The sequence below is a fragment of the Setaria viridis genome, chromosome 3 (assembly GCF_005286985.2).
Source record: "Setaria viridis chromosome 3, Setaria_viridis_v4.0, whole genome shotgun sequence".
Lineage (NCBI taxonomy): Eukaryota > Viridiplantae > Streptophyta > Magnoliopsida > Poales > Poaceae > Setaria > Setaria viridis.
The window spans coordinates 42743901-42814512 of NC_048265.2; the positions used below are offsets into that span (position 1 = coordinate 42743901).

Below are 70612 nucleotides of genomic sequence, written 5' to 3' on the forward strand. Positions count from 1 at the left end.
TTGCCGCGACGCGACGCTTGAAATATTGCCCGCGACCAAGGCTCGTCGAGTGAGTAGGTCGGGAGAGCACGAGGCCGGCGTTTTTTATAGCGTCGACCGATCCACGGGTACGTGTGTGGAAATGTAGCGCAAGCTTCCACACGACCAAACCTCGCCCCGTTAATTCAAGACTTCCAGTAGACTGGACACTGGAGTGGCCGGAGGTTTCCGAGAAAAAACTAAAGATCTAGAGGGGAGGTTGTCTTCTTGGTTCTTGCGACGGCGAGCACGAACGCGGGAGCGCCGCGTGGCTTTGAGCCGTGGCGCCGCCGCGGAGCGACTGCGATTGGATGCCGTGCTCCCTTGTCGTCTCTCCGGAGACTAGACCTAGTTAGACACGGCCGTCCAATTGGATTTCAGCAGCTGAATTTCCGAAGATCACTCGTTCTATGGCGCGGAGCGTCCGTGTTCTCCATACCCACTACGGTGGAGAGGATCCTCTGCGCAAAAGGATGAGTATCGTGTAGCTGAGCAATCGCTAGAAATGTGTGCCTAGTCCTACAAATAACTCGGATGATTCGTACGTGTCCCTCAGCTTTGTGACGAGCAACAGTTAATTAACCACACTCTTTGTCTGTCGCACATGTGGCTCAGGGTCTTCCTCAACCTGTTAGCGTGTCAAATATGTCTGGGATCTCGTTGGTCGTTATGGTTTTGAAAAAGAAAAACATAACTCTACCCTCAAAAAAAAAAAGGAAAACATAACTCCTCTCCATTGCCGGTTATCTTCTTAGTTATTCACTGACTCCATTCATAGTCAAGAAGTGTAATAACTTGGTAACGCAGAGGCCAGGAATGTGGTTCAAGGATTCTATATCAACTTGATGTAAAAGCCTTGAATTTTAATATAAAAAAATCTCCTTTATTGAAAAAAAGCACATTTTGGTGCATATCTTTGCTTTGCAATGTCTCGTGGAATGTAATAATTCCAATCACTGCTGGAATTAGATTGTTCTATATGTAACATTGTACAAGATTCCTTCTTGTAAACGGAGCTAAAGAGCTCCATTGCTTCTATATGTAAACACTACCGGAAACAGTAAATTCGCCGAGTGTAAAAAGTGTGCCGAGTGTATTTTTTCGGGCACTCGGCAAACACCCTATTTGCCGAGTGTATACAAGGAGGCACTCGGCGAACAAAATACACTCGGCAAATAGGAGGTTTGCCGAGTGCCAAAAAAAAGGCACTCGGCAAACCACTCCAAGACACTCGGCAAATAAGCTACACTCGGTAAATCAACAGCGCGTGCGTCGCACGTGCGTCGTCCGTTACCGGGTTGGGCCGGCCGTTAGACCTTTGCCGAGTGTTGACCTCCGACACTCGGCAAAGATGAGTTCGCCGAGGGCCACACGCACACACTCGGCACACTGAAAACTTCGCCGAGTGCCACGACGGGACACTCGGCAAACTAGACACTTTGCCGAGTGCCGGCCCAAAGGCACTCGGCAAAACCAACACTTCGCCGAGTGTTCCTGTCGGCACTCGGCAAACAAACCAAAAATTTCCCTCCAACACCCTCCACACTTTTTCTACTCCCCACGTAGGACATTTGGTTATACATATTAAAAGTTGGTCTATTTTCGGGTCTGTTTGGGATTTTTAATGCTTTGTTTGCATTAATAGGGATTTTTTATTGAAGTCAAATTTTAACTGCAAGTACTTGAAATAATGGATTGAAATCAGTGAAAAAATCATATTCATATTATAGAGTCCGGATTGAGGTCTGAACCAGAAAATGAAAAGAAATTTTGAACATTGTTTTTAAAAAACACGACCACAAACCTGTGGTTCAATGGTTGTTAAATTGTAAAAAAACCAAACGAAATCTGAAAATCACAAGATTTGTCAAGATGTCATGATATTATGTGTGGAGGCTGTGGTAAAAAATTGAGAAGGTTTCACCCAATTTCTGACATATGATGCTTAGAAACCGACTCATCTCATGGAAGGATTCATAGAAGTTAGAAAGGAGCCAATAAGATTTGGTGTCCAAGTGACACTTGAATTAAGGTGTGGCTTCAACTCTTTTTGTATAGGCAACACACAACACAGATTGGTTCATGTCAAAATTTGGAAATTTTTCGGATGCGTTTGGTATTTTTTATTGATTAAATGCAATTACAGATTTTTATTAGATATAACTGGAATTTGAGCTATAACTGCATGAAATAATGGAATAATATCAGTAGAAAACTAATTTAACCATTGCTGAGTGATTTTGACACGATTTTGAACAAGTATATTAGAAAAAGGTCAGTAAAATACGTTATTGCATGTAACGTTTGCCGAGTGTCTGCAGAAAACACTCGGCAAAGAGTATGGTTTGCCGAGTGTTTTCACGGGGCACTCGGCAAACTAGTTAGACGGGCCCACTACCTTCGACCGTGCTTCAAATAAAAAAATTCCAATTTAACTTTGCCGAGTGCCGCAGATCTGAGCACTCGGCAAACAATACGACTTTGCCGAGTACCCCCGATCTGGCACTCGGCAAAGTACCTGTCCCGCGTGAATTCGGGGACGGGGGGGCAGTTAATTTTTCCCTTTGCCGAGTGCCAGATCGCGGGCACTCGGCAAAGATTCGAAGATATGTCCAGCACTTAGCGTTTCGTCGATTCATTTCACCGCCGCCTGTTGCCCCGCCCGCCGGCCCCCGCGCCCGCACGCGCCCCGCCCCGCCGGCGGCCACCGCCCCGCCCGCGCCCCCGGCCCGCCCGTCTCCTCCGCCGCTTGCGCCTCCTGCCCGGCGCCTCGCCCGACCGGCCGCCCACGCCCCGGCCCCGGCGCCCCCGGCCCCGGCGCCCCTTGCCCGGCGGCCCCGGCCCACCAGCCGCCCCCGGCGCCCCGTGCCCGGCCGCCCCGGCGCCCCGGCCGCCCCCGGTCCGGCCCCGGCGCCCACGGCCCCGGCACCCCCTGCCCCGGCGCCCCGGCCCACCGGTCGCCCCCACCCCGATCCCGGCACCGGCGCCCCCAGCCCGACCCGCCCGTGGTCCCCTGCCACCGGTGTCCTAGGGCCCTGGTGCCGAGCTCCTGACGCTCCCGCCGCCGTCGGACGTCCCATCGCCTCTCTAGGCCGGCGTCCCTCACCCTCCCGGTAATGAATTTTTCTTTTTGAAGTTAGAAAATCAGAATTAGAAAGTAGGTTAACATTAGAAATTAGAAATTAGAAATTAGAAATTGTAGGGCTTTAGTTGTTGAAATTAGAAAATGATGTTTGGCTTGAAATTGTAGGCCCAGGTGGAGGTAGAACGGAAGCGCCGGGAGGAACTAGAGGCGAGGATCGAGGCGGATCGGCAGCTAGAAAGGCAGAGGACGGAGCAGATGTTCCAATACATGCAGAGTGTCTTTCACAGTTTAGGTCAGACTCCACCACCCATGCCACCGAACCTGTTCCCGTCACCTCGACCACCTCCTGCAGCTACTCCTGTGAGTCACTCTCAACCTTACAATCAATCTAGAGTTAAACTAGAAAGTACAGGCATTACAGACTTACACTAGAAAAGTGACTAATGCAATCTCTATAACTTTGTGCAGAATCAATCGGCGGCGTCCAATGCAGAATCTTCTTGGGGGCAGTGGCCACCTGCACATACTCCTCAGCCTCCTCATCCTCCTCAGTGACTTGTGAAATAGAGGTGTTAGCTGTGGTAAAACTTGTGAATTACTTGTTTCGACGAGAACTTGTGAATGTTATTTGTGTGCTTGTGATGCTTGTGGTGCAATTTATATGCCTGTGGTGTAATTTATATGCATGTGCTTCTCTAGTTGTCTTTTGAGAGGGGTCTTTTATACGTAACATTTCTATTTTTTCAGTAGGCAGCCGGACACATTTTTATACGTAACATTTGAGAGGAAATTTCCTGTTACATGCCGGCTTTGCCGAGTGCATCTCCGCAACACTCGGCAAAGGTGTCAAAAAATTTTTGCTGGGTTGGTCTTTTTGCCGAGTGCCACTAAGAAGGCACTCGGCAAACTAGGTAAGTTCACCGAGTGCCAACAGGAAAACACTCGGCAAATGGCTAGAAAAATTCTGGCGGAAGCAGCGTCTGTGCCGAGTGCCTCGGGGAAATACACTCGGCAAACCGGGCCCCCTTCACCGAGTGCCGCTGGGAAACACACTCGGCAAAGATTTCCTCTTTGCCGAGTGCTGTCCTAGTGGCACTCGGCAAATATTTTCTCTTTGCCGAGTGCCGTCCAGAATACACTCGGCAAAACGTAATGCTTCGCCGAGTGTCTGCCGTCTGACACTCGGCAAAGTAGCCGTTACCGTCACATACCGTTACCGCTTTTGTGCCGAGTGTTATATTTTGCCGAGTGTTTTCTGGCGCTCGGCAAAAGATTTGCCGAGTGCCCGATGGTCGACACTCGGCAAACTAACTGTTTGCCGAGGGAAAGTTTGCCGAGTAGGGTTCGCCGAGTGTTACACTCGGCAAAATGTTTGCCGAGTGTATTTGAACCTTTGCCGAGTGCCTGCGACACTCGGCAAAGTTATTGTTTCCGGTAGTGAAAGTTCTATATCTTTGCTTTCCTTCTTATACATGTGGAGTGGAGTAAAAAAAATGGACTAATTTCCATGCCAATCAACCACAATACATGTGTACTGGAGCCAGGCGATTATTATTTCTCCATACGAGACCTTAGTGAACATTGGGAATTGGGAATAGAACCAAGATTCAAATTTCATCAAATTTCAGACCTTTCGGAGTTGAAAAAAAAAAGGGGGCAATGCTAAGGTACTCCCATTCCCTCCTAAGAGGTAAGACTTCAATTCAAATATAAAATAATTAAAATGGTAATTAAAAAGAGAGAAACAACCGGCTATATCTGGGTCAACGCCGTTTCATTTGCATGTAGCAGGAACAGATCCAGCATCTGCATGTATAAATGCAATTCGTTTTCTTTTGATTTGCAACGACACCATATTTCGTGTTTCTTGGGCTCGGTAAAATGTATAGTCTAGGGTTTAGCGATGGACACACCTATTTTTCAAAGATGAAAGAACGGCACAACACATCAAAATAGTTGTAATTTAGGAAGATTTTAGGAAGATTTTTATTTTTAAACCGAATGGCCGGCCTTGACCACGTGAGAGGATTAAAAAGAACGTAGCACATCCATGTAGCAGTTGTCACGTACAGAGGCAAAAAAAAATGCAGCAGCTGTGACGTTCTTCGTTGTTGTCCTTCTTTTTAACCGGTAAGGAAAAACATTGAGAGACTATTAGCCAAAACCCAAGAAAAAACATTGAGAGACTATTAGCCAAAAAAATTCAAGCAACACAGAACACACGGTAAGGAAGAGGCCGGAAGAAAGAAGACAGGAAACGAGCCGACTTACTACAGCTCCGATATTAGAAAAAAAAAAACACTGGCTTCTTGGCAGTTGGCACAGAGAACGCACGAGTATCGCCCGCGTATATATACGCGCGCAATGCATTTGAACTCGGCGATCTTTTTTGAACGAATTGCATTTGAACTTGTGAACTGGCAGCGGCAGAATATTTAAAAGAAGGTAGCTTGCCACTTGCTCTCCGGTGCAGCAAAAGGAGGCGACGACCGACGACGACGACTTCGCAAGAATCAACGGCGGCGACCCATGGACGCGTAGAGATTTTATCTTATCCTGCCCTGTCCTGCCCGTGATCTCAACGCGTGAAGATCAGAAGATGGATCGAGGAAAGGAGCTCGCTCAAGACCCAAACCTGGGGTCTGCTGGGTTATTCGTCACGCAGCGCGTTGATCTCGCACTTGTTCCGAATTCCGATGAACCATCGTACATTGCGAATGATATAAAACTTGTTTAATCCCTAGTCATACAAGGAAGGAAAGACCTGAGAAGATGCAGGGACAATGCCCAGAAAATTCAGGGGCTTTTCGCTGTGTTTCCGGGCGGTTATCCTTGCAGATTCTCTGAAAAACAGAGGAGAATTTATTCAGGCTCCTTTCTTTGACCTTTTCCGTATTGCTTCAGTCATGGTTGTATTTTTTTCTTTTTCCGAAAAAGGGGAAGTTCGTGCTGCATTTCCTGCCACACTGCAAGCAAATTATCAGCCGTCTGCTTGCATTTGGCTGCCATTTCTCTTCGTTATGTATATTAGTATATGTACATATATGCAGGATGATCTTTTCCTCCCTTGTCCAATTCCATCCTCTTCGCTCACTGTGTCTCGTAGTTTTGGATGGCTGCCCCCAAGTGCAAGCAGGGGCGGAGCCCGAAACTGTTTTTTTTTTAATCGTTAGGGACCAACAGTGGTAGATGCGTTTTTTTTTTCCGGAGAGGTGTGGCGCAGGTAATCGTTCGGAGGTGCGCATGGTCAATTCAGCCCTGACAAGTTGGAGGATGCATAAGAGATGCGTATATTTTTCTGTACATGGATTAAATTGTTGGGCGTGCTCTTATGGATTAGATTAATTATTCTTGATACGCGTTGGCCAACACATTGTTTCTTACACCTAAAATTGCTGGCCGATCACAAACACCTAAAAAAGTTCTTCATAATTTCACAACACGCTTAACGAGTGAAATCACAAATTCTATTACTTCAAATTATAAAGACACACTTGGTACATCAAATATTTCGTGGCCGACGGTCCCAAGGCTGTCTTTAGTTAGCAGGATACAAGTGAATGAAAGAAACAATGTGCAAACGCTGGCCTTCGCCACGATCAAGCACGAGCATATGATTTTCTTTGGAATCCATCATCACGCCATAAGAAGGGTTATGAAGGACCACATTACAGGCATACAAATGGATGTTTAAGGAAAGACATGAACCATCAAGCTAACAAGAATTTTCTACACTTGCCTCGAGATATTCAGCCTTCACCATCATCTGAACTTGTTTGAATGTCTTTCATAATGCAAGCAACTGTCAAGCTTTTTTGTTCTGATCAATCTGCTCTAATGTGATCTTGGAGCTGCAGGCAGATGTCAATAGTTCGGAACAAGACATAATTGGTAGCTACCGATTTGTCAGAATGGTCACACACACACACATTATGATCATACTACGACAGGTTCAGGTCGAGGCAACAAAACTGTACTGACTTCTCCAATCCAGATTCCAGCATATAACCCATCTATGTTTTTATTTTTCTAGATCACTTAATTAACTATTGTTAGATTCCATGAGCCATGTCAGTTTAGCCATCATATTTCCATCTATGAATCATTCTGACACTTATATAGAGGGACTCAATATTAACAGTAGTTCCATTAAAATTAAGCAAAGCAACAAAGATTACTAGATGCCATCTCACCTGCAAGGTGTCTTAAGCAAAGTAACAGTCAGGAACCTTAAATCTTTAACATCAGCTGAACGAAAGACCCATGGACAATAAGGCTCGCTTAGCTGCATCTCTCATTGCAATCAGTTCTGGGAAACTATTGGCTCACACAACACCGTGACTACTCCACTGAAGTATGCACCACGAAAAGGGCAGGGCGCATGTAGTGGCTCGTCACACATAAGACAGTGTAGTCACAGCCTGATCCACTGCATGCCAGAGCGGCTTGCGACAAGGGTGACAAAAACTCACCAGTGGTGATGAAGATTGGCGGCAACTAGATCCATAGAAGCAGACTTGGGTCCGGCAGCATTAGTGACAAATTTCTTTCCTTGAATGACCTTGGAAAGATTAGTTCATAACCACGATAATTTATGAATTCTGAGATGAAAATGAAAACCCAAATATTTTGCTAAAGCTAGGCAGACCCAGACTAGTTGCAGGGAATTGTGGTTTAAGAAAAATAACAAATGCTTGTTCACCATAAGCTTATGAAAAACTTAGCACCAGAAGCTATAACTATTGGGCAGAATCACACACCACAATGAGGGAAATTTGAGATGGTAAGGCAAAAGAAAATGACCTTTATTCAGTTGGTCCTGAGCCATATAACCATGTGCCCTAATTCTTCAACGTTGGGATAATTTGCATTGCCAATAAGAATCTATCAGCACAACTGCACCACAAGGAAATGCAGACTAGCATGCATGCAAGAAGCTCCAGAAAAAAAAACAATAGATCATGTGGCAGCTTCATTGCAGCAATCTGTCCAACAAGCACAACCTGTTCCACTGCGAGCCGGCACAGCTTGCAACAAGCTTGAGGAGAAATAAAATTCATGCACTTTATTTTAAACTTCATATAATGGAAATTCATATCCATGTTTCTCCAACTTCAAGTTGATGCTCATTTGTATGCTAAGATGGTGAAATAAAATTCACGCACTTTATTTTAAACTTTAGGGGTTATTTGTTATGCAGCTAGCAAGATCAGAACTATTATGTTATCCAGCTTTTTTTATTTAGCCTAAAAAAATATTCATCCAAATACTCATACCAAGTAATTTTGATAATCAAATTTCAAGTTTAAAATTTATGCAAAATATAATCTACATGGAATTTCTTCCGGAAAATTTAATTACTTTTTACATTCAGGAATTCCCCATATGCTTTTGAATCCATAATATAAAATTGTTTTCCACACAATGGACTAACAAGTCCATTTCTCTTCATTTGTCCGCAAACCCATTCTAATTGGGCTAACCAGTTTCTAATTGGACAAATTTCTCATTGGATCTATTCTAGACCGGTTTGCTCCCCCGAATCTTAGCCTTCTTGACTAAAGATTATTTAATGACTACCAGTCATTTTGCACATATGTATATAATACATTGATTTGTCAGCATGCTAGCTGGTTGATAGAGTGCTATGATGGCTTACTGGCCATCTTATCAGAGTGGGAGCTACTTCTCAACAGGAGAAGTTTTGAATGAGCACAACATGCAAGCTGGTGCAATGATAGAAGTGCAATGATAGAAATAGCATGATGGCTACAAGCCAACACGAAGCGGAATTTTGATGTGATGTTCATGCAAAGACTTCTAATTAATGCATGTCCTGACATTAGTGTGGAATAACTACTAACTTTGTTATTCTGAGTGACATAGTGATATCTGGATTACAAAGCTACGCAGATCTACATGCTTAGTCATTACAGTGACTATGGCTACAGGCCAACTTGCACGTTGATTGTCCATCAATCTAACAGGACGAGGCTCATGCCTATAAAATTTTTCTTTTCTTTTTTTATCCACATTATGCACATGTCTCTATGTCCCAAATTTCTCCCCCTTTCCATACCATAGCTGCACTTCAGGTGATGTTATGCTTCAAGCATGATCTATGAATTATTTCAAATATTCCATATAATTAAATTATATTGCTAGTATATCCATTATATGATATGAAATTCACATAGTTGTATTATTTAGTGTACAATAATTTGGTTTGGATAGAATAAACTTCAAGTTACGGGACTTATGTATTCAGTACATAGGTTAGTAATATACAATTTCATGGCTAATTGAATCTTCTGAAGTCAATTAAAACACACACACACATATATATATTACTAACTCGTTAGTGTGCTTCATGGAAATTCAGTTTCCATTCTACCTACATGGCAGCAACACACAGTAACTACAACCTAAATGGTTACTTGAGACTTTAGTGGAAAAATCATTTCAAATGATTATCAAATAGGCAATTCAAAATAATTATTTACAATATTCAGTATGTAATTCTTTTATATATTCCAAAAGTGATTACTACAAGTAAAAATTGCTACAAGCAAGTGGGCACAAGATGAGGTGAGAAAAACCTATACAGAGGTAAGAGACACCAATTTATTCAATTTGCCCTTCTATTCTGGGAAAGATTCATAAACTAATGCTAAACTTCCGGTCTTCAAGCAAAAGTTAAATGCTTACTTTTCATGAGCATAACCAAATTCTTCAGGAATATAACTTAATAATGCAACTTATGTAAGAAATACTATTTATTTAATGGTTTTGGGTAAGTATGAGGCTTCATGGTCTCAATGCATCTCCCCCTGAGCCCAACATCACTTCTGGAATGTACATTATTCCCCTTACACTTATGTGGTTTATACAACTTCATATTGCATAGACATTTGCTATACTGAGTTTATGCATATTCTTCTTGAATTGCAAAAGTGCCTACGTGGCAACAAATATGATTCTTCAAGAGAACATATTAATTCCGTATAACTTCATGGTATGTATGAACTCAAATTGCTGACATGCTTCTTACGAATTTACTGCTATTGTAAAATCATAATGCTATGTTGGGAAGTAAATGTGTTGATTTCAATCAATTAAATAACTTGCATAGTTATATAGCATTTCTTCTGAAATTACATGGTGCTAGACTTAAAACCAATATTACATTTCTTCAAGAAATAACGGACTTCATCTCACATTATTCACGCAATTGCTACAGGCACACTTCATGTGTTTAAATGCATGAAACAAGTGCAAAATTAATTAATATTGGTTAATCTATTGAATAGATCATTTAGATAGTTTCCTAGAATTGTCCTAGCAAATATTTACCCCATTCACACGGTTGCTAGGAAAAATATATAAATATGACACTCGCAGGGGGTATTATGTCTAAGGTTCTTCAAAATTGAGAGAGGTCATGAACCTAAAACTATTTTCTATGATTATAGGTAATTTTCTAGCCATTTCAGGGATTAATGGTTCAACTTTTAGAATTATATATCCATTAAACAAGCTAGAAAAAGTTCAACTATGACCCTCAAAAGGGGTTTTAAAATTAAAGAGCTCATATACCTAAAACCATGTTTCTATGATTAAAGGCACAAAACTACTGCATTTATGTATAATTATAACTAATATACATAAAAACAGCAAATAAATTCTTAAATACCAATTTAAGGGGGCATACTGTAAAAGACATGTAAACCTTATTCTCTCGCGAAAATCAAGTATCCCGAGGTGTTTTCTGCTAGAAAACATTCAAAATAAAAACTAGGGGTTAAACTGCAAGTTCTTAGTCGCTCGCTCGAATATTGAATTATCCGGGGGTGTTCTCATAAGAATAACCACGCAGGTTTTTTTCCCGGGCCCTTCTTAAGCTGATCGGATCGGGCCGGCCCACATTGCCTGCTTGGCCCAGTATGGAGGGAGGGAGGCCGGGTGCCCCTAGCCCGACCTCCACTCCTCTCCTTCCCCAGCCTCCCCTCTTTCTCTCCTCTTCGTGCACGACGTCTGCGAGCCGCGGCGAGGCTGTGGCGGTGCCCGCGCTGCGGGGCGCGGGAGTCTAGCTGCGGGTCATGCCGGCTACTGTTGGCGGCGGCTGGCAGCAGGGCTGCAGGCCTCGTCGAGTGGCGGCGCGGCTGCAGGCTGCGGGACGCGGCGCGGCTCTAGGCGGCGCAGCGGCTCGGGTCATCGCGGTTTCGTACTGGGGGTGGCGGCGCGATGACTACGAGCTGTGGTCGGCACTGTACTGTGGGTGCCAGCGCGACGACTACGAGTGGCGGTCGGCAACTTTGAGTGCCGGCCTCGGCGTTCGGGCCGTGGCGATTCACGAGCAGCAATTCGAGCGGCGGCATGCATCTTCAGGCGATGTGGAGGGCCCTTGAGCTTCAGGCGGCGAGCTCGCTGCAGGCGAGACTCGGACTCGAGTATTGAGTTCAGATCCAGTTTTGCGGATGGGACTTGTCTTCGGGAGTAGCCCCATGGTTGAATTGATTCAATTTCAGCAACGATTGTACGACTTTGGGCGATGGAGGATTCAGATGTGTATCAGCTTCATACGGCGAACTTGCTGCAAGCAAGGATCCGCTACGTCCGATTTGCAGATCGGTGTATATGTGGAGTTCATGTGTGCGTCATGATCTTCATGATCTGTTTCTCATTACGTGACCTTCCGTGATCTTGTTCAGAACCACCGGCGTACGAGTCCATGGCGAGTTCCTGGCTATGGCTGCTGGTCATCGTGCCAGTAGCATTACCCACAAAAACATTTCCCCCGTTTTTTTTTTTACTTCATGCCCTAAGTCACCAATATACAGGTGCAATATGGACGATCATGCGAGATCAAACAAAAGCAAGCCATCTACTTTTCGGTAGTAGTTTGATTTAGCAGATTAAACCACGAACTCGAAGGTTGGTTCTACCGATCTAATCTACTAAATCCGGAAAAACAATTCGTACCTTATAGCTTGATTCAACGAACGGATTCGAAGCCTGTCGCGTGGGACAGTTCAGCAAGGCCAGGGGACCTGCCGGCTTGGTGGAGAGTCAATGCAGATCCGATTGCTGACAACGTTTATGTAGTCGACGTCGTTGAAGTAGTTGTCGTCAAGGACGACGGCATGAGATCGCCGGCGTCGAGCTTGATGGCGACTCCTTCGGCGTAGTCGACGAATAGCGATCATGCTGATAACGTGCCGTGAAACACGTGGGATCGTCTCCCTCTCACATCTCTCGTGATAAGCACAGGAACAAAGAAGACGAGTAGACCTCGTATACAATAGGGATGCTCATCTGATATATATATTTCGAACCAAGCGGTAAGAGCCCGTAAACAACCGGACAAGACTAGGACTTCTAGTCCTCCGATCCTTTCCATCCATACAAAGTCTGGTTGTTTTACAACAAATTTCAAGAAACTTTGAAGTTTTTGTAATCCGAGATGCCATGGCATGCAACCTCACTGTGATCCGGAGACTGGCTTTTTGCCATGAACTGATGATAACTGATTAACACTTGCAGTCCATCCACCAAATAAATTAAAGCCTGCAACTCTAATTTGCAGAGTAAGGCACACTCGACGATCATGGGGCATCGGTGCATGGCTAATGCACGCCTGAAAATACAAGCGTAACCTTATCCCGTTGCTGCAAGATTCTTGATCGATATACTCGCGGGGGTAGCCATTGCGGAGCCTCTACCTGAATTCTCTTTTTTTATTTTCTTTGTGACGGAGTATTACATGATGGAGGACGAGAAGAGAAGAAGACGAGGAGCAGGGCGAAAGAACAAGACCATCTACGAGCATTTCTTGCTCTTTCTAAGAATTGTGACTGTCTCTGTACTTTATACAGCTCGTCCAGTGCAAGGCAGCCATATATATTTGTGCTGTGATCATCAAATAGCTAGCGAAGCCAACGATGTGATTGAAATGCAGGCTAAATTCCCTGGAAATTAAATGGACAAGAGGAACAACGTGCAGCGCATGCACTACTAGTATCTTTCGGATGCATGCATTTATTTATCTTTTTTTTGCTATATATGCCATTTATTATCTTAATACAATAATGTTAAAAGAAGCCACCATGTTCGCCAAGAGTATCTAGAAGTTCACATATTAATTACAAAAGAAGAAGAATATGCACCGTTGGATTTTACGATGATCTAACGGTTTAGATTATTCTAAATCCGATCCAGAACTCCCACATACTTGCTAGAACACCATGTGTGCATGTACGCTAAGAATCCAAGGCAAAGTACCACGCAAAAAGCAAATATGGACTCTATGCAAATGCTAGCTGGACGATAATCTAAAACGAAGGAAGCACTACTCTCACTTCACCAAAGTTATAAAGTAGAGTTTTCCTGTTAAAAAATGAGCTAAGCCACGCTTAGTTTACAATAATCTATATTAATTTCTCCATTTGAAATATATGATGATTAAAATGAGGTATTAGTTTAAAATAAATTAATCATTTTGTCTTAAATGTCATATATTAAAAACAAATGGATACATTTTAAGGGTAAGTAATTTATTTTCTCTTATTTTGTATTTTATTTATTTTATTTCTGAAACATACTACTCCATTCAAAACATAAATATTAACCTAAAGATTTATGATAAAAAAACAAAAATATAGCGAGTCTATGAAATGTCATACTAGGGATGCCGTAACATCTATGAAATGCATTACCCTAAAATACCCAAATAAAGAGCCTATATAAAAGATCATTAATTTAAACTAAAAATAGGATTAGAGCATGAAAAAATATTTGAGCTAAGCTAGAGTATTATAAGATCAATTTATAGCATCGCGGTAAGGCCAAACGATTTCTCAAGAACATGCCTACTGGTCAGATCAAGATGCTTCAAAAGAAAATGAACATCATAATCGATATGCAAGCAAAACTTGCAATGATAAATGGGGAACATGGGTAGGTTGCAAAACAAGCTGAAGCATGTGCACGCTGTAGAGAGGAACCATAACAATAAGGCAAGAATAATGACACGCGAAGCCTAAGGCGAGGCTGAAAGCACAAAATAAGGTACTACTACAAGGTATGAAGGCCAAGGTAAACATAGCCAAAAGAGCCTGTGTCAAAGGTGGAGGGAGAGGTCTAGATCCATTCCGGACAAAAAAGTCATAATATTCTCACCTAAAGATTGTCATGGTCAAAGAAGAAATTGTAAATTGAGTCAGTATGTCTATATCATACAATTCCCAATAGATTCCTTTAGCTTTTATCATAACTCCGCCGAGCAACAAAAGAATATGGTGCATTGGTGTAGTTGCTGAGAATGATAGCGGGAGTATATCAAATAAAAAAAAACTACACCAAAACCGGATTGTATGTGGTAAAAAAATACTAGGAGAGTATCAAGCCGATCCAGTTCATGATGTCCATAGGCTTTAGATACTGAGCTAAAGACATTAAAAAGGGACCAGTGTTATATCAAATAGCATAGGTCTATTTCATGTCCATGGATCAGATGTGCACCAAGATCTTGATCATCAAAGAAAAAATTGGTTTGCTGAAAAGAAAGAAGATAGTACATTAACGTAGTTTCTCAAGAAGAAAACAGGAGAACAACTCAAAAAAAAAACCCTACACAAGTACTTCATCACTATGAGAAAAATAACACAAAATGTCTAGAGAGAAAAAAAGGTGCATGTTGTTATTACCAATTAGTATGATAGCTGAAACCATACTAGCTAGCCGCGTTGTTAGCGCGGGCCACTAGCAGAATGTCAGTTACACGGAAATTTAACGTCCATGATGCATAAGAGCATGGCAATGGGACAGACTTGAACCAAGGATCAAAATTAACTATTCGTGTGAAGCATGTGCTTAACGGCAATATAGTCTTTGATAGACCAACAGCGTAAGCAACCAGAGGTGGATGGAAAAGGAGACATACAAAGTCTAGCATCTCCAGGAAGGAGCGCTTAGCTTGCACATGCACGACCATATACAGTGGCCATAAACAAGTGAGGAGGAGAGAACAGGAGACACGGCGAATGTGCAAGCTTATTACTCGATCACAGAACCTACCCACTGCCTTGAGACAGAGAGTAGATAACCCACACAGTTGCATTTGAATATATGATCTTGTGCTGTGGCATGATGAAAAGTTAAAAATTGTAGCAAAAGTACAGTCAGAAGGAAGCGACGCCAACGACGAAGACTGATGTCCATGAATAATCAACGCAAATAGGCCAGGAGCGCGTAGCGATCCTTTACCTTATCCCACCCTGCCCTGCGATGTCGTCGACGCGCAAAGATCATCACACAACGCGCTAATCCATCTCATGCTAGTTAGAATTTGTTGAACTTCTTGTCGTCGGAGGCAAGGAAGGAAGGAAACAAAGGGAGGAAAAGTATCAGAAGATGTAGGAACGATTCCGAAAAAAAAAAAAGAGGCACAGCCTTTCTTTTATCAAATAGAGAAGAGCAAAGTCTTTTCGCCGTATTTTCGGACTGTCATCCTAGCAACTTCTCTGAACACGAACGAAAAGAAAGTTTATTGTCGTTTGAGCATTGCTTGGACCTCTCATGTACCTCTGCACACACCATGTACATAGCTAATTTCAGTGGTGGCATTGCTGCTAACAGGTAACAACGTACTTTTCTCAAGGAAATGAGAAGTTCGCGTTGCATTTCCTCTCGAGCTCCGTGCAACTTCTCAAGCGCCTTTGCTTTTTTTCCTTTGCTTACTTTGGCTGCCGCCGTCCTTGACCACCCTCACACCCTGTTATCTCTGTACTCGGTATATATGCATGCCATGGACGATGGATGTTCGTTCCTGCCGAGCTCTCTTTTAATTTGCTCGTGCCTGTGTGTTTTTTTCTTTTTCTCATGGCTGTGTTTTGGAAGCGTGCTGTAGTGTCCCCAGCAATTTTTTTGGTCCAAAAGCTTTGGCTTATGTTTGACACACATTTCGTTTACTAGTCTTTCAAAACAATGGGGTAGCCACAGTCATTTAGATGGAACAATTGGTACGGTGCAGTAGCTAATTCCGTTTTTTGTAGCATTTTCAGGTGCACTTCAGATACTCAATCTGTATGATGTTCCCCGGCCCGTTCAAACGTAAGTTGCATTTTTCTTTATCTTTCACATGGACACAGAATGTGATATAAACTTAAAAGAAAAAAAGAAACAATGTGACTTATAAATTACAAATATGTAAAGATTTATGATACATGAAGATAGGAGGGAGAGATGATAGACCTTACACATATGAGCAGAAAGAGGAAACAAACGGATCTTGATTGTCCGATTTGTTGTGATTATATCTATTGGTCGTACACTGGGTAGAAAAAAAGTAGTAGTATATACAAATATATATATACATTTTTTTGTCCAAGTTGATTGCGAGCATTAGAATTATTTCCATTATTAGACCCTCCAATCTCAAATACAAATTCATTTGGACTTGGGCACAATAATTAAGGTGAGAGGTAAAACATTGTACTTGCCCATCAATTATTGCTATTGCTAGAGTTGGGTGGCAAGTACGTCGCATTGATTAGCATGCATGTAAATAGAGTGCATATGAAAGAATCGAATGAGACCAAAAAGGTGCACTCAAATCATCACGGATTTATATTTGGTATATTTTAGAGAATGCTAGCGAGTCAAACAATAAAGAAGGCAGGCGCGGCCTTGCCGCCCCCAAATTGGAGTGGGCCAGTATCTTTTACTGTAAATTTTGAACAAACAATTTGCGTTGGAAGATTAACAAATCAATGGACTTGACTCTTGAGTAGTGCCTAAGTTAATCTAATTTCCCCCAATCACAAGTGCTATCTTTATGCTTTTCGTATATATGACATGAAACATAATCCAATGTCATCAAACCATATAAACATGCTTGAATGGATTAGCTTGTGGTCATCTCATACTGAATTTGAGCTGTCCTGTAAAGATGTACTCCAAGTACATTCAGAGATTGACTTCTTTGAAATGCAAACGGTTGAGAATAAGGGACAGGAACAATTGTTGTGATCTTTTACACACTATTTAATGCACACTTAATAGAAAAGAAAAATCGATGTACCTAACTATATTCATGAAACTCATATGCTTACTTTTGCTGAGCTAACAATATGTGGCTGATCTCAAATACTCAAGATGCAGATGTACACCTCCGCACAAAATAACTTTGTAGGATCTGCAAGTTCAACAATCAAGCTTATTAATCTGTATTCTATAGTGAAAGATTGCAGCTTGAATTGAATGCTTTGCGACCATGACAGTTACAAGGAGCATAACTTTCTAATACCATCTGCTAAATTTAATTACTCAAAGCTCCTAATAAAATATAATGCTCCTGTCTATCTGATAGTTCTCTGCTACCCAAGAAATTTAGTCTGTTATGTACATGTTATTATGGCACTGAGCGAACTTGCATGCACCAAGAACCTGGCTGAAGGATTTCAACAACTTCAGTGTTTTCCGGAGCTCATCGCCTTCCTTCTCCTGGACAGGACAGGTGACTGCACGCAAAGCATGGGCTCATCTGATGCAGCGACATGCTCAAGGATATGTCACTATGAACTGCACAAACGGAGTTAATTTACGTTATATCAGATACATGGTGTTACATAAACAGGACTGTGCACTTTACTGTGTTAGGCACTGCATACTTTGTTCAATCCTTTGCATTGCAAGTAGATCAGGAACTAATCGAGTTATTGGGGGCAAGCAGCTGCAATTTAATCAAGTGGACTGTGCGGGAACCGCGCGCTTTTCTGCGAAGGCAGGAGATCAAGTGGGATCTGGGATGTGATGCATGAGGAGCAGCAGAGGCGCTGCAACTGTAACTCCGCGACCAAAACAAGAACCTAAAGGTCGATGTTTAGCACAGTGTAGTGATTCCTAGTGCATGAATATCAAATAAAAAATAGAACTATCATATTGACAGTAGTAGTTGTATTTGTATAACTTTAATTTCTTGAATTGAATGACTAGCTCTTCATTTCTCGGAAAGGCTACTCTTAAAATACTAGTTCCTATTTAATTTGATCTTCAAAGTTAATTAGATTTTGACCTTTATTTTCTTAAATTGAATGTAGTGTGAATTAAAATATGTAAATTAAAAAATTACATACACAAATTAAATAGACTTATATGATGTTTTTAACAGAAAATGCAACAATGATAAGTAACCAATAATACGATTAGCTTATGCATGCTCACGGCGGTAAGCCAAGAACGCGTAGAGATCTAGACGCATAAAGAGGAAGGGCCGGGGCTCACGACGACAAAGACCTGCTTGGGGTCTTCTGGATACTGTACATCACACAACGCGTTATATAAAATGACGTAGCCACGTAGGCCAATTATATAGAATGCTCAACTCCTCGTCATGCTGTCATGCATAGGAGGCAAAAGGAAGGAAAAAGTAAATTAAACGAAGGGAGGAAAATTCGTATCACAAGGATGCATGGAAAATGCCAGGAAGAAGCACACTTTCTTCACTGTATTTTCAGGCTGCTAACTTCTCTGGATACGAAGAGATATACTCCATAGTTTACTGTTAGGGCATTGCTTGGGCCTCTCATGCATGTCTCTGCAGACACCATCCACATAGGTAATTGCTGCCAATGCTAACAGTACGTGTATTTCTTTCTGAAGAAAATGCGAAAGTTCGAGCCACATTTCTTTGATTTCCACGCTGCGTGCAAAATTCTCAAGCAATTATCTCTGCACTTGCTTTATATACGTGCCATGGACGACGAACTTTTCCCATCCTTTTGTTGCAATCTCAGGTGCAATTCAAATATTCAGTTTAAGAGGTGTGCAAATTTTGCATTTTTCATCCATCACATCAGCTCTAGTACTGGACACAATTTGATTTAGACTGACGAAAAAAAGGAAACAAGGCGACTTATAATAAGTTACAAATATGTTATGATTTACAATGAAGAAAGGATCGGAAGAGATGACGACCTCAATCAAACATATTTTTTTAGATAAGCATATAAACAGAAAGAGTACATGTACGGACCATGATTCGACGCGTAGGGATTATGTATCTCGACCGTACACTTGTAAGATTTGTATACCAGGTTGGTTGCATGCGGGCGTTAGAATCTATACAGGTCAACAATAATAAAACAAGAATATGATCAAAATGAGAATATACTGGAAGCATGCATACAGTTGATGTTAGCATAGTGGTGTGATCATTTGTGCATGAATATCAAATGACAAATAGAACCGTCAGCATGACAGCTTCAGCAGTATTATAGAATTTTCTTGAATTTAATAATGCCTCTTTATATAAATTATATAGGCTACTGGCTACTCCAATAATGCAAGTAGTCTTTATTTGACTCGGTCGTCGGAGCCGGAAAATAATGGTGTTGCGTCTAGTGAATTAAAACATTGAGTTTAAAACAAAATATGGATTATGATTTGACGAATTGCTAAATGTTAAATTTAACTTTTTTAAAAAAAATAAAATATGCCTCAAATATTTTAAAGGACGACACTGGTAGCTCACACTCTCACAGAGATGCCTTTGGATGTTTTCGCTCCCGTATATACCTAAGTATACCTTAATAAGAACAAGGCTTGATAGGTGTTATACTTTGATCGATCAACTCTGAAACCGTGGAACCAAAAAAAAAAACATTTCTGAACCGTATATGTGTTAGATCATGATATCCTAGGTTCTAGGTAGGAAATGCAAAACCACACAAAATGCTACAGTGATACTTTTGTACAGCAAAAATGCAATAATGATTTGTACCCAATATTACTTAGCTTATGCATGCTCAAGTAAGAAAAGAAAAGAAACCAATTTCCTATCATTAGGAAGCTACATATATTTTGTATAGGGGGCATATACTAATTGTCCAGCAGGGATAGCACAGCAAAGAAATGTTATAATTAAAATTGAATTCGATAAAGTATAAGCTCAAACTCCTTACAACGTACTGCCTCCGCCCTGGAAAGAGTGAACAAATTATTTTTTTTAGACAAATAATGTGTTCATATTTTGCAGATTATTTGACCAATTTTGGGACGGCGTAGAGATTTTGTAAATTCCTAGAGTGTCAATCATTGTGGAACGAACGAAATAATTGTTTTCTTAGAGTAACGAAATAATTGTTCTTTGCTTATAATTTGAAAAACAAAAGTATTGTTCACTCAAAACAGCCTGCAAAATATGAACAAATTACCCATCAACGCCATAGACATTTTGATGAGTGAAAATATTCTTTCGTTGACATTATTGCAAAAAGATTACAAATGAGCTTCTCCAAAGCCAAGATTGTACACTTCGGCAGAGCAAAAACAAACTCAAATCTCGGTAAAAACAACTGCAAACATGGAATCAGCTACTTCTTACGCACAGTGCAAATCTAGCATGTCAACAAAGGCAAAGATTCTCTGCGTCCTTTCGTTGACGGCCTTGGTCAACGATTCCGACAGTCCCCTCTCCCCTGCACTCCGACTCAGCGCGAGCCAGAGGGACAGGCAGAGAGCACGCGGCGATTCCGTCGACCCTCCCGGAGCTGCGCCCACCGGCCGGTGAATGGCTGCCGATTTGGCATCCACGCACTTTTTCGAATCGGACATTTCCATGACATGTCCTCTCGGCTCTCGCCTCGCCGCCCACCTGACGCTGGCAGCTGTGAGCTCCGCCACTCAGCTGCCTCCGTCTTCCCTATAAAGGAGGTCCACGCCTCGATGCTTGCGTAGTACGCTGCAGAACCACTTCTCCCAAAGAAGCACGATCAGAGGGAGTCCGAGAGAGGAGAGAGGGAGGTGAGATGGAGAGGGAGAGGGGGGTTGTTGAGCAGCCGCCGGCGAAGCGCATGAGGCTGGCGCTGTCGGTTAGGGACGGGGTCGGCGGCGGTGGCGGCGTGTTGTCGCCGAGGAGCCTGACGCTGCGGCAGATCCTGCTGGTGGTGCTCTTCCTTGTGCGAGCGTGAGTGCTCCCAGTTCCCAAACTTCCCAGCCTTCCAGATTCGTCGGTTCTTGAACCGCTTTGGGTGCGTTTTCCTGAGCTGCGCGTGCGCGTGGTTGCAGGAGCGCGAGGGCAACGGTGACGGCCAGCGTCTCCCAGATCGGTGGCATGGTGAGTTCATCTCCGACGCATCCTTGCAAGAATTTCTAGTGTTTCCTGTTTTTTTTTTTTATGAAACAGGAGGGGTATTAACCCCTGCTGGTTATATATTTAAATAAAAAAAGTTTATATATACATATCAAGAGACATGGAAGGAAAAGAAGAAAATCAGAAAAATTACAAGGCTCTCTCTAGCCAATCCTGCATTTGGATTTTACATGGATCTTTTACTCGTAGTATAACCTGAGTAAACACCACCTTAAAGCGTGAGAGTGCTCCTTGTACTGAGGGAGTGATGCCTTTAAAAATGAATTTCTAGTGTTTCCTGTTCGATTTGCAAATCTGGTAATAATTGACCTGTGCCCGACTTGGGTGTGCCTGATTCCCTCCTTAAACTGGCAAACTGAGCCCCTGTTTCACAAACCCATAGCACGTCCCAAAATCTGTATCACAAATCTATCCACCAAAGACTGTCTTTATTGTCCCCCTTTTTTGCAACTTGTAGCAGTGTTTTCCTCTGCACATATGTTATTCTCTTTCTAACATTTTGTGTGCCCTGATTTGATTTGTCCTGCAAATTTGCAGCTCGATCGCGCCTTGCACAAGTATCATGAGATGTTTTCTAGGTAAGGACTTTTCCTGCCCGCTCTAAGCTTATCTCCCTTTCTTACAAGGCTACAGTCTGTTTTTTTTTTATTCAGCTGCGAAAGAAAAGGTTTCTATCTCGTAGATTAGTACTATGGCCACTGGCCTGCGCAAATATTGCGTTTAGGAATTTTTTTTTGTGAGAGCGCATCTCATTTTGTGTAGGTCCTAATAGCAGCCCTGCTCAAGAGACACTTCTTGGATCAATTTGGTAGGTGAGACATGAGTGCCAGTAAAAACTTTGTGATTAACTAGGATTAAGTTCATTTAGTTGTATTTGTGTTTCATACGTTGTATACTTCCTATGTTTCATCTGTGCACTTTTTCCCTTATGAAATATCTCTAATCGTTCTCTCCTACAAAAAGGTTTCAATTTGTTTTTGCCAGGAACGACTTCCTGCAATTCTCATTAATACCGATCCAGTTTTCCATCAAAGTAAATTTGGTTGCTAATTGCTATATATTTTTTTGAACATAATCTGAGTTTTGTCTTCTCCTTGTTTTCTTTGAATCAGCAAGCTGGACAGCTTCCAGAGGCAGGTTGAGGGCAAACTGAAAGCTTTCCAAGGGCAGGTTGAGAGCAAACTGGAAACTTTTCATGGGCAGATTGAGGGTCTCCACCAAGAAGTGGTTAGCTTATCTTCTCCAGAATAACTACCTCATGTTAATCCCATTAAGAGAATCCAGTTGATTTTCTTATGAACTTGAAATGACAATCTAGTATAAAAAATGCAGAGACAACTGGCTCGCCTGCATTCCAATCACCATCCTGAACGACACACCAGGTAATAATTAACAAGTTATTTCAGCCTCAAATGTAGTACATGCAGTTCATGTAGTTCAAATTTCTGTGCCTTGCCTTGTATTAATTCAGCATATGAACTTCTCAGATAAATAGTTTACAGCATCCATTTCATGCCTATGTACAGTACAATAAAGTATGTTTGTGTTATAAATCCGAAAAATGCTAACTGATATATCTCTTTGCTACATCCTTTGTATTTCATTCATGTTGATGTTTCAGATTAGAGCCAAACCAGGAGCATGCTGCTTCCAGTGGATCAAACACAAATATCCATCTGCGTTTCCGGAACAAATGGAAGGCACCCATTTACACGGATAAGGACATAACAGATGAGAACAAAGTGGCAATCAAAGTTGAGGTGTTCGAAGGTGACAAGATGATCACAACTGGTCCTCTTTCCAAGGCGAAAATTGAGATATTGGTTCTCCATGGCAGCTTCTATAAAAAATTCCATGACAATTGGACTGAAGAGGAGTTTGATAAGCACACCGTGCAAGGTCGAGATGGGCAAATGCTTGTGCTGGGAACTGTGCAGTTGACCAATGGAGAGGTAGAGCTTAGCCAGATCCATTTCAAGGAAGGTTCATGCAGGAAGAAGTTCAGCATGGCGGCAAGATTTTGCAAGACCGAAAAGATTGCTGGTCGGGTTCGGGAAGCAATCATGGAGCCTGTCGAGGTTAAGGATCGCAGAAATGAGTGTATGAGATAAGAGTTCTTTTTGTCAGGTTTACTATTATTTTTTTGTCGAACACGCAGGAGAGCTGCGTATCTTTATATTAAGAGAGAAAAAAGGGAAAGATCCACGTACAAAGCAGTCTCATTTACTATTATTATTTGATTTAGGTTAAGACTTTTTGTCAGGTTTCCTACTGTTATCTGATTTGGTTTATCCCCAAAAATTGGGTCCTTGTTGCAGCAAATGAGAAGAGTAAATCTCCAAGATTAGATGATGCTGTCTATCGCATAGAGGCTATTGCCAGAGATGGAGCTTACCACAAGAGGCTTCAGGAGGCAAACATCCACACAGTGCAGGACTTCTTGAAGGCCTTGAACAAGGATTCCGAAGAGCTTTATAAAGTAAAGAAATATGTAGTATTACTTAATTTAGTCCTTGTGTTGTAGCTGCCTGTATGATTTGTATGATGTTATTTTGGTTTCTTGGCTTGCAGATCCTAAAGATGAAAAAGAAGGGCAAGTCTTGGTCAAAAATGACAGGGCATGCTAGGAAGCGTGTTCTAGAAGACAGGCATGAGCTCAAAGCGTATCAGACTGAAGATGGGACTTTGATGCTCTTTTTCAATTGCGTGCATGATCTTGTTGGAGCAAGATTTGGTAGTCGTTACATCGCCTGTGAACAATTTGACATAAATCACAAGGTACACGCTGAACTCAGCAACATCATATACTAATGCTGCGGCGTTGTTGGTGTTAAAAAATCTTGAACGTTTGATGATAAGCACGTATGATACCCTGTATCCAGGCTTCAGTGAAGAGGTTGAAAGAGCATGTGTACAACAGATTGGAGGACATTCCTTACGATTATGTAATGAAAGGCAATGCTCCTGAGCGAATTTCTTTAGGCACTGGTGGTGCTGCTGGCCCGTCTGTTGTATCAGTGGACGCAAGGCAACCAAATTCTATTGCTAATAACCTTGAGGCTTATCAAGATCACCAAGGTACCAGTCCCTGAATTCTGAGTTTCTGACTACTCCTTGAGTTCATTGCAATGCTTAATTGTCTGATGCCGGAATGTCTGTTTGGCCCGTCTGTTGTATCAGTGGACGCAAGGCAACCAAATTCTATTGCTAATAACCTTGAGGCTTATCAAGGTTACCCAGGTACCAGTCCCTGAATTCTGAGTTTCTGACTACTCCTTGAGTTCATTGCAATGCTTAATTGTCTGATGCCATAATGTCTGTTTCAATTTATAAGGAGCTGGAGCACCTGAAAATTGTCCCAGCGATGTTTTCAACCCTGTTACTGAGCGGATTGACACATATGCGCATGGTCCCATGTACACTGATCCTCGAAACACATATGATTGCCAAGGTAATTTACTTTAAAAATTTGCAAATGTACACATGTTATCTGCAGTAGTTATTCTGATGCAAATGTACGCATGTTATCTGCAGAAGTTATTCTGATAGAAGTATTTGAAACTTTGCAGGTCAAGGAATTCCACCACCTTTTCAGGAGCAGACAACTCTGCTTTCAGTTGGGCCTGACTGGCAACAAAATGCACAAGTCCCCACGAATTCTCCTGACCTGTTTGAGGAGGTGATGCATATGCACAACTATTTTCATATCCATTGCCGGCATGACGCTCTGCATTCATTCTGTGCCTGCATAAAATGAGCACCACCAGACTGTTAGTTAGCTCATGGCTGCGCATTTGTTTTTGCAGTTCAACCTCTGCTCAATCCAACATTGAACCGCATCACCTTCGTCAACCCCATCAAATGGCGCCTGCTGCTCCACAAGCATGGACTCCAGCGCAACCATCGTTCCCTGAGCAAGCTTACGGACCCAGCTGCCCTCTGTTTCCAGGATCAGGCCACGGCAACGACTGGTAGTGACTAGTGAGCAGAGCACAGAGGCCCTGGACACTGCAGTTTAAGGCTGTAAATAGCAATGTTAGTTTGTAATTGTATGTTGTTGATGTTTATCAGTTTATGTAATATGTGCATTCCTTTTTAACTGTTTGTACAAACATGATGTACATGTGTTTGTACTAGTATGGTGTACAGGTGTTGCTGATAGGTTGTATATATTTCGTGTAAATTTGCAAATGTACATGCGTTAGTGTTTGCTAGTAGAAACAAAATCCTGTATTTTGCAATGACACTATTTTTCTAAAGGAGTACAATTCATACTAGACTGAAAAGAGTCTTCACAAGAAAAAAGAATCCAAAGATTACCAAGGTAAACATTATCACAGAAGTCTTTTAGAGACTTCATTTCAAGTCAAGGGCAGCACCTAAACGTGTGGGAGTTGACGGCAAAAGGTCACCTTCATCATGCACAATTATAAATTTAAATTCAGTTCAACATGCTTGAATAAAACAATGCCAAGCCAGTGAATTTAGAGGCTCATGTCGAATAAAAAGGCTAAAAGATGTGATGAAAACCACGCGGTTTCCCAAACACGTCGTCGTTTATGCAGACTTGGCAGACACGCGTTGATGACTTAAACGTGTAAGTCTTGTAATCTACTGGTTGCTACCATTTCATCGATAATTTGACATAGCCAATGGCACTCGCCTTGGTTTCATATTTTGCAGGGTCATTATCTGATTTGTAAACCTGGCAAATTCAGCAAGTTCTCATGCACAGAATTTGGGTTGATTCTCATGCATATATAAATGTAAAACCAAACTTTAGCTTGTCGAAAGCAGATTTGATATGAATTCGTGACTATATACATTTAGCTTGGGGTAAAACCGTGTCCTTCGAGTTATTCACAGGTAGAAAATGATGCCGTGCTGTAGTCAGCATAAGCAAGGAAATTGACACTATAACAATGCAACTAGAGCATGACTCATTCCATCAAAACATTTGACCAAACCAGTCCGGTTTCTTTTTGAAAGAAAACGCATTTGACAACTGGGTTCGGCAATCACAAGCAAATGTCAGATGTGTGCCTACGCACATTCCAGCAGCAAAACACCACAAACACATGATCAAATGGCTGATTTACGATAGATAGTAGCTCGGCCTCCCCCAATATTACATACAGGGCTCCCAACATATTCGGTACCACGATGCGAACAAACTATACATATACTCTATTGTCCATGCAATGATGATGCATATACTAAGGAACATCCATATCCACAATTCATCTCCCCATTATCCCGGAGTAATGGCACCACCTTCTGATGGCAGATCAGCGAGTCGTTACAACAGCTGCGGCAGCACCTTGTGCTCGGTGTAAGGCCTGTTCGATGGTAGCGAGAGTTGCCTCCTCCATTGGCTTTTTGGGTCACCCTTCATACGATGTCATCAAATATCAGGGACAAGACGAGCCCCTGCACAAATTGGCTCCTCCTGATTCGCTCCACCTTGACCTCAGGGAGCAAAGGCTCATCCACACTGGCAAATAACAACCAAGTGTAAGTGAATTATAACACAGGATATAGATTCAGTCATCGATAAAGACATGTAGATACAATATCACTATTTATCAGATGTATTCCACCATGTACAAGGAGATTAAACAAACCGTCCACTCTTTTCAGTTTATTCCACTCATTACAAACTCTAAACCAATTGCAAAATTAGAAGTGATGGCATAACCAGGAGTCCAGGAGACTGTCTCTCCTACCTATGGCTTAACATCGACAGTCTGGTCTGCACGTCACTAGCTCTTTTACATTTTATGTTGACTTATGACATATCAGTACAAACATAAACAACTTCAAATAATTTCCTACAGGAAACAAAAGCAATTGAATTACATTGGATGCGGGCATACCTCTCTGCTGCTTTCTGGTCTAAGTTATCACTTCCCACTTCTGTCTCATCCAAGGGCTCTTTCTTAGCATCCCTTGGCAAATCTACTTCAGAGAAATTACCAACAAAAGAGGACAGTAGAGGATCAGGCACTGTGCTGACTGGGGCAGCACGTGACGATCTACTTATACTCTCAAGATCTCTCTTCAATGATGCAAGCGTTGAATAACGTGACCCCGACAAACCTTGCTGGTTTCTCCACTTATCCTGCACATGAATTTCAGTAAAAGAGTCAGATAATGAAAGGTTGGTATAGTTTTCTGATCATCGTCACGATTAGTCACGATTAATATTCCATACGATTCAAAGTTTATATAAATGGTACCTTCAAGAAAGCTCGATGCTGTAAGCTCATGTGGTCAACTAACATGTCAACCTTACCTGCACAAATTGGGCACACCTGAAAGAGGGAAAAAAATGAAAGTACGATACTGAACAATGGTAAAGAAATGAAAGTAAGATACTGAACAATGGTAAGAACTTCTGGTCTCCAACAGAATAGGCATTTCTACTGCCTGAACGTAAACAGCACAGGGAGCAAGAATAAGGCACATATTGTTTTTGCCACATTCAAACTATTTGTGGAACACAGAAAATTAAGGTACAGAATTTTGTAGAACATTCAACCATCTCTGTAGCAGATGTACACAAACTTGGACTGCATATAAACAATTGAGCATCTGACTAAATCATGGATAAAAGGATTTCAGTGTTCCAATATAAAGATAGTAAACCAAACATAAGGTCCAGAAATTATTCTCTCATGTCATCTTCATGCCAACAAGTCTATTTCCAGATACATTGGGGTCTGATTGTCATAGTTAAGATATATAGATAAGCCTATCATACGCATGGAACTAGTAAACTAGTTATTGCAATGGTTAGTGATCAAACTCACTAAAATTTGAAATATTTCTAGCTACACTTTATTCCATAGTCAATATATATATATATATATAAAGTGTAGGTTATAAAGTGTGCTTTTCATCACTTAAGTATCACAAAAGTGCGGCTTTCATCCCCTATGTTTCACTTGGTGCAAATCAATCCCTTAACTAACTAAACCAGTGCACTAATCATCCCCACCTCAGCTTAACAATAGTTCAGTGCCATCTAGCAATGGTTTAGGCCATGAAACCATCCAACTAATCACCTTCTTTGCCATGTCATATACTGAGTTAAATCAATCGCTATAAAAATCTGGTGCAAATCATTTTCATTAATTTTACCATAAAGTTATACTCCTATTCCCTTAGCTGCTCAGTCCCTAACCCTTGCTACCTTATCGGCACGCTTTTCTCTTTGTTGCATATACCGGCGGCCATAGCAGCGTCAGAGGGTAGAGAATGGGAGTTGCTTGGGCCATGCTGCTCGTTGTCACAATGCTATTGCCATGCATCTTTCCAAGCTCACAGCATAAGACGGTCTAACCTCCTTAGATCATGTCAGATGGCAGACCATGCTAAACTTCGATTCTACAAGATTTTGTCATCAAAATTAAATTTCACATGAAAGCCAATTTAGGAATTTCTTGAAATTTTTCATCGGGCTTTATATTTTTTATGCAACATATAACATGGCTAAGTTAGTGACTATCAGATGATTAAATGGCCTAAACACTATCATATGGAACTAAACCATTGTTAATGCTCAGGTGGGATGATGAATGCACGTGCACCGGCTTAGTTGAGGGATTGATTTGCACTAATTGAAGCATAAGGGATGGAAGCCACACTTTTACAACACTTAAGGGATGAAAACACACTTTTTCCTATCATGTTCACTAACTACCCATGCAAACAAAGCAACAATGCTAGGAGGGCAGGTAACCTCTTGTGTGGGAACTGGGAAGCAAAAGATGGGCTTTCCACATCAACAATTTCTTTGTTTAAAAAAGCTTTCCCTTTTTTGGTACAACTAAACATTTAATTCAACTGGAGAAGACTAGGTTTAGATTACGGTTTCTATAACTTTTCCTATCATGTTCACTAACTACCCATGCAAACAAAGCAACTAATGCTAGGAGGGCAGGTAACCTCTTGTGTGGGAACTGGGAAGCAAAAGATGGGCTTTCCACATCAACAATTTCTTTGTTTAAAAAAGCTTTCCCTTTTTTGGTACAACTAAACATTTAATTCAACTGGAGAAGACTAGGTTTAGATTACGGTTTCTATAACTTCCTCTACTACCAAAAAGGGCACTGGCAGCCTGGTTTGGATTGAAGTGGTACAAGAGTGAACAGGCAGTTGGAGGGCTGTACATGGATTAAGCTGCGCAAAATGGGAATACAATAATTGCAATCCAGTATAAATAGTGGCTTCAGTATTTTAGTCCTTCACACGAAAACAATGCTTGAGCAGTGTCAGCAACAGAAACAAATGGAAACACCAGCAGCACAAAGAAACAAGACAACTACAACAAGATTGCATGTAACAAGACAGAATGGGATGACCAAAAATTTATAGAAGGCATCCATTCAAAGATGCACACTACCCAAATAATGCAGCTATTAATGGTCCTCAGACCACTGGGTGCTGCAGTCGCTACCATGAGTGTTTCACCAAGTTGAATAAATGGCAAAATGAAAACTCATGAAGAACTTCCATAAACACCAACAGGGAAGTAGATCATGTCCTGATACCAGGAATCACTTACAAATAACAGAAAGTGGAAAAGGATCCTAACTCAACTGCTCAGTTTACGTGGCATACCATCATCTTCAGGGAAAACTAGTTAAAGAGTCAAGACAAGATTTGAGTCAATTAACCCTTTCATAACATATTTCTTACCAGGAGACATGAAAGTACAGCGATCGAAAACATAAATCTTGTCCATACTAAATCCCAAATGAATCTTTACATGTACTAATTTTCCATTTCCCTCCAATGCCAGTGCTACAGTAGTTGCATTGCACAAATACTAAAACAGTACTCCCTCCGTTCCAAATTGTAGGTCGTTCTAGCTTTTTAGGTGCATAGATATTATTATGCATCTAGATATAGTGTATGTCTAGATGCATAATAATATCTATGAACCTATAAAAGCCAAAACGACCTACAATTTGGAACGGAGGGAGTAACAAACTACACACAATCACAGTCAAAACCAATATAACCATAGTACACTGCTAGTGGTCCATTCTTATAACATAGCAGAAATAAGCAAATAGCAGGCACTACACATCATGCTATATTTATAACAAATGGACATTTATCGCAACAAGGGCAAACCTAAAATTTCCAAAACTATGAGAATCAAGCACAAATTGTGAAACATCTGATCATCAAACCTCAAAACCATCTTATTTACACCCTGTCTAAAACTAAAGAATGAAAGCATGTGAACAACCAACTGCAATCATACTCAATGCTTTGGACACGGTAGGATAGTGACCTTTGGTGTTCATACCTGGATCTTGATATTGCCCACTGTCAAGTGAGCAACATTGTCCCGAACAACACAATTTCATCTTCAATTAATGTTTTAATGCTTTCTTGTAAACTAAGGTGATTCTGGGTTTAATTCATTAGTATGTTCATAGTATTTCAATACAATATTAATTAAAAACAACAGAACTGAGATTTATAATTAAAACCATGGAGCACAATAACTATCGCGGTATTTTTTTTTTCAGAAGCATCAATGCCACACGGCTGTAAATGTGACCTGGATTGGTTAGGACATTAAAACAACGTACTTGCCAACAACCCAATGATGAAATGCACAAATACTTACCAAAAGTAGATGAAACATCAACAGTACATATAATTCATATACCCAAGTAAATGTGACATGCAAACTACATCCTACATGTATTATATCATTTCAACCACATGAGCATCACACCCAGCAGGCATCAAACATACCATGACAATGGAAGGATGAACAGAGGTATTAACTAGACGATGAGAACATGACATACCAAACTAGGAATATTCCAATTTCAACAGAGGAAAACAGCTAGATAACACAAACAATATAGAAGAAACACTTAATTGCCCAAAAAATTCCACCATTATTATAACTAAAAGTGTTGCTGTAATACTCTCAAAAGTTCTTAAACACAACATCACTCGAACAAAACCACATAAAATAAAATATTCCCACCTACTGGCCCTAAAGAGAAAACCCAAGCTTGCAAAGAAAATACCTGAAAACATGCAAGTTCACATCGTTCCTTAACAACGTGAATCAATATACTGCCCCAAACATTGAGATCTACAGATTAACTCTTAGCAAATTAAAAAAAAATATTGCTACCTGAAAGTAGATAAATGGAGATATTACATGGAAAACACATGAAAGACTGCAATTTGTCACAGAACAGGGGAATACTGAAAAGGCTACAGCCAGCAAGTCAAGCATCCAACCAGTTATAATAAGTTAGAGAGCAAATGTTTTAAACGAAAACATCACTAAAAGCAAGAAAAAACATCAAACTTGTGATGAATTAAGACAGAGCAACTGATCCTACAACTAAGAGCATGAATTTCCAAACAAATGAATCGCCTTGGATGTAATGTTAGCCTAACCACACAAACACTACATCATGGAGGCATGGACCAATAGAGGTGCCTAACATAGCATATCGAAGGACATTAAGTTAAAAACTGTAAATTATAACAAAATGAACTCGAAATTCAAGGTACAATGTAACTGGGGGGGAAACTTTCACAGCTAGACAGCTGAGGCAAGCTGATATGCCATGCACAGAAGTAGATGCCTAAAAGATTCCCTTCTTTGCAACTAAAACTAACTTGGTAAGCACATCATGTGTATGAACAGGAATAACTTAGACAACCCAAAAAAAAGAAACCATCATTGCATCTAGTATTGTATCTTAACAGCAAAGCAATCACTCCTTTCTATATGAGCAGAAGCAACTTGACAATTCAAACCACAGCTTTGGATCTAAAATCATACCTTGGGACTAAAAGAAGGCTCAAACACACTTGGTATATGAGCAGAGGAATCTTACCCAACTAGAGAAACACAACACTAGCAACTAAAATCTTAGCAGCTAGAAGCAGCCCAAAAAAACACTTCATATATAATCACAAGCAAGTTGTGCCTGGAACAATTCCATCTAGTTAAAATCTTAGCTCTGAAACTTTGAGCGTAGCAAGCCCGGTACGCAAGACATAAATTACACTTACACAGCCCAGACTTCCATCATTACAGCTAATAAAATCATAGCTCCAGAACTAAAATGCACTGAAGCATACAATGATATAAGAGCAGGCGCGCATTAAACACCCCACAATCCCATCTCTACAACTACAATTGATAAAAAGCAGCTCAATCACACTCTGTACGCAAGCAGCAGCACCCTACGCGCCTGGAAGATACTACCTTTACAAATAAAATCTATTCTTCAGACTTAAAATCAGCTCAAACATGCAGGCATTCCCCCCAAAACCTACTGAGATAAAAAAAAAATAATCCCAACATGCTCTAGGAACGTCGATGACATCGTTGGTAGCTAGTGAGCTCCTAGAAACGAATAAAAATTGCAAGTTTCGCTAGAGAAAGTACCCCGGCATTGGCCTCGGCGTGGTGTTCATCCTCCATGTGGCACAGCAGCCCCACGGCGTCCAGCTCCTCGCCGCAGAACGGGCAGGGCAGCTCGTCCGCCACCCCGACCCCCGCCGCCCGCTCCTCCTCCTCCTCGTCGCTCCCCTCCGCCTCGTCGAGCACGATCAGCGCATCTGCCGGCACCCCACAAAAACCCCGGTCAAAAACCTCCCATCCGAAATCCCCAGAGCCCCCCCACACGGAAGCACATCGAAATCCACGAAATCCCGAGGGAGGAATCGGAAATCCGGCTCACCGAAGCGCGTGCCGCGGCGCCGGTTCTCGGCGACGAGGCGCTCGTAGGTATCCATGTCCATCGCGGCAGCGGCGGCGGAGGGAGGGGGGGGCGGGGCGACGGACGCTTGGCCGAGCCGGGGGATGGGGTCTCGCCGGGGCTCGCGCGGGCGGGCCGGCGGGAGGGCGGCGGCGGCGGCGATCGGCGGGATGGAGCTAGGGTTTTGGCGGCGGGTGTGTTGGGGGGGAGGAGGGAGGAACGGAGAGAGATATTAGTGGAGAGAGAGGAGGGAGACGCAGACACCGACAGAGGGAGAAGCGTGGGTGGCTTGGGGCGTTCGGGTGAAGGAGCTCGCTTAGGGACGAAGGCGGTTGTTTTGCAGAAACCCCCCCTCGGTTAGTTGGAATTGTTACCGTTACAGTGATGGGCTGATGAAGCCCAATGCTAACGAGGTCCAAATTGAACGTGTCAGCACAAATCTTAGTGTCTTCCTTCTCCGGCAAGGAAGGGAGTTTGCCTTCATTAGATACAGCTTTGGCAGCACTACGGTGATTCCCGTCTACACGCTGGATGGTCTCCTTTCACAACCGTTATTAAGATGCTAACGGTACGTAACAGTATCACGCTGTAAAACGATTTCCAACGTTTTTTCCATCATCATATACTCTCACCTTTCCCTCTATAACTTACCGGTTGTGATTTTGCAAACCGGCCACCAAAGTCAGTGGAGAAGCTAGAAATTCAAATTTTAGTTTGGTATATAGAGATCAATGTTGTTAAGATTTTCAAAACATAGTCAAAATTTCGTTGGCTCCTATGCCCCCTTGGCTACGCCCCTAACCCGCGGCTACCAGCGTACCATACTCTATTTTTCGTTGCCGTGTATTCTTGCGTTAAAAAATTGAGCTTTGCTAGCAACTAACATACACTTACTAGGTTCATGTATCAGACCTTAATAGTCGAAAAGAAAACATTAGGCGTACACGTATGTCCCAAAAAATTACTCATATTTTACTACGAAGACGAGTATCCGTCCAAATAATAAAACTACGAGGACAAGTAATATTTTCGATGTCCACCTTACATCCACTTCAACTTATATTAAACTTAGACTAATGAACCCAGGGCATGAACATGCTTCCAAATTCAGGTAAACTATCTCCCAAATCTGAGCGGAGCTTTTCAGCTTTTTTGGACGGAAGTTTGTTAATCAGAATATCGGGTCCAACATCTGTCACTTTAAAGTTTAAAGTGTCTCGACCTCTTTGCAACCTTTCAAACTCAAATGATCATCCGGGCGAAATGCTATACCGCATATACTCGCATCTTGCTTGCCAATGGGCCCGCCCAATGCTATCGCGGATGGCAAGATATGATTGTTAAAATTTTATTTATCCTAAAACTCAGAGCACCAAGCTCTCGTAGCTCAGTTGGTTAGAGCACCCGTTTAGTAAGCGGGAGGTCTTGAGTTCGACTCTCAACGAGAGCACAGTTTTCTTTATCTTTCTGGTGTCTTAAGCTGAATTCGTTTTTGTTTTCTAGGAATAGCTGCTGCGAACAATGGAACCTGTAGTAGGTTTGCACATTTTTCTTTTTATTTTTCTCAAAAAAAAATGAGCTGGTCATCTCGAGCTGACTCAAATTTCTTGACAAGTATTCCATGGCGTGGCCGCCTTTTATCTTAGCCGAAATACTAGATTGATTTGTTAGGAGATCCTTCATGGATTAACTGACCCTAAACATGTCTCATGTTCGAATTTTAGGAAGTGTTAACTGGTCAACTATGGAAAGTTGTAGGGCTGTAACACATCTAGTGTTTAGGCATTTTATTAGTGTTAATCATCTACAGGGCACGACTAATTAGCATCTTTCTCGAGTGCAAAAATGTGCTTAATGAAGTTGGTTAGTGCTTTCACTCCTGTGGTGTTGGTTCGTGAATTGAAAGCTAAGTGCACCAAGGGCTTGAGCTCAAGTGACAAAAACAAATAAAAAGGCATATTTATGGTAAACATGTCTTTGTGTTCAAAAGTTTCGGAGATGTCATTGAGTCATGTCTAACTCATTTCATGTTAAATGCTTGAAGTCTTGCACTTCTGCATGCATGTTTGAAGAATTGGCTAAGTGTGAGTGGTATCTTTTCGCAAGGTTTAGTGGCCATTTTGAAATCTTTTTGACTAAGCACTACATCTTGGACCTGCAGAAAAGTTGGAGTAGAACTTATGATCTTTCACCTAGGAGTGTTGCTCAGCTTAGCAAATGGCGTTTAAGCATGCAGAATCTCGGTCAAAAACGGGTCAACCAGTGGTTTGACCTCACCTGCTCCCGTCCACTCTCACGTGCACGCGCGCCGCGCGGTGGCCATCGGCCCGCCGGCGAACTGTGTCGTCGCCACGCGCCAGCTCCCGCAGCGATCATCGCACGGCTCTGCGCGTCGACGTGACCCACCCTGACCACTTGCTCCGCGGCGCCCATGCCGCCGACGTCCGCACCAGCACAGCCTCGCCCGCGCTCGCCAATGCAGCGTCGTCCTCGCGTCGTCCTTGCACCGACCTCGTGCACTGCTGCGCTGTCCTCCCCACTGCTCGTCCGAGCACGAACGCCAACCTCCGCGGCCATATCGCCTCCCCGGTCACCGGCCTCCATCTCTCCCTCCCATTTTCTTCCTTCTTCCTCCGGTCGGGACAAGAAAAACAGAGCAGCTCGACCACCCGCCACCCACCGGCCAAATCCGCCCCAACCTCTCCACGAAAACCAAATCGCCGCCACCCGGACCTTCCTCACCTCCCTAGCTCCACCCTGGGACGCTCCTCAGCGCCGGCCATGGAATCTGCGGCCGGGGGTTGAACTTTCCCCGTCCGCCGAGTGCCGCGAGCCGCCGTCGGCCACCCACACGCCGCCGGCCGAGCTCCGGTCGTCTCTGCCCGAACCGACCACCTAGGTGAGCCACGAACGACGCACTGGTGCTCATCTCCCCCTCAGCTTCGCGCTTCTAGCGTGTTTCCGCGGTAGTTCACCGCGCCGCCGCTCGCCGCCGGTGAGCTATCGCCGATCAAAGCCGGTGAACTCCGGCTTTGACTCGGCCTTGACCGGCCTGGGTCAGTTGACCCTTGGTCCCATGCGTCAACGACTATAGAGGAAAGTGACTGGGTAGTCCTGAGTAGGAAAGATTTTCTGAGATTTTGGATTTTCGGTTCTTTAGGAAAAACCACCAGAGAACTTGGAAAATGCCTAGAAAATTGTAGAAAAATTATAAAAATATGAAACCACTTTTTTTTGGGCTTGCTATTGTCTGTGTCTTTCATGAAAAATGTTAGATCCATCGAGATAGCTATGCTATAAAACTTAGTAAAAATCAGAACATGTATAATATAATTCGTTGTACATAAATAAATATGTTTACCGAAAAATCTTGGGAAATTAAAACTAAAGTAATATTGTGCTATTTTTACTCATGCAAATTATTCATGTCCAGAAACTATATATAGAATTTTGAATGAATTAACTACTCTGTTTACTCGTTGCTTTTGCAATAAATAATTTCTGTGTATGTAAAATCGTGGGAAATTCCTGAAAAATACTTTGTCAGTAGCTTGCTCATGTTGGAACCTGTTCATCACCAGAATGTATTCACAATTTAGTTTAGTGAAATTTCTTATTCCTAGTTATATTAACCTCAATAAGAATAAAACATGTTAGAAGTGTTTCTGATATTTTAATTCCTGGTTACTTTGCAACTTGTAAATGTTAACAACTCAGTTTTAGCTCTGAGAGTGCTAAGAAGAATGATCATCTCTATTTATTTCATGTTAAAACATAATTAACCACTAGTTAGTAATTTCTTTCTTTATGGAATGGTAGTATATTTTTGTGTTAGATTAAATAAGGTGTTTTGTGAAGTACTTCAGACCAAAGTAAAGTTAATATCTGAACCTCATCATAGTAGCATCCCAACGTTCCTTGCATAGTTTGTTAATTGTTATGCACGATAAATGACTGCTCTTGTTTTATGTGAATTTGTGCATCTTTTAATCTTACATCACATGTGCATTCACGTAGAAAACGCAGCTAGTGACGTGGTGTACGAGCTGATGGCTGAACCACAGGAGGAGCAGGAAGCACCAGAGCCGTAGGGAACACTAGAGGAGCAACAAGACCCAGCCCAAGATCCGGAAGAGCAGATCACTGAGCAGCAGGAAGGCAAGCTCCGGAGCATGCCCCTATTTCAACTTATGCAATTAATGTTTATCTATATATTGTGCATTTACGTTTCTAGGAGTTGAATGAAGCCGTAGATGCATGATCCCTAGGTTCCCATGTGTTATAGTAGTATGTGTAGGTCGTTAGCACTGCCATGCTTAATTAAGTTCGGTAGAAGTCGAGTGATTTCCTATCACTCACAAGATATAGGGCTACTTGATACTTACATTGAGTGTCACATGGTAAAGATGATGACCAGGCGGAGACGATAATGTTTATGTTCATGATTTGGTCGGTTGTATAGTTCTGCCTATGTCGATTAAGGCCCGTTCGTTGTGGCACAGTTGATCAAGTTTGAACAGTACTAATTCACATGCTGGTAGTACGAGGTAGTGGAACCCGGTAAGCTTAGTACCTAGTTCACTCTGGTGTTTGAGCTGATAGCTACTTCTCTAGTTGAGTACTAGTTAGAACTCATGGCTAACCCGTCGTAGGTATCGGTGGGGACTAGTCACTTGCAGGTCGAGGGGGCGGTTCATGTCGGTGTTTTATACCCGACAACCTACCGAGGGGTATCCCGAGGTAGTAGATTGGTTGGTGAGGAATCGTCAGACCTGGAACTTGAAGGTAAAAGCGAGAACACAAGACACAGATTTATACAGGTTCGAGCCGCCAGAGTAGCGTAATACCCTATGTCCTATTTGGGGTGTTGTATATTGTGCCATGCTCTTGCGTGTTATTTGGTGTTGAGGATTTGGTCCTCTATTGTGGTTTTATGAGGTCTTGGCCTACCGATCTAGGGACCCCTGCCCTCCTTTATATACTCCAGGGGACGGGATTACTAGTTGGTTACAAGGAGGAGTCCTAGTAGGATTATATGGTATGAGTTCTAGTAGGATTACAGAGAACGGGCATATTTGAAATTGGGACCAATGCAACTCAAACTGAACAATATCAGGGTTTTGGGCCAGAAGGGCATCTATGCCGTTTCCAGTACAATTGGTTCAGTGATTTTCCATCTTGGTTGGAGTACTTAGAGAATAGTGGTCGTGCATATTGTCTTCTTTGCTTCATGTCCAGCAAAAATATAAAGAAAAGAAGTGGCTTTGATGTCTTGACATCACAAGGTTTTGACAACTACAAGAAAGTTTGTAATGGTAAAAATTGTGCATTCTTGGTTCATATAGGATCTGATCCTTGCTCGACACACAACAATGTAGTGATAGAGTGCTATAATCTGTTGAATCAGCCAAATCATATAGATTATGGAGGTGGCAAGCGATCTGGAGAAAGAAAGAAACCATCTACGGCTGAGAACATCAATTGCAGCTGTCAGGTGGTTAACATTTCAATCTTGTTCTTTTAGAGGCCATGATGAGACACCTCAATCAAAGAATAGAGGAAACTTTATTGAAATGTTAAAAGTTCTTACTGAATTTAATCCTGAAATTGCAAGTGTTGTGTTAGAGAATTCTCCACAAGTTGCTAAGTACACATCACCTGATATTCAGAAGGAAATTTTGAGTATTTTTGCAATGAAAGTAAGGAAGCATATCCGTGAGGAAATTGGGGATGCCAAGTTCTCTATTCTTGTGGACGAGACATGTGATGTTGCAAAAAGAGAGCAAATGGTGCTTGTTTTCAAATTTGTTGATAATGACGGAATTTGTCAAGTTCTGTGTGGGTCATGGAGTTGACATTCCAGACATGGAAGCAACATACATATGCGTTGTGGTAGAGCTCGTCGTCAACCAGATCATTTTACCAATGAACGTTATTTTCGAGTGGAAATATTTCGAACTCAGTTGGCTGAATTAAACCTGAAGTTCAATGAGAAGGTGCTGGATCTTTTGTCCATTAGTGTTACATTGATACTAAAAAATAGATTTGCATCTTTCAGTGCTAGTGAGATATACAAAATGGTTGAGAAGTACTAACCAGCAGATTTCGACCAACAAGAAAGGCATGGATTAGAGAATCAGTTGAGCTACTTTGTTGTTGATGCTTCCAACAATGAAGAGTTGAAAAATATTGCAACCATTGCTGAGCTATATCAATGCCTTGTTGAGACGAAACGCCATAATACTTTTAACATGATTGATCGATTGCTTCGGTTGCTTCTTATTCTCCCAGTTTCAACTGCTAGTGCTGAGCGTTCTTTTTCTATCTTGAAGATCATTAAGACAAGGCTACGAAACAAGATGGAAGATGAATTTCTTACCAATAGCTTGGTAGTACACATTGAAGGTGAAATCGCAGGAGACTGCAATTATGAAGTGAAAGAATCTTCATGTCGCCTAGGGAGGGTGAATAGGCGTAACCTAAAATTATCACAGCTTAAAATAAGTTTATCATTGATATACGGTGATTCCGGAGCATTAACTGGAGATTCCTTAACTTGCGGAATTTCCGAAGAAGTCTACGGATTCTCTGGAGGTTACTTAATGTAGCGGAATAAAACTCTCTCTGCTAGAAACCGGAACCTCCGGTTTCCAAAATTGGAACTTCCAGTTTTGGCCCGTCCAGAGAGAACTCCCACACTTAGAGTGATGAACGAGCTCGAGATCTGTCGGTGTCAAGAATCACGGGTCAAGACTCTGGCAAGTAAATTTGATTTCTATGCGCGTCAGGCCCGGATGGTTGCACGAGAGGACACGGGGTTTATACTGGTTCGGGCAGGAATAGCCCTACGTCCAGTGTGGGAGGCTGCTCGTGTTACTCGTGCCGAGTTTGTTGTAGGGGTTACAAACGGGCGAGAGAGGGAAGCTGGTCCCAAGTCTTTGTGGGTGTGTACTGATGCTCGTATGGAAGGGTTGTGAGTCGGGGGTCGTTAGGTTCGCTCAAGAGCCCTCCTCTTCTCGGGCCCCCTGGTCCTCCTTTTATAGCGTAAGGAGGACACAGGAGTTACAATCGGGCCAGGAGTAAAGGGAAGTAAAAAAAGGTAAGCAAGGAAGGTAAAGCGTAGGGAGACGGGCCGAGCCACTGGGGTTGCTGCCTTCCCTTCTAATTTCTGCGTCTTGTCAGCATGGCCACCGAGGAGGGGTGGTTGCTGTTGGGTCCCAACGATGACCCAGCGGTTGGCCACTGTAGTCGAGCATGCGAGACGTGCGTGGCGACCGACCACTGTAGCTGTGCGAGTTGATGAAGATGACTGGCCACCATAGCTGTGCATGTCGCGGATGACGGGCGACCATTGTAGCCGCGTGTGCTGACCGGGAGGCGCGGCTGACACACCCCTGCCGCCAGGCCGAGCGGGAAACCGGGCGGCGCACCCTCCTTCGTTAGGCAGCATGGGCGATGAGTGCCCTATGACGAATGTCACAGGGGAGGGTTAGGACGGTGCAGCTGTAGCCCTGTGCAGTCGTAGCAGCAGTGCACCGCCCGAACACTCCAGTGGGTCACGTCAAGGAACGCGGGCGCCTCTCCATGTGTCAGAGCTGTATTCTGGACATGGGCATCCCACCGGTTGCATTTATGGCGAGATCGGTGGGGGCCCACAAGATCTGCGCCCTCGTTTGCTGGTCCGCGCACATCCTTGGGTGAGGTGAAGCTCTGTCCTGTGGGTCCGGTTGCGTCCGACCCAGCGTCCTGGGGTCGAGCGAGACGGAGCCTTATGGCAAGGGGTCGGGCACGTCCGACCCCTTGCGCCCGGGGTCGGGCGAAGCGGAAACCCGCGGCGAGGGGTCGGGCGCGTTTGACCCTTTGTGCCCGGGGTCGGGCGAGGCGGAACCTTGCGGCGAGGGATGTGGAGCGGTCCTCAGGCGGTCGGGCGCATCTGACCCTAGGACCATGGGTCGGGCGAGGCGAAACAGAATATTCCCTGGTCGTGCAAAGTCGACAGAGATCATTGTCGCTGGAGGTGGGCCCGGGCCTTTATGACCGTCGTTTAAGGAATATAAGGAAGTCGTTAATATTTCCCCTCGACAAGATCAAACTAGACTTGGTGTAGTAGCTCAGTAGGTGTTTCTTAGCAGGCTCACGGAGTTCCTAAACTTCGTAAACACAAGACCCGAGTAGATCAACCAAATCAACAAGTTCAACAACGAATGCAAGTATAAGCAAACCAACGAGGAGACACAAAAATTTGTTTCACCGAAGTTCAGATTCACCACTGTGAATCATAGATCTCCGTTGAGGAGCCCATTGGAATACGAGTCTACCTCAATTCCCTTCCAATGTGCCGGGTCTCTTTCAACCACTTTCCTCATCTCCACTAAATGACCTTTTCCCTTGCGGAGGCAAGATCACAGCCTTTATAGACTTGCCACTGCTCACCACATCTCCGGGAGCTAGCCGGCGACGCCTAGCCGTCTAGGAGGCTTCACCTCCAAGAGTAACAAATGCTTTACTTGAAACTTGACAAGGCAAACCAGTGCTCAAGCGTATGAGTGTTCTTCTAATGCTCACGAATGGCTCCTCTCTACTACCCAACTCACAAGATCTAGCAAAGATCACACAACCTCACAAAGAGGGGTTGGGGAGAGCTATCTTGGCTTTAGCTCAGCTTAGAAAAGGCAGCAACCTCTAAAACAGCAGCCAACCACTGAGGAGGGTGTGGGGTATAAATACCCCACTCCTCAAAAACTAGCCGTTAGGGTGTCAGACCAAAACCAGAACTACCAATTTCCCAAAATCGGAACCTCCGATTTTTCAAACCAACTAGCCGTTAGTGACACGTGGCACCCAAAACTGGAACTTCCTGTTTTCAAAATTTGAACTTCTGATTTTGCCACTGCCTAACTTGATAGAGAGTGTACGTGTGGCTTTTGTGTCTCTCATCAACTCACATAGAAAACTTGAGCATTGAGACTTTATCAAATGACCATGTGATGCATCCCTCTTGATAGTACATCATACATATACTCAAGATCAAATATAAATACAACATACATCCACTTGAGCTTCATCATCATGAACCATGCCATACTTGATCAATATATCCACTTGAGAGTTGCATCCAACTTTGTCTCTTTGGTTTGAGCACTTCAACCTTGAGCTAGTGACTTGGATCAATATTCAACACATATAAATAAAATCCAACTTTAGATCACAAGTCACCTTCTTATATGACTCAATAAACATTTGATGCATCCCATTGCTATACTTCGGTAAGGCTTGACTTGATACCTCGAAATCCTCCAAGAACTATCCACTTCACCCTAGCAAAGTTCATGGCCCAAGTCACAACTTGACTAGACTTCACTTAGTACCTCCTTGCTAATCCCTTACTTGATTCCTTCATTCAATCGCTGCCACATTTGAGTCTAGCTTTATTTTGACATCAAGAATGAAACTCACTTGAGATCATATCTTCTTTTGACTTCAATATCCTATTTGTTGCTAACAAGCTTCTCACCTTATTTAGAGACCGAAGAATAACCCAATGCCATCATGCCACTATCTTTACCTTTATTTGCTTTTCATATATCATATATAAACATCATGGGATCACACATAATATTCCTACTTGTGACATTTATCTTCAACACAAGCAATCTTAAAAATATGAGACTATCAAACTGGCCTCTAATCATTTTCTCCACCATTGCTTGTTTCCCATGCTTAGATGCACTATGTCACATGTCACTTGTTCTTTTCACCATATGAGCTTATCGATACAATTCTTTGTCATAAAGGTTATTCACCAATAGCTCTATACCTGCTCATATGCTTAACAAGTTCATTAGACCAGTTGTCATTCAACACAACAAAACCCACTAGGGGCCTAGATGCTCTTTCATGAAGATCTAATTGCTGATTTCAAGGATATGAAGAACAGAAGAGCGGAGTTTTAACAAGTGTTAGTTTCATAGGACGGTCATCTTTTGGTATATATATATATATTAATATGATATTGTGATAGGTCATCACGGTCACATATTTTGTAAATCGTGAGCTAATTACTAGTAGCTTAGGATCAACACTTATTTATATGCCACTTCTGTACATACTAGTGATAATATAGTAAATTGACCCCTCTACATTTTGTTCCACGCTTCGCCACTACTCCTCAAAACCTATAGAAATAAGATAAAATTCCAAACATGTTCTATGGAACATCAATGAATAGCCTAACGTATGTAGCAATAAAAACTCCTAAATCCTTATCAAAACCTCCACTCGAAATCCTCAAAATACCACACACAAACACTACTATTCCATGAGATTGATCTCACAAACTCATAAGAAGTGTAGAGAACACAAACAAAAATACGGACACAGGATAAAGGCACGTGGAAAATGCATAAGCTAGTTTGTCCTTTTGTTGCTATTTTTTTTGTTTTTACCACACAAACATGGTTGTGCCTAAAACATCACCATCCAAGTCTTCTCCCTCTTTCAACTTGGTGATGATACAATAAAGTGCATATTGACACATCATCATACTCATTTTGGTGAGATTTACATCTTCCTCCCGAAGTGCGTGCTGCGACGCTGGTGGTCTGATCTATTAGGCACTCGTATGTGTCCATGTAAATGATGGCATCATTGAAGGATGGGGAGGGGCGCCAGGAGGGTGGGTGGGATTCTCACCGGATCTTGCGCGCATGACTGGGTGGAAGAGCGGCGGTGGCAATCGATACCATATGGCACTTAGGCTAGGGTTTTGCAGTGGGTGGATCGAGGGGAGGTACATATATAGGAGAGAGAGGTTGTTGAGACACTGACAAAGGAAGGGAGAGAAATGTGTTTGGCTAGGGAGCCTTGTGTATTTGGGTGAACAAGGGGGAGCTCTTGCTTAGGAAAGGAATGTCTCTTTTGCAACCTTTCTATATGAACATATGGAACATGATTTTTCTTCAGAGTGTATACCACACTTTTACAAGATATTTATATGTGTGGCATGTTAAGTGTATTGTGGCAGAATAAAACTTTGTTAAGTGGGTCATGTTCTTCATCAAAGCTAACTTATTCTCACCATTTGCTTTCTTTTGGCCTGACGTACATGATTGCATCGTCGTATATATGTACCTGCCTACCTGGGATGTCTCGAAGAACATGGTGTCCAGAAGTTGATGCAACCACGCTGGCGGGCCATGCTCCGCATCGAGACTAGCCATCTCCTTAAAGCTAACCATGGCTGCGTCTCCTCTCTCTGGATGAAAAATTGCAAAGGGTAACCACGCGAACAAGTATATACAGCCTGCTTATGTACTTAAGCAGTGAAGCTACATACTACTACATACCAAAAAGCAAAGAAAAACATAGGGTCACACCTACCTGCTGCGCTTCTCAGGTGATGGAATCTCTTTCAAGTTTGTTTTGGAGTGACAATATGGACTTTTGTGCTCAGATCTATATAGGTGTGCCTGAACAAGTAACATAAACAGGATCAAGTGCCCTAGTTAAGGAAAAAAAGGAAATGCCACAGTTTGGACATTGAAGCGCGTGGTACACACAAACCTTGCATTTTCAAGCATACATATAAATAGTCCATGGGTTGTGCTCGTGCCCGGCACATTTGTTCCGTAGGGGTGGATGAGAACACGGATCACCTTGCAAGCAGATCGGAGAAAGAGAAGCTTTTGTAAATCTGCTTCCCAAAATTTGCTGATATGTAAATCTGCCTGATACCCAAAGAATGCACGTCCATGGTGGATTATTTTACGTGGATGCCTAAACTTTTTTTTCTTGTAATGGCCTCTTTTCTAAGCTTTCCAAGTTGCCCAACCTAAAGCGCTATGAATTCCTTTATCCATTGGGTAACCTATTTTTCAATCTAGGCCCAATCTCGTAAGAGCAAAGATGCCGTCTTGTGCGAGTTCATTTGCATGCTCCACTCCACGAACTCCATCTTTTATCAGCTCCACTCCAGCAATCCTATAAAAATATGGAGCTGGTAAACATGTTTGGCTGATAGGCAACTTCAACTCTAAAAACAAGAAGTTCTATTATGAATGGTCCATTCTACCCTTGTGAGTGGGACCCACATGTCAGCCCCTTCTTCCTTCCCCATCTCTTCCTCCTCTACTTACCCTCGCCAGTAGCTCTGCACCTGGCTGCCGAGGCATGAGTCCGCCCGCCCGTTCCTATAGGTCTGCCTATCCTAGGATACATAATAAAACAATTCCATCGATAATCATGCTCACGGGTAGAAAATTGAAGGTTTAGCATGAGCAACGGTGCCTTACTGCTTCATTGCTGCTAAGTAGATGCAGCCCGAGTCCACGAGCAGTACTAGCTGCCTGCTCAGCGAGCCTGTGGCCCTGGGTGTTGCCCCTCTGGCCGCCGCCGAGGCAATTGGTGGGGAAAACCTGGCGCCGTCCCTCTTGTTGCCTATGATGTCGATGCGCGGAGAGGTACTGGAAGGAGAGATATTAGCACCTGAGCGGTGCGGGATTAGTAGCATCGACCGATTCCAGCACTCCATTTGCCTATTCGCGGGGGTCAAGGGTGGCAGGCAAAGGAAGGATGAGCGCCCGGTGGCGTGGCCCCGCAAGCAGGGGCGGCGTGGCCTTGGCGAGCGGCTTCGCAGGCAGCACGAAGGCCATGGTCGGAGGCGCAGGGGCCCCGCAGGCGGCGGCAGCGGCGCGGCTCGAACTCCAATCGTCCCCGAGGGCCTGGCTAGTGCGCCTCCCCTTGTCACCAATCGCCACCGCCCACCTCCAATCGCCGCCATGCGCCGCTCCGACGCCGAGTGGCTTGGTGGCCTCCCCGCGTGGTCCGGATACGGCGGCGCGGTCCGGTCGTGCGGGTGACGGCGTCGGGGGAGGCATAGTCCGGCGTGCTGAGCAGCAGAGGGAGGAAACGGCGACGGGGAGTGGATCGAAAAATTAGAAACGAAACGGCAAGCTGACCCTCAGAAACATTTTTTTCTAAAGTTGGAGTTTGTGGAGCGGATATGAGAAATGTTTTTTTTTAAAGTTGGAGTTAGTGGAGTGAAGCTGTTTTTTTTCTGAAGTGGAGTGCTGCTAAACACCCCCTAGATACGGTGGGCAGTCCACGATGCAAAGATTAGCTCGAGCTATGGAATCTCCATCAGGCCTGCCAAAAAAAAACAACTGATCACAAGGTAAATGAGAATTGGGTTCGAACGGTGGCGCCTAAACGGATTCAATTTTTCAGATCGCTAGCCGGAATCTAACGAGGAGTCGGCAAAGGCCCCAACGGCATGCCGAGAACGGTGAGGTCGATTGGCCAAAAGGGTTGACTTTCACATTTTACAATGCACCCAAGCATCACCATCGGTGGGCCCGGATTAACGTAAACAAAAGCGATCTGAAATGCTAGTGGTATCAACGGCTGGGATCAATGATGCCCCAATCGCGAGGATCAAATGATTGGCATTGAGCACATATGTAAAATTTTCTTTCAAAAAAAAATGCAAGTAAAGTAGGCGGGGAACTTCAACTTTTTATTATTGTAACTCTCTTTGAGTATACTTTATGGCACGTATGTAAAACTGTTTATGTATGTGACATGTCACATAAAAATGATATCACTGCATATAGGAACATATAGTCACGGAAAAACATATTATTATGATTAATGGAGGCTGTGTCTACGTAGAAAATAACAATCACTCAATCAGAAGGAAGCAAAGAGCTACTTTATATACGGAGTAAGTTACAGGAAGCGCCATCAGGAGCCAAGATCTGACATATGCGCCTCTATGAATCAGCTGGGCCCACATGGCAGCCTCAGTCGCCCCTGATATTTTCCCCTCGTATATGCAGCCAGAGCCAATGAATTACCCTGAAAACCATTTTTCTTCTTCTTCTTTGCTCTCTGTAATCCTGCGGTTAATCACCATGGTGACAGCTTAGTTGAATAAGACAAACAGCTCGTTCCATCACGAGCTCAAAACTCGACAGGAACCCAAAGGCCCCTTCCTATGGCCCACCCGTCAGCGTCCGCGCCCCCACGCGCGGGCTCCACACACGCTCAGTCCCTTGTCGCCTCCGTCCGCGTGGGCCCCACTCGCTCACTCCTCACTCCCCAAGTCCACCACCGCCCACTAGACGAGCAACGGCTACCTCCTCCCCCCTCCGCCCGCTCGCCCCAACCAAACGTGCGCCGTCCGATCCCCCACCCGACGGCCGGATCCGTTCCGCGCCCCCCGACCGTTGCGCGGCCACGTCAGCGCCCGACCCGACCGTTGGGGGAGGCGGCGGCCGCGGCTGCTCTCCTCTGCTCTGCCTCTGCTCGGCGTTTCAAAAAGCGGGCGAGGAAAGAATCCGGCGGAATAAATACAGGCGCTGCCACGCCGCTGCGCCCCACAGGATCCTCCTCCTCCTCGGTGCGCGAGCCCAATCGATTGCTCACTCAATCCCCCCCCCCCCCCCCCCCCCCCCCCCCCCCCACGAGCAGCTCCTCCCTCCTATAATTCCCGGCCCGATCCGTCGGCGGCGGAATCTCTTCTCCGAGCTTCGATTCATGGGAGAGCGAGGGGTGGGTGGAAATTCCTTCCTTCTCTGGGTGGATCTCAGCTGAGCTTGAGGGGATCGAGCTGGTTTGGTTTGGTTTCGTTTGATTTGGTTGGTTGGTTGGTGGGGAGGTGTGAGTTGATTTGGGGGAAGGAGAGATGTCGCGGCGGCTGTCGCTGCCGGCGGGGTCGCAGGTCACGGTAACGGTGTCGCCGACGAGGGGCGGCAAGGCGGCGGAGAGCCCCGGCGGCGGCGATGCGGTGGTGAAGAGGGGCGCCGGCGGGATCGGGATCACCAGCCCGGCGCCGCGGCACTCGCTCGGGGGCGCGGGGTCGTCGTCCGCCACGCTGCAGCTCTCGCCCGTGCGCCGGAGCGGGGGGAGCCGGTACGCGTCGCGGGACGGCGGCGGCGGCGTCGACGAGAGCGCCGAGTTCGTGCACTACACCGTGCACATCCCGCCCACGCCGGAGCGGGCCGTGGCGGCGTCCGCGGACTCCGTCGACGCGCCGGCGCCAGCGGCGTCGGAGGAGGGCGCCGGCGCAGATGAGGTGCGGGCGCAGAGGAGCTTCATCTCCGGCACCATCTTCACCGGCGGGCTCAACCAGGCCACGCGCGGCCACGTGCTCAACAACACCTCCGGCACCGGCGGCGCGGCGGCGGCGGCGTCCGCAAACATGTCGTGCAAGATGCGCGGCTGCGACATGCCGGCGTTCCTCACCTCCGGCGCCGGCGGGGGCCCGTGCGACTGCGGGTTCATGATCTGCCGCGAGTGCTACGTGGACTGCGTCAACGGCGCCGGCAACTGCCCCGGCTGCAAGGAACCCTACTCCGCCGGGAGCGACACCGACGACGGCGGCGAGGACGACGACGAGGCCGTCTCCTCCTCCGAGGAGCGGGACCAGCTGCCGCTCACGTCCATAGCGAAGCGCTTCTCCCTCGTGCACTCGATGAAGTTCCCCAGCGGCAACGCTGGCTGCGCCGCCGGCGTCGGCGGCGGCGGCAAGCCCGCGGAGTTCGACCACGCCCGCTGGCTCTTCGAGACCAAGGGCACCTACGGCTACGGCAACGCGCTCTGGCCCAAGGACGGCGGCCACGGCGGTGGCGCCACTGGCTTCGCCGGCTTCGAGGAGCCGCCCAACTTCGGCTCCCGCTGCCGCCGCCCGCTCACCAGGAAGACCAGCGTCTCGCAGGCCATCATCAGCCCGTACAGGTAAAAAAATCAACTAATTTTTCCTCTGTTCCGGTATTTTTTTTCCTCACGGTAAATTTCCCTCTGCTCCGGTAATTTCTTCTCACGGTAAATCTTCCTCTGCTCCGGTAATTTGACAGGCTACTCATCGCCATCCGCCTGGTGGCGCTGGGGTTCTTCCTGACATGGCGCATCCGGCACCCGAACCCGGAGGCGGTGTGGCTGTGGGCGATGTCGGTGACGTGCGAGGTGTGGTTCGCCTTCTCCTGGCTACTCGACAGCCTCCCCAAGCTCTGCCCCGTCCAGCGGGCCGCCGACCTGGACGTCCTCGCCGAGCGCTTCGAGCTCCCCACCGCTCGCAACCCCAAAGGCCGCTCCGACCTCCCCGGCATCGACGTCTTCGTCTCCACCGCCGACCCGGAGAAGGAGCCGCCGCTCGTCACCGCCAACACCATCCTCTCCATCCTCGCCGCCGACTACCCCGTCGAGAAGCTCGCCTGCTACCTCTCCGACGACGGCGGCGCGCTGCTCACCTTCGAGGCGCTCGCCGAGACCGCCAGCTTCGCGCGCACCTGGGTGCCCTTCTGCCGCAAGCACGGCGTCGAGCCGCGCAGCCCCGAGGCGTACTTCGGCCAGAAGAGGGACTTCCTCAAGAACAAGGTGCGCGTGGACTTCGTCAGGGAGCGCCGGAAGGTGAAGCGCGAGTACGACGAGTTCAAGGTGCGGGTGAATTCGCTGCCGGAGGCCATCCGCCGGCGCTCCGATGCGTACAACGCCGGCGAGGAGCTGCGCGCCCGGAGAAGGCAGCAGGAGGAGGCCATGGCGGCCGGCACCCTTCCTGGAGCGTTGCCCGAGGCAGCGGCGATCGTGAAGGCGACATGGATGTCCGACGGCTCGCACTGGCCTGGCACATGGCTCAACGCCGCGCCGGACCACTCCCGCGGTGACCACGCTGGCATCATTCAGGTGACTGATCCATTGCTTGCTTGATTGATTCAATTAATTTGGTGGATGTCACAATTCTTCAGTTTGTTGATTTGGAACGCTGACATGTCCCTGAAATTGCAGGCAATGCTTGCGCCTCCGACGTCAGAGCCGGTGCTGGGCGGGGAGCCGGCAGAGTCCGGCGGGCTGATCGACACGACGGGCGTGGACATCCGGCTGCCGATGCTGGTGTACGTGTCCCGCGAGAAGCGGCCGGGGTACGACCACAACAAGAAGGCTGGCGCCATGAACGCTCTTGTGCGCACGAGCGCCATCATGTCCAACGGGCCCTTCATCCTCAACCTCGACTGCGACCACTACGTGCACAACTCGGCGGCGCTCCGGGAGGGGATGTGCTTCATGCTGGACCGCGGCGGCGACCGCATCTGCTACGTCCAGTTCCCGCAGCGGTTCGAGGGCATCGACCCCAACGACCGGTATGCCAACCACAACCTCGTCTTCTTCGACGTCGCCATGCGCGCCATGGACGGGCTGCAGGGCCCCATGTACGTCGGCACTGGCTGTGTCTTCCGCCGCACCGCGCTGTACGGGTTCAGCCCGCCTCGCGCCACCGAGCATCACGGCTGGCTCGGGAGGAAGAAGATCAAGTTGTTCCTGAGGAAGCCCACCATGGGGAAGAAGACCGACAGAGAGAGCGACAACGACAAGGAGATGATGCTGCCGCCGATCGAGGACGACGGCTTCAAGCAGCTCGACGACATCGAGTCCTCGGCGCTGCTCCCGCGGCGGTTCGGCAGCTCGGCGACGTTCGTGGCGTCCATCCCCGTTGCAGAGTACCAGGGCCGGCTCCTGCAGGACACTCCCGGCGCGCACCAAGGCCGCCCCGCCGGCGCCCTGGCCGTGCCCCGCGAGCCGCTGGACGCTGCCACCGTCGCCGAGGCCATCAGCGTCATCTCTTGCTTCTACGAGGACAAGACGGAGTGGGGCCGGCGCATCGGCTGGATCTACGGCTCCGTCACCGAGGACGTGGTCACCGGCTACCGGATGCACAACCGTGGGTGGCGTTCCGTGTACTGCGTGACGCGGCGCGACGCGTTCCGCGGCACGGCGCCAATCAACCTCACCGACCGCCTCCACCAGGTACTCCGGTGGGCGACGGGGTCCGTGGAGATCTTCTTCTCCCGCAACAACGCCCTGTTCGCGTCCCCGCGGATGAAGCTCCTCCAGCGCGTCGCCTACTTCAACGTCGGCATGTACCCGTTCACCTCCATCTTCCTCCTCGTCTACTGCGTGCTCCCGGCCATCTCCCTCTTCTCCGGCAAGTTCATCGTGCAGTCCCTCAACGTCACCTTCCTCGCGCTCCTGCTCATCATCACTGTGACGCTCTGCCTGCTGGCCGTGCTGGAGATCAAGTGGTCCGGGATCACGCTGCACGAGTGGTGGCGCAACGAGCAGTTCTGGGTGATCGGCGGGACCAGCGCGCACCCGGCCGCCGTGCTGCAGGGCCTCCTCAAGGTGATTGCCGGCGTGGACATCTCCTTCACGCTGACGTCCAAGCCCGGCACCGGCGACGACGGCGAGGAGGACGCCTTCGCGGAGCTGTACGAGGTGCGGTGGAGCTTCCTGATGGTGCCGCCTGTGACGATCATGATGGTGAACGCGGTGGCCGTGGCGGTGGCGTCGGCGCGCACGCTGTACAGCGAGTTCCCGCAGTGGAGCAAGCTGCTGGGCGGCGCCTTCTTCAGCTTCTGGGTGCTGTGCCACCTCTACCCGTTCGCCAAGGGCCTTCTCGGCCGGCGTGGCCGTGTGCCGACCATCGTGTTCGTCTGGTCGGGGCTCATCTCCATGACCATCTCGCTGCTCTGGGTCTACGTCAACCCGCCTGCCGGCGCCAAGGAGCGCATTGGTGGCGGCGGATTCTCCTTCCCGTAGGAGATGATATCAGTACTAGTAGTAATAGTAGCGAGTGTTGAATGTCTGAACTGTATCTGGGAAAGGCTCGCATGAAGGTGTGCTTGCTTCATGGGGCGCTGTTACTTGTTAGAAATTAGCTGTGATGGTGGGTTGTGATTCTTCAGTAGCTGACGAGAGCTGCTGTTACTGTATGAAGATTGCAGACTTGTTTTAGTTGTCGTGTTGTTTGTAACTGTATATTGTGCCTGATGTGTCTTGCAAACAATGCTGATGTTTCAGGTTCATGCTTTTCAGTAGCAGCAGATTGTTGGGAACATGCCTGACGTGGAAATGCTGGGTGCAGATTGTTGGGAGAAGACAAGAATTTGGGTGATGATGATTGATTCGGTGTAGTGGGCACAAGTTTTGCCATTGAATGCTTGCCACGTCGCTAGTGATTCGAGTCAGTGCACATTTCAGACTTTCAGTGCTGCTGTTCGGATATGGAATTATGTGAGCATATTGTGATTTTCAGCTAATACAATGTCAGAATTCGCCAAAATTGAGTTCGCTGCTTACCGAAGTGGTTATCTGACAAGCAGATGGTGATGTTCAGATAGCGATCTGAACTGAGCGGTGGTTGTCTGAACCTCTGGCTCCCCAGGCCATGTTTAGTTACCTCCCAATACCTAACTTTGGCACTATGCAAAAAGAAGATTCCCCATCACATCAAACTTGCGGTACATGCATGGAATACTAAATGTAAACGAAATTAAAAACTAATTGCACAGTTTTGTTGTACTTTGCGAGACGAATCTTTTGAGCCTAATTAGTCAATATTTGGATAATAATTCACAAATACAAACGAAACGCTACAGTGTGCTACAGTGCTGGCACAGTAATTTGGCACCTCCCAATTTGACCAACTAAACAAGGCCCTAAATGCAGACACTGACAAATGCAAACTTGTTCGAAATTGCCAGAAATTAGTTATAATGATTGATTGATTGATTCTATGTAGTGTACCCAATAAGCTCATTCAAGTTTTTTCAATAATGATAGTTTGTCAGAAATAAGCTCATTCAAGACTTTTCAGTTATGCTGTCGCAGGTTGCAGCTACACACTGTCATTGTCACATCAAATGCGCTGGTCCCAGTCGGTATAGTGATTCAGATTTCAGTGCTTCTCTGTTCTTTCGCTTGATCAAGGTAGGTCCTGTTTAGTTCCCCCGAACTCCCAACTTTGACACTATGCAAATAAGATTCTGCATCACATCAAACTTGCGATACATGTATGGAGTACTTAATATAGACGAAATCAAAAACTAATTGCACAGTTTTGTTGTACTTTGCGAGACGAATCTTTTGAGCCTAATTAGTCAATATTTAGACAATAATTCACAAATACAAACGAAACGCTACAGTGTGCTACAGTGCTGCAACAGTAATTTTGCATCTCCAAAGTTGGACAACTAAACAAGGCGTAGGTTTCGCGTAGAACTGTCTTTCGCTTCAGACAATAAATCCTGTGAGCATAATTCCAGAGAACGAATAGACGTCGGAAACTAGCGAAATTGTCACACCCGGTTTTAAAGGCGTCAGGATTAAGTTACACACATACGATGACTTCAATGAATAACAAAGATAATATCGTAACGTAGAGAGTATATAATTATTAATAGTCTATTAAACCGAATAATAAAAGAGTATTTAATATTGCAGCGGATCTTCAACAAAAACTGGCGACTCCATAGGCAGTTGACTGGAAGAACACGTACGCTTATAACTCCTCTCAATCTTGAAGAACCTCCTTAAAGTTGATTGGTTATGAGCAACGGTTTTAGCAAGGGTGAGTACATTTACGGTTGGTACTCAGTAGACTGTGAGGAATGTGTAGTGTAAGGCCAATCAAGGATAGGCTATAGTTTAATAGCAATTCAACATTTTAATTGGTTGGTCAAATTTATTAGCATTTACTAAGTATAAGTTTATACCACCCATATTAAGCATGGACATAAATAAAGACAACAGAAATAAATAACAACAATTTGATTTGATTTTCGATATATTAATCAAGTGAGGGTCCAGGTCGCTCTTGACCGTGAGCGCGGTTGATTGATGAGTTTTATACTCTGCAGAGGTTGCGTATCTTTACCCACAAGTCGCGTAAAAGTTCAAAAAAACTTTAGACCCAACCATACTGTGGGGGCTAGGCACAATACCACACTTCGAGGTGTGATTGCATATGGACGCTATGAGGTCTTTACAAAGATTCCATAGTAAGTAGTAATCCGTTAAGGTTTCCGCATAAATAGCAGAGTATAAACCTTCCTAGTAGGCATAGTGTCTTAGCAAAGCTCACTTCCCAAGAGGACCAGGTTATACCCCACCTGCTGCCGCCCCTCTTGCCCTTTCGGTAAGATTACTCCAGACTAAAGTCTCTAATTAATTAGCTAAGACCAGAGCCATTTAGTTCTTGTGGTTGTAATATTTTTCCGGGTGTTCTTCATGATCCAATTAATCATGACGATCTTGTATTAATGAAAGGTATAGCATAAATAAAATATTATTAAATCTTTGAGTTCATTATTACCACCATACCAAGTTGAGCAACTAAGTATGTACTACCCCAACCCAGGTTGATCAAGGTATAGGGAATAAAACTAGTCACTCCTTAATTAGAACCAATCATGTTTATGTCTTAAGGTGCATAGCATAAGTGTTATTGAATATGAAAGTAAAAGTTTCATAGGTTCAAGTTGTGATCAAGGGCACGACTTGCTTTCTTGGACTTGCTCTGGCTGCTCGTAGTCTTCAAAGTCTTGAGCTTCGAATCCCTCGAGCTGCGATCCTTCTAAACGCATCACACGAGCACATACAAGCAGTAAAGTAACAAAGTAAGAAAACAATACATCAAAATAGTAAAAACAAAAAGAAACATAATCATAAAACTAATCTACGCATTAAGACAAACTCATAGACGCAAGAAGCACTTAAAACGGACCTAAGACGCTAAAGATATGCACTAAACAAGGTGCAGGAGCTTGCTGGCAAAGATTTAAAACTTCCAGGGGCTAAACTTGAAGAAATCGAGAGCTAAAATATAAATACACGTATAAACCGAAGGTTCAACACGTAAAAGAGCAAGGCTAGGACGGCAGGCACTATATTGCAAAAGCTCAGGGGCTAAAACAGAAGAAAAAGGACTAAAACCTAATTACTTTTGAACTAGCCGAGCTGCTGGTGTAAAAAATGAAAAGCTAGGGGTCTATTTAGCAAAAGCGGTGCCGCTGACTGGCGGTTGACCGGTACGCTGACTGGGTCAGATCTGATCCGACCGTTGGATCCAACGGCTGTGGTCGTCTATGACACGGGCGGCGGCATGCGAGTGGCGACGGACGGCGGCGAGACAGGGGAGGCTCGCCGAGATCAACTCGATCTCGAGCATCCGGCAACGGTTCTCGACGGGAACTGGACCAGGAGGACGAGGAGCTCACGGCGGACACGTCTAGGGTGTCGCCGTGGTGGTTTACGCGGCGGTGGCGGCACGAGGCTCGGCGAGGCGGCTCGGTGGCGAGGACGTGGCTCTGGCGAGCGTGAACGTGTGGGAAAAAGCCACGGGAGAGCACGGAATTCCCACGGGTGGCCTCCCTCACCTCCTTGCGGATCTCTGGGAGATGTTCTTGGCGACGAAGAGGCGACGACGGTAGGGAACGGTGACGGCGGGCTCGGGCGCGGTGGCGGCTAGGGTTGCGGCGGCGTTGGGGAGCTCAAGGGCGCGGCTTGGGTTTTGGTGGGGGTCACGGGGGTGCGGCAGCACTGCTTATATAGCCCGGGAGGAGACGCCTTGGCGTGCAGGCCAAGCGGAGGGGCGCTGAGGACAGTGCGGAGGACTTGGGAACAAACCCGAGTCGGTTGCGGCGCGGAGGAGGAAGATGACAGGTAGGACCTGGCGGTCAGCGGGAGAGCGGAGGGCAGTGCGGGAGCGGGCCGACGCACGGGAGCTGGGTCGGGGCGAAGCGCTGGGCTGAGGTGGAGGCTCGGGCGCGGCGCAAAGGTGGGCTGAGGCGGAGGAGTGCGGGCTGGCGCTGGGCTACTGTGCTGCAGGCCCAAAGAAAGAAAAGAAAAGGGTTTCCTATTTGTTTAAAAGATTCAAACAAATGAATGTTTAAATTCAAGCAACCAAAAACAAGAATGTAACAATAAACTCCTATGATTCATTAATTTATTTTAATTTTTTTTAATTTTCTAAGAAAATTCAAATGCAACCTTAAAATCCATTTAATTTCTAACAAATTTTATTAATTGCAAAGGTTGAAAATTAGGGTAATTTTATTAAATTGCAAAGTTGAAAATTAGGGTGTTAGAGAAATCGAGCTCGTCCTTTGATCGATCGGGTGCAACACAACAATACAATAAACTTTTTAAGAAACTCTTGAAACAAACTCAAACATCAAACACTTGCACCCCTCACAAAGCAGAATCAACCAACCTAACAGAGGACCACTGGTCTTTCAAGAAAAAAACAGAGGACCACTTCTTCCTCACGGCGCAGCTCAGGCGAGCTCGTCGGGAGTGAGCGACGAGGTACGCCTCCACCATCTTGATGAGGTACCTTCCTTTCTTTTTTTATTTCTGAGAACTCTCTCTCTCTCTCTCTCTGCTTCGCGAGATGGATCCCAGTTCTCACATGTCGCAACAGTTTCGCTGAGATGGATCTGACCATACTGGGCTGTGGCCGCTCTACTTCGGCATACCCAGCCCGACAACCCACAGCAACCCCGAGCAGGATAATTTGGGTGGGCTTGGCACAAGCAAACTCAGGTGACTTTGTATGGGCCCTGTTTCTCAAAGACTCAACAAGGCCCAGTTGTGCAAATTGTGGTTTCAGTAGACGGGCTAGTTATCAGGCCCGTATGCTGCTTTCGGTCAGAAAGCGTATAATAGGAGTTTCCTCCCAAAAAAAAGAAAAGAAAAGAAAAAAAGAAAGCGTAGGAGTTACTCTACCAGTGATTACAGATTAACTGATGAGCTGCTGCCGTATAAGGAATTTAGGATTGACTTGTATTGGTCGTTGCTGTTTCTAGACTGTAATTGTAACTGATGTGATGCCGTACCATTTTTTACTCATCCTTGGAAGCTTGCAAGTTCTGCTAATCCTGAACCTTATTGCTCAATGTTTCAGATTCAGGGGCATTTTGGAATTGCTGGTATGGCTGAACTTTGCCTGATCAGGAAGGACCATTTGAAGTAGATTAAAGTTCAGAGCATGTAGCTATTACAACGAAGAAAGAACAGTCTGCGACAGGGCGACAGGGACCTGCAACCGGCCTGAACCTGAAATGTCAAAGACATGTCTGAAACGTCAATATTTAGCAGTCTGATGTGGGATTCTTGGAGCAGTACTGGTTGGACTCAGAATTACCAGATTGTGATGTTGAGCTGCGCTAGTAATTTGGATAGGACACGAAGAATGTACTGAAACATATAGTTGTATAGTGCTGTTATGAAGAATCATTGTCGCAGAAGGAAACAAGGAACACAAGAAACACACAAAGGCCATGTCAGATTGTCAGTAGGTCACTGTTATAAAAGTTTCACATATCGTCGTATTAAAGTTTACAACTTTTGATATACTGACCTGCAAACAACACCCATGCATGCTTTTATTCATGATGAAGCAAGATGCCCATCATAGACACAGAAGATACACGATCTCAGAACATGTATCAACTCTTCTCACAAACCCTAAATTCTCCTCACGAACACAGTCGACAAACAAAACAGATGATTACTTCCTCTGGTTATTGGCAAATATACACAACAAGTCAACAAACGGGGTATGGGAGATTGAGCCGGGTGTTGGTTGATGTGGAATTCCGGGGAGGGACACATGGGGGACTGTGGAGATCACATGGTTTGAACTTAGGACCTGGAAAATTGAGATACTTAGTTCGACGACGCCAAGCTGACGAGGACGGTTAGTTCAGACAAACTCCGCTGGATTTAATTTGTACGAGAATTTGTTTTTCAGGTCGTCAAATCCTGTATATACTGTAAATTTTTCTGCCTTGATCCTATTGATGGCAATATGCATAAGTTTGAGGCATATTTTGTAAACCATTGCTATTGCTAAGTAGATCAGAAATTCCTGATTTGCTGGAATTCCTGAAAACCAGATGGAATTCCTGATTTGCTGGCACATCTGGAAGCACAGAAACGATTTGGTGTTCAACGAAGCGCAACCCAGTCACGCTCGCCTCTGGGCAGACTGCAAGCAACATGCCCGCCTATGGAGCTGTCGATGGAAGCCGGCTGATCGACAGATTGCTGACGCCTGGTGCCAACTGATCCCCAATATGTACAACACCTAATACAGAAGAGACATGCAGCACAAACAATACAAATGTAAATTCTACACTCTCCATGTAAACGAATACAGGAAACCAATACCACAAATGTGGACGTTTGATAACAACAGGTATACCGTAGACACAGAGGCTGGGGTGCACAGACAGAGTCGACCGGGAATGCAAGAAGCGGTCGCAAGGAAGGAGGAAACAGATGTTATCAAAGAACAGTAGTTCTGAAATGTTGACTTCTGATTTCTTATGCAGAGACTTAACAATCTCCCAAGTCCCAACAATAAACTGCAAACCACACCGTAAGCTGATCATATGCATGCTGTAGCTTTATCCTTAAAAACAAAATGCCCCTTATGAGAACTTTACTACTGAACACACACACTAAGTCGTTTCATGTTGTGATTTCTTATGACCGCCGCCGGTAAGGCATCTTCTATTTTGCAAACCATTGCTACTGTTAGGTAGATCTGAAATAGTATAAATGCAAACAGCTAAATATAAAGAGTATCACTTCCTCTCATTATTCCAAATCAAAATGCTCCTTATGAGCACGGAACGGGCACACACACACACAACAACAGTAGAACATACACTGTGTTCTCAGTTCTCACAGAATCGAAACTGCTGTTTCCTCCACAACCACAAGCAGAGGATCGTCACTTCCTCTCATTATTCAAAATCAAGACACCCGTGGGCGTGAATACGTGATCACCACCATTTACGTAATACTGATTCCCCCCGATCGCCACGACGGCGATTCTCCCGTGCGGCCGGCGGCGCTCAGGCGAACTCGCCGGGGTGCGCGACGATGTACTCCTCCACCTTCTTGATGAGGCCCAGGTAGCCATGGACGAGCTTGGCCTGGTCCTCCGGCGCCAGCGGCGTGCCGTCCAGGCGCTCGTACTCCACCGTGACCTTGCACACGCAGGCGCCCTCGCCGGCCGGCACCACCTTCAGCTCCGACACCTGCGACTTGAGCTTCGCCGCCACCTCGCCGCCCTCCACCACCATCTCCGACCTCACCACAAGCGCCGCCGCGTCGCGCACCAGCAGCCGGGTCTTGAACACCTTCGCGTCACCCACGGCTGTAAAAAAGGAACAAAATTCAGGTGAGTCTCGATCGGCGACACGTCGTCGTCGCGGCGAAAATGCGCCTTGTTCATTCCGGGCTTGATGGATGCTTACCCGGGTTGAGCTTCATGGTGGTGACGCTCCCGGGCCCGCCGTCGCCCTCGACCTCCACGGCGTCGATCATGCCGACGCAGGCCTTGGTCATGATGGACGCGTCGCCGGCGAGGAAAACCTTCCACAGCAGCTCGGCCGACACGGCCACCGGGCACTCCTCCGTGACGCTGCAGGCGACCATGGTGCTAGTAGTCAGTTGCTCACAAGTTGTCACTGATCAGTGAAGACGTACTGGTCACTGATGAGAGGGCTTTTGTGATTGTGCGTTCTGGATAGTGTGCCATCAAGGGTTACTTATAGATGTGGCTGGGCATTGGGCAAGCAAGATGGTTCGTCGGAACTCGATCGGAAGCTCGAGTGGACCGGGTGTTGGATGATCTGGAATTCAAGGACTGTGAAGATCACATGGTTTGGACCTGGAAAATTCAGAGCATGAGAAGATGTGGTCTAGAAGGGTTGAAGAATGGATGCTAAGAATTTATTTGTTGGAAAATTATTTTTTTTCCGGAGACTGGACAGTAGAGAGTCAAGTCAGCTTGTCAGGAACCCTGTTTATACTGTCATTGCACTGCCTCGATCCGATTCTGGGATCCTATAAGCCTAAGGATAGATAGCACTAGCAGAGTACTCATGTCATACCGTTTTGAATTTCAAAAGATGTGAAAAAATCCACTGGTAGACCAAATTACTCATATTAAATCTTTTGTGAAACAAGTTTGAAGTGCTCACCCTCTAGCTCAGCCGCTCAGATTTTTGGATCGTAGAAGGACGGAAAAACAAAAGGTTCTCATGTCCGATAACCAAACTACCCAAAGGACGTTTTTATGTGTTTTTTATTTTTATTGATACTCCCTCTGTTCCAAATTGTAGGTCGTTTTGGCTTTTCTAGGTGCATAGATATTATTATGCATCTAGACATACACAATATCTAGGTACATAGCAAAAACTATGCACATAGAAAAGCCAAAACGACCAACAATTTGGAATGGAGGGAGTAGAAAATTTGAAATGCACTAGTATTCTGATTAACCATAGAGAAAATGTAATGCCCAAGCATTCCTCCAATGTGGGATTTAGAAGTTTCATAGAATTTCAGAGTTGACTGTATGATCAAGAAGGGTTGAAGAATGGATGCTAAGAATTTTATTTGTTGGAAAATTATTTTTTCAGACACTGGCCAGTAGAGAGTCAAGTCAGCTGGTCAGGAACCCTGTTTATACTGTGATTGCACTGCCTTTGGGATCCTATAAGGCTAAGGATAGCAGAGTACTCATGTCATACTGGTTATTTTTTGAATTAAAAAAAGATCTGAAAAATCCACCAGTAAATCAAATTACTTATCTTAAATCTTTCGTGAAACAAGTTTGAAGACCCTCTAGCTCATGGTATCAGATTTTTGGATGGTAGAAGTAGGACGGAAAAATAAAAGATTCTCATGTCCGGTTGCCAAACTACCCAAAGGATGTTTTTATGTGTTTTTTTATTTCAGATTTATCGATAGGAAATTAGAAATGCACTAAGCAGTATATTCAGGTTAACCTTAGAAAAAATTTAATGCCCAAGCATTCCTCCAATACGATGTACTCATTCCGTTTCAAATGGTAGGTCGTTTTGGCTTTTTTAAGTTCACAGATGTTTGTATACATCTAGACAATCTACAATTTGAAACGGAGGGAATAGGATTTAGAAGTGCTACAGAATTTCAGGGTTGAACAGTATGATCTAGAAGGGTGACAAGGAATAGTAGTTGCGCGTATCGTACTTGCATGTAAACTGTTTCCATAGATTGGACAAGTTGAACTATGGTCGTATGGTGTTAGTCATCCGGGTCACGATCGATAATAATTGAGATTGTAGAAGAACTAAAGAACTTTTTCTAAAAATCTCACGCTCAACTTTCATAGTTTCTTTAGATTCGCTCCCTTGCAAATTTCTTGCAAGTTTTTTTTTCGATTTGCAAAATAGCTTTGCGTCGCCATGGTGGGGATCACATTTGGGTGAATCATGGACCCATGATCTCAATAGTGCCAACATTGAAGTTGTGCCCAGTTTTGCCTTCATTAGGCGACTTTTCGTTTTTTGCTTTTCGCTTGTGCCTTGACTTTGGATGAATTCTTGTGTCTTCGAGGTGGTAGAACATGTGAGAACATCTTTTTATGATCTTTTGGTCAATCCATCTCAAAAAGCACCACACATTTTGAGTTCTTTCTCTTGTTCATCCCTCACCTAGATTTGATCAACATTATTTGTAAAATCTATTATGAAATCTTGAACTTTTTCATCAAATTTGGAAGTCATTTGATCAAAATTTCCATTTTCGATCTTGTTTGTTAGAGAGGGCTTTGAGTATTTTTTTTTCGACGTGAGCTACTAGAATCATAATACCAGTTTCACACTCAAAACCCTATCTCCATCAGCTGGGCCACTATGACCGAAGTCGAACTGCCATATTGTGTTTTCGTTCCGTTTCTACAAGTTACCGGCCCACTGCTGATATACTATACTTTAGAGGCCAGCACGAGCCAGACAGCCACAAGAACCACACCACAACTTACGGGCTAGGCTGTATTCGACAAAAAAAAACACATAATAGAAAACGGAAAAGGCCCACGACCAAGAACCGCTGGAGGAAAATGAATTGACTGATGACATTTAGAAAAAACAAACACTCGAGTAATGGTTAGGAATTCGGAAAACCTATAATGATCTACTACTGCCGTGATTGGATTGGCTTGCAGGTCATTGTGCTGTTTGTAGACGTACTGTATTAATTTTTTATGTGATGACATAATATTGTTACTCAGAAGCATGTATATACAGTGATTGGTGCTTAGCCAAAATCCAATTATTTTTTCTTCATTACCCAAAAAAATTGCTTTGTATAATTACGGCTTTTTGTGCAGTGTCTATATACCCCCATGCAGAGCTTAGCAGACTTTGGTGTGTACGTAGTCATGTTCTCCTCACAAACACAGTCGATCTAACAAAGCAAAAGGATCTCACCTCCTTTGATTATTACTGGCAACAAATTAAAGCAAACACAAATTGGCATGATCGATTATGCCGTAACATCGGTTCTTATTACATATGGCGAACTGAACTTGTGATCAGCTCAGGCGAAAACTCGCCGGGGCGCGCGGCGAGGTTCTCCTCCGCCTTCTTGATGAGGCCGACGTAGCCCTTCACGAGCTTGGCCTTGTCCTCCGGCGACAGCACCGCGCCGCCGAGGAGCTCGTACTCCACGGTGACCTTGGCCACGCAGGCGCCCTCGCCGGCGGGCACCACCTTCACCTGGACCACCTGCGACTTGAGCAGCGCCGCCGCCTCGCCTCCCTCCACCACCACCTCGTCCCAGCTGATCACGTGCGCCGCATGGTCGTGTACCACCACGGCTCTTGAGCACCGTCGCCGCACCCACGGCTGTGGAAAGAAGGAAAAAAGTTGATCGAGGTCGCCGCCGTTGACACGCCGGCGTAGCGGAGCGGTAAGTTGTACTCCCTCCGTCCAAAATTACTATTCGTATTCGTTTTGTTTTTTCTAGATACACAGATTTTACTACGTATCTAGACATAATATATATTTAAGTGCATAGTTAAAGCTACGTATCTAGAAAAAATCAAAACGAATAGTAATTTGGAACGGAGGGAGTAGTTGCTAGGTATACCTGGGTTGAACTTCATGGTGATGAGGCTCCCGAGCCCGCCGTCTGTAGTTTTTCGTGGATATGGTCTACCCTCTATTTCTTTACCTTATCCGTGGTGCCGCTAACAATGTTTAATGAGTCTAGAGGGTAAGGACCTATTTATAGACTCCACTTCTAGATGTAACAAATATTCCATCTGCGTTCCGGAAAAATCCGTATGACTCCTGAACCATGTCACCAACCACGATCAGACAGGTCAGTTTAAGGAGTCTAAAATATATTAGTCCCTAGCACACATGTGTGAGTCATGTGCTAGATCAATTGTATATATGAGACTAATTCCAATCTGATCACGTGAATTAACAGCCTACAGAGCTGATCCTGCAAAACAAACCCAGCTCTTCCATCATGTTGTACCCGGGTCAAACATATAAGTACATAATAAACATTCCAGTAGAGTCAATCTCAACTTATTCCTCTAATGTATTCCAGCACAAACATCCTCGACACCTCGAGCACAAATTTCTCGAGTTAGATTCCGCACCAATAATTCCCTATCCGAATAATTTCACATTGAGTTGAACAATAAGCACAATATAGAATAATGTTGAAAGCCACATAAAAATCCAACATATCCCACTTGGCTGAAACATTTTGATCAATAAAATGAAGTTCCATGTATCTGAATTTATTTTCCACCTCTTGGACACAATAACAACTTCCTCAATGTGTTTACTGTTACCATGAACTTAAAAAATAAGTGACAGGTTGTGATGCAATTTTCATGACCTCATGATACAAGATATTCCTTTAGCCACACACACTTCCTTCCATTGCTTTAATGCAACAACTAGTTCCAGCAGCTAAGGTATGGTCCTTTAAGAAAATAGCACAAAATTCCAATACTATTAATTTCTTCTTTTTCCTCGAGAGTATTTGGACACTATTAATTCCTTCTTTTTCCTCGAGATTATTTGGACACTATTCCTCATCGAGTTTAATTCCCTTTCATAGGTGCACTACAAATTTGCAGTTTTCCATAAAGAATCATTTCATTTCATAATAAATAAGGGAACCAATTGTTCGAATCTCTATGTACATTATATACCAAGCATCGGAAGCTTTTCATATAACTTTCTTATCCAAAGTATAGAAAAATAACCAAACTTTAAGTTCTATCAATGTGACCTCATTTGAAGCAAAAAGAATGTCAATTGGGATATTAATATATAGTAAAAAACATTCCAGCAAACAAATGGGCATGCCATTGTCACCTTCCATCATCGAAAAACCATATGATGTGATAGCTTTTAAAATAAATAAATAAACACAATTGATGTGAAGCTTGTTAAAGATAAGAAATTAATATACACAACTGCAAACTTTGTTTTTATTTCCTTTTCTCCACAACTTTCCGGCTGTAGCATATTTCCTCCCACGATTGTTCATTAAGAAGAAAACCAAGTTAAACTTCCATTTGTTGGAGTTCAAGGTTAATAAGCCATAATATCAATAATATGTAATTGATTAATTATTATTTCAATAGGAGAAAATTTTCAACAAAGTAATATTGCTTCCTTTGAGTATAGCTAAACCAAAATCCACAAAGTACATATCTTCCCTTTTTGTGTAGTTCAAGGTTCCCACAAAGTAAACATTCCCTTTGTGTGAATCTCAATGTTTACACAAAGTAATTCTTCCCTTTGTGTGAAGCAAAATATTTCCACAAATTAAACCTTCCCTCGTGTGAATCCAAATGTTTCCACAAAGCAAACATTTCCTTTGTGTGAATCCATTAGTAAAGAGCTTAGCTTTAAAATTCCACTAAGCTTTACATCCAGTTTCCAGCCTAGAGACTCGTAAAGTAACAAACTCTCAATCACTAGTATTCCTCATTGAGTATATATTTATGCATTGGTTCGAACCATAGTTTTTCATTAAGATTTATTTCCTCCAAAAAAACAAGGTTTTTCCTCTAAACCAAAAATTTAGAGTGTGTTCCCATACAATATATAATAATCATCCATGTATGATGGTTCAAGTATTCCTCCCACTTTTCCTAATGTTAGCGATGGGAGTATGACATATATTACTTTCTAGGGGATACCTCTTCCTCAATGAGTATTAATTCCAAGCATTATACTTGATATGTCCATATGTGTTTGCTGTGATGTTCTTAATAATTCCACCATTACCAACTCAGAGCAAGATGAGTGTTGATAATATTGTATATATATAAGTTCCACCGGTTTGTCATAGAATAACCTATAGAAAATAATGAAAATCCTGGTGTGTTCTTCCAAAAATTGTTAAACAATAAAGCAGGGGTTTCTTCCAGTGCACAACTCAAATGCAGTGACTGTGATAACTTATATGGTGATTGATCCAATGAATAATAATAATTCATAAATATTTGATTCCAGCAGAAACGTCCTCATCACGTCGAGTACAAATTCCTACACCTCGAGTACAAATTCCCCGAGTTAGATTCCGCACCAATAATTCCCTATCACATGTATCCGAATAATTTCACATTGAGTGGAATAATAAGCAGAATATAGAATAATGTTGAAAGCCACATAAAAACCCAACACCGTCACCCTTGATCTCCACGGCGTCGACCATGCCGGCGAAGGCCTTCTGCATGGTGGACGCGTCGTGGGAGAAGGCTGCCTTCCAGAGGAGCTCGACCAGCACGGCCATCGCGACATCCTCGGTGATGTTGCTGGCGACCATCGTGTCAGTCAGCCTGTCAGCGAGTCGATGCAAATGTTTTACAAGTTGTCACGAAGATGATTGCATGTGTTTAGTGAGCGATCACAGGGGTATTTATAGGTGCCATTGTGCCAAGCAGGCTTACCATGAGGTTTGAGCTCATTGGACCTGGAAGATTGAGACCTGAGAGTTGGATGCTGCCGAGGTCGAGGGTTTAGAGTCAGAAGAGGTCTAGAAGGGCTGAAAAATGGGCATTTGGGGACTTCGTGGCTGTAGTATGATCATACGTACAATTTGGTGTAGCCTCCCATGTCTTTGCAGGCCGTTCTCGTACTTGGGACGTGCCTTAATGAAAAACGTGCTTAGGCACGTTCCCGAACAGGAGAGCGATAAGAATTCAATGTCCTTATTGATACTGATTTCAACTTCATGATGTGCATACGTACATTAACAAGGTTACATTTTGGACATAATCTGTAACCAAAAGCTGATCCGCTTAATTATATATAGAGATGCAATGGGTGAGACCGTGAGAGAGCACGCATACGTCATGGAGTGATTTTCTTAATAAGAAAGTATAACATCCGGCCTACACTACGCACCCTGCACATCGCCACTAAACTCGCAAACATCTAAACACGGCATGAAGCATGCCAAACTATAACCAAACCATTCCATCCAAAACAAGCCTCTGAAATTTTTTAAAACAAATGTTATACATTTGTGGACTGATTTCTCATTGGATCATCTTTCTCTCTTTGGTGCAAATGCCAGGCTGATGCTAATTACTTATATTTGGACCTAGAGTGACATAATTTAACAAGTTTATTTAGGGGCCTAGAACTAAAAATTAAAAGTTCAACAACCTAGGTGATAGCAATAAATAAGTTTGAGATCCGCTGGTGCACCTTGCTAAAGAATTTTTCATTGAATTTGGAACTCATTTGATCATTTTTGCCTTTTTTATCTTGTTGTCCTGTGAGGGTTTTGAATATATTTTCTACGTGAGCGACTAGAATCAAAATACCAGTTTCAAACTCAATTCCAGCAACTAGACCGCTATGATCAATGTCAAACCTCCATAGTATGTTTTTGTTCCGTTCTACAAGTGTTCCAATGATCAGACTACCATGTTCTCCTATTGTATTCTTGATTTGAATCTGGTTTTGTTCTGTCTGTCGTTGTGTTCCTTCGGCTTTGTTTCAAGTTGTTCCTAATGTACCTGGGTCAGGTTCTAGCACTGATGTGAGCATGTAAACATGCCTTTTTTTTTGCGAGAATAAAGATGTGTTTGAAAAATTGGGATTAGACCCTACAAGAAATAAATTGGTAGAGGTAGATTCAACCCTTCTTGTCGGTCCTTCAAAGAGATAGCACTCCAATTGGATGGTACTTCACCACTGATCAAATTATCTGCATCACAATCTCCTGTTCACTAGTCCTAGCTTGACTTTGATTACTATTTCAACTATTTATCTAGGGAAGTAGTTCCACATATTCTCAAAAGAAACATTACTCGCATTAAAAAAAGACCTATGAAATTTACATTCAACAAAATGGATAGTTATACCCCTCAGTGTGCAATAGAGCCAATCTCGCAAACAAAACATTGCTAGCAATTGTTTTCACTCTGTTGTGCAGCCATTGTTGATTAGTATCTTTTTCTGTAAAATTTGTTAGGGATTGGCCGGCCAAGTTATTTGGATGTATCAGTTCTTTATTAGTGGGACAGAGCTTGCTTTATAGGCTGAGGATGCTATTTAGCTCCTCGTCTTGGTTCTAACCCCAACATCTCCTTCTTATGTCATCTCTAACAATTATGCCAGGTGTGTATAATGATGTTGGACAGTCTCGAGAACTAAATCTCTAACGTGACTTGGAAAAATTCTATGGAACCTAAATCTCGAGAACCTATAGTGCTATCCCTGAGAAACATTGCAATAACTGTACGTGCTCAGGGGCTGGACGGCAGAGTCATCAGCTCAGCGATGTCCTCATGGTGATGCTATTAGAACTCCGTCAGCGAGTTCAGCTATGGAGTGCACGGTAGTGACATCATGACGGCCCAAAATAAGGTCATTCTAACTGATCACCCTTCTCAGTAAACTCTAATGTGAATGGCTTTTCATCGAATTTACTTTTCGCCACACTTTCTACTGACACATTTTTTCTACCAAAAAAGGAGTGTACGGTACACTTTGCAGACCCCTTCTTTTGCTAGGCACTGAGTGAATGACACACTTTGCGAGATATTTTCAAGTGTGGCATACTCCTGTATCCTCTAGAAAACAAATCTTTAGGGCCATCATACGCTTTATATGAATAGAATCCCCAAGGAGGAAGGTGTTGGGCAAATTGCAGCATCGATCAGGACGATGAAAGTGTTCTACTATGTGATAAATGAATGTGGCTCAGTGTACCATAATAGTTGCCTGAATCCACCATTATCTCAAATGCACTAAACGATCTTTGCATCCATGCATGCCATTTGAAAAGAGTGCACATCTTGGTCACAATGTTTTCATGATTTGATTAAAAATAGGCATGTTGAGAAAGTTGCTCTTCATGGGGCACTTATAAACTTAGCTATAACCAAAATAAGGGCTTGTTTGGATCCACCCAGCTAGAGCTATCTGGAAAATTTTAACTCTAGCTGATCTAGAAAGGCCAAACCAATTCCACACAATTGAGATTGAGCTGCTATCTAGAACCCATTGCTTCACACAATTGTGATCTCCAACATACCTCTTCACCAAGAAACACTCCACGCTTCTATCTAATCAACCATACAAACTCCAAGGGCAACCATCCGGAAATGGGTTATGGGCTTCAATTCTTGATCTATCATTTCTTGGCATCTTGATCTCAACTCTCTGCTTGAAGCTGTACTTAGTAATAAGTGTTTCTTAGGATATCCACTGAAGGAAATGATTTATCTCTTCTAGTTCGTGGTGGATCCAGCGGGTGGGCTAGGAGGGCTCGCCCCCCATGGATGCAACCAAGGGGAGGCTGGAGGTTGAAGACGATGGGGAATTTCCGTTTTTGGGCTAGCAAACTGACTGAGCCTATGTGAGATTGAGGTAAGCAAACTGACTGGGCCTATGTGAGATTGAGGTAAAATAGAAGTATAGAAACTCAGTAAGGAGTAGACCACCCCACTTACCTAGGCTCGGCCCCACTACCTATGCATAACTTTCCATTGAATTCATGTTTTTTGGCCACACTTTCTACCAACACATTTTTTTTACCAAAAAAGGAGTGTACAGAACACTTTGCAAATGCCTTCTTTTTCTAGGCACGGAGTGTATGACACACTTGAGATATTGTTTAAGTGTGACATGCTCCTATATCCTCTAAAAAAAAATCATTAGGGCCATCATGATGGCATTGCCGTATATGATAGTGTTGTGTGGTCATGTCACGCTTTCTACGAATAGAATCCCCAAGGAGGAAGGTGTTAGGAAAAATTTGCAGCATCGATCGGGATGATGAAAATGTGCTACTATGTGGTCAATGTATGATGCTCGGAGTACCATAATTATAGCATGAATCCACCACTATCTCACATGCATGAAGGGAGCTTATGCAACCCATCATGCATGTCAGGTGAAAAGAGTGCATATCTTAATCTCATTGTTCTTATGAGTCGATGAAACATAGGCATGCTGAGGAAGCTGCTCTTTATGGGGCACTTAAAAATTTAGCTATGACCAAAATAAGAGCTTGTTTGGATAGCTATATCCAGCTAATTTTAACTCTTGCTGATCCAAACAGACCAAGCTAATTTTCAGCTAATATTTATCCAACAAGCTACTTCTCGGCTTATCTCAGCTAATGGACTGCCAACAGACTAAAATGACCATAAGTATGAATGAAAATTATCCAGCTCTGTCAAATCTCCGTGTCCCCGTGTGGTTCCCCCCGTTCTCCTCTCTCCACTTGCGGCAAAAACAACAATAATAGTATCAATTTGTAGCAGCAATAAAAGCCAGATAATATAGAGAATTACAACGACCAATCAACTATCTAACTACTCTATTAGCAAGGTATCCAAACAGCCCCCACTAATAGTTAGCCAGTTAACCATGAGCTCTAACTGATTCAAACTGGGGTAAGTCACATTTCATGGAAAACACATGGCATTTAATAAGGTTTATTATCCGCAAGGATAAGAGTGCGTGTGTGCGCGCCACACATAACATCTTCTAGGAAGAAAATATGTGTTTGTAAGTGTGTACCATACACATATACATTATGTGAGGAGAAAACGATATACCTGGTACATTAATTAAACAAATTTTATAACTTGTTGACAATATTGTTGGAGATAGCAATCCACGGCTCTTTGCCACGATCTAGTTTCTTTTCTTTTTTATTTTTCATGATGTGCATGTATGTGACACAGAAGTGTGTTACAGGCAGCAAACAGTTAAATGATTTCATTTCTGTTGTAGGAGTACAATAGTTTCCGGCGGTGTTCTTTGCTCACTTATGGAGGTTTGCTATCTTCCACCTTGGTGGAACAAAATAGCTCAAGTCCAAAAGACGTGAACTTCAGTAGGACGGGCTGACGACGGCCATAAAAAGCTTTCGGATGATGGAAGGCACGAACATAGGAGCAATCAGAATTTAGCGGCTTGTGACGTGTACGTAAGACTCTGGATTCTCCTCACAAACACAGTCGACGAAACAAAACAAACAAAGGATCTCACTTCCTTTGAGTATTACTGGCAACAAACCAAACACAAATGGCACGATCGATCATACCATAACATCGATTCTTCTTATTGTATATGGCGGCAGTTTTCTTGCGGATCCTCCGATCATCTGAACTTGTGATCAGCTCAGGCGAACTCGCCGGGGTGCGCGACGAGGTTCTCCTCCGCCTTCTTGATGAGGTCGACGTAGCCCTGCACGAGCTTGGCCTTGTCCTCCGGCGACATCGGCTTGCCGTCGAGGCGCTCGTACTCCACGGTGAGCTTGACCACGCAGGCGCCCTCGCCGGCGGGAACCAACTTCAACTGAACCACCTGCGACTTGAACTGGGCCGACGCCACCTCGCCGCCCTCCTCCATCACCACCTCATCGAAACTAACCACGAGCTCCGCATGGTCGTGCACCGCCAGGCGGCTCTTG

General features: G+C 44.3%; 7 protein-coding genes and 1 non-coding gene across 9 annotated transcripts in view; 3 read left to right on the plus strand and 5 right to left on the minus strand.

The window, feature by feature from the left end:
- Positions 1 to 57, minus strand: part of LOC117847930 (calmodulin-binding protein 60 B) — a 4068-nt gene extending 4011 nt beyond the window's left edge. For both annotated transcript variants that reach the window (XM_034729234.2, XM_072292863.1), the window contains exon 1: positions 1 to 57. This exon is cut by the window's left edge and continues 167 nt beyond it. The gene's annotated coding sequence lies outside the window, so the exon portion shown is untranslated.
- A 20497-nt stretch (positions 58 to 20554) lies between these two features.
- LOC117850392 (calmodulin-binding protein 60 D) lies at positions 20555 to 25531 on the plus strand. Its single transcript, XM_034732219.2, has 13 exons — positions 20555 to 21068; positions 21170 to 21218; positions 21792 to 21832; positions 22367 to 22481; positions 22587 to 22636; positions 22876 to 23354; positions 23573 to 23733; positions 23826 to 24032; positions 24137 to 24332; positions 24435 to 24494; positions 24589 to 24705; positions 24824 to 24933; positions 25061 to 25531. Exons 1-13 carry the CDS (start codon positions 20911 to 20913, stop codon positions 25085 to 25087), a joined length of 1770 nt encoding a protein of 589 aa, XP_034588110.1. The 5' UTR covers positions 20555 to 20910; the 3' UTR covers positions 25088 to 25531.
- An 802-nt stretch (positions 25532 to 26333) lies between these two features.
- Positions 26334 to 33288, minus strand: LOC117850393 (protein DEHYDRATION-INDUCED 19 homolog 2). Its single transcript, XM_034732220.2, has 5 exons — positions 32999 to 33288; positions 32704 to 32876; positions 27494 to 27568; positions 27131 to 27375; positions 26334 to 26748 (listed from the first exon to the last, which is right to left on the minus strand). The coding sequence occupies exons 1-5, from the start codon at positions 33057 to 33059 to the stop codon at positions 26646 to 26648; spliced, it is 657 nt and encodes a 218-aa protein (XP_034588111.1). The 5' UTR covers positions 33060 to 33288; the 3' UTR covers positions 26334 to 26645.
- Positions 33289 to 34392: 1104 nt separating this feature from the next.
- On the plus strand, positions 34393 to 34466 carry TRNAT-AGU (transfer RNA threonine (anticodon AGU)). Its single transcript has one exon. It is a non-coding gene; the product is annotated as a tRNA-Thr (tRNA).
- A 12987-nt stretch (positions 34467 to 47453) lies between these two features.
- LOC117849752 (cellulose synthase-like protein D4) lies at positions 47454 to 51826 on the plus strand. The gene is made up of 3 exons (XM_034731419.2): positions 47454 to 48751; positions 48871 to 49696; positions 49799 to 51826. The coding sequence occupies exons 1-3, from the start codon at positions 47700 to 47702 to the stop codon at positions 51605 to 51607; spliced, it is 3687 nt and encodes a 1228-aa protein (XP_034587310.1). The 5' UTR covers positions 47454 to 47699; the 3' UTR covers positions 51608 to 51826.
- A 6599-nt stretch (positions 51827 to 58425) lies between these two features.
- On the minus strand, positions 58426 to 59396 carry LOC117847645 (pathogenesis-related protein 2). Its single transcript, XM_034728886.2, has 2 exons — positions 59119 to 59396; positions 58426 to 59018 (listed from the first exon to the last, which is right to left on the minus strand). The coding sequence occupies exons 1-2, from the start codon at positions 59297 to 59299 to the stop codon at positions 58714 to 58716; spliced, it is 486 nt and encodes a 161-aa protein (XP_034584777.1). The 5' UTR covers positions 59300 to 59396; the 3' UTR covers positions 58426 to 58713.
- A 2803-nt stretch (positions 59397 to 62199) lies between these two features.
- Positions 62200 to 65497, minus strand: LOC117849307 (uncharacterized). The gene is made up of 2 exons (XM_034730862.1): positions 65349 to 65497; positions 62200 to 62473 (listed from the first exon to the last, which is right to left on the minus strand). The coding sequence occupies exons 1-2, from the start codon at positions 65495 to 65497 to the stop codon at positions 62200 to 62202; spliced, it is 423 nt and encodes a 140-aa protein (XP_034586753.1).
- A 4666-nt stretch (positions 65498 to 70163) lies between these two features.
- The window catches only part of LOC117850588 (norbelladine synthase), a 1021-nt gene continuing 572 nt past the window's right edge, over positions 70164 to 70612 (minus strand). Inside the window, exon 2 of the mRNA XM_034732445.2 lies at positions 70164 to 70612. This exon is cut by the window's right edge and continues 22 nt beyond it. Within this exon, the coding sequence (XP_034588336.1) occupies positions 70321 to 70612 (292 nt within the window). The 3' untranslated portion in view covers positions 70164 to 70320.

Bases quoted from the DNA above. Each gene is read 5' to 3' on its own strand.
- LOC117850392 (XM_034732219.2), top strand. From the start codon at position 20,911: ATGGAGAGGGAGAGGGGGGTTGTTGAGCAGCCGCCGGCGAAGCGCATG. The intron at 22,482-22,586 runs GTTAGCTTATCT...TAAAAAATGCAG, and splicing joins AGGGTCTCCACCAAGAAGTG to AGACAACTGGCTCGCCTGCA. The intron at 24,495-24,588 runs GTACCAGTCCCT...TCAATTTATAAG, and splicing joins GGCTTATCAAGGTTACCCAG to GAGCTGGAGCACCTGAAAAT.
- LOC117850393 (XM_034732220.2), bottom strand. From the start codon at position 33,059: ATGGACATGGATACCTACGAGCGCCTCGTCGCCGAGAACCGGCGCCGC. The intron at 32,877-32,998 runs GTGAGCCGGATT...GGGTGCCGGCAG, and splicing joins GCGCCGCGGCACGCGCTTCG to ATGCGCTGATCGTGCTCGAC. The intron at 27,376-27,493 runs GTACCATTTATA...ATTCATGTGCAG, and splicing joins AGCATCGAGCTTTCTTGAAG to GATAAGTGGAGAAACCAGCA.
- LOC117849752 (XM_034731419.2), top strand. From the start codon at position 47,700: ATGTCGCGGCGGCTGTCGCTGCCGGCGGGGTCGCAGGTCACGGTAACG. The intron at 48,752-48,870 runs GTAAAAAAATCA...GTAATTTGACAG, and splicing joins GCCATCATCAGCCCGTACAG to GCTACTCATCGCCATCCGCC. The intron at 49,697-49,798 runs GTGACTGATCCA...CTGAAATTGCAG, and splicing joins ACCACGCTGGCATCATTCAG to GCAATGCTTGCGCCTCCGAC.
- LOC117847645 (XM_034728886.2), bottom strand. From the start codon at position 59,299: ATGGTCGCCTGCAGCGTCACGGAGGAGTGCCCGGTGGCCGTGTCGGCC. The intron at 59,019-59,118 runs GTAAGCATCCAT...CCTTTTTTACAG, and splicing joins CACCATGAAGCTCAACCCGG to CCGTGGGTGACGCGAAGGTG.
- LOC117849307 (XM_034730862.1), bottom strand. From the start codon at position 65,497: ATGGTCGCCAGCAACATCACCGAGGATGTCGCGATGGCCGTGCTGGTC. The intron at 62,474-65,348 runs GTTTTTATGTGG...GCACGTGATCAG, and splicing joins ATCAAGGGTGACGGTGTTGG to CTGGGACGAGGTGGTGGTGG.